The sequence below is a fragment of the Felis catus genome, chromosome X (assembly GCF_018350175.1).
Source record: "Felis catus isolate Fca126 chromosome X, F.catus_Fca126_mat1.0, whole genome shotgun sequence".
NCBI classification, from domain to species: domain Eukaryota; kingdom Metazoa; phylum Chordata; class Mammalia; order Carnivora; family Felidae; genus Felis; species Felis catus.
Genome location: NC_058386.1, coordinates 75,675,189 through 75,747,277, shown reverse-complemented (window position 1 = coordinate 75,747,277; position 72,089 = coordinate 75,675,189).

Here is a 72,089-nt window from a genome sequence, read left to right as displayed (position 1 = left end):
TTCCATTGATCTATGCATCTGCTTTTTGCCAATATTACACAATTCTGATTACCATTTTTAAGTAATATAGTTTGAAATAAGGAAGAATGATACCTCCAGTTTTGTATTTTTTTCTCAGGATTGCTTTAACTATTCAGGGTCTTCCGTGGTTGCATACAGACTTTAGGATTTTTTGTTCCAGTTCTCTGAAAAATGCCATTGCAATTTTGATAAGTATTGCTTTGAATCTATTCATTGCTTTATGTAGTATGTACGTTTTAACAATATTATTTACTCCATTCCATAAGCATGGTATATCTTTCCATTTATTTGTGTCTTCAATTTCTTTCATTAATGTCTTATAGTTTTCAGAGTAAAGAACTTTTACTTCTGTGATTAAATTTATTACTAAGTATTTTATTCTCTTTGATGCGATTGTCAGTGTAATGAGCTCAGTGTTATCCCATTGTATTAATATATCCCAAGTTATTTACCTATTCACCTGTTGTTGGACTTTTTATTTTCTAATTTCAGACTACTATGAATGAAGCAGATATGAACATTTATGTACAAGTCTTTATGAATATATATTTTGATTTATCTTAGGTAGATACTTAGTGGTATAATGGTGGTATCATATAGTATGTATATATTCAAACTTAGAAGAAAATGTTGAATTGTTTTCCATTGTAGTTGTACCATTTTACATTTCCACTGTCAATCAATATTGCAAATTTATTTTAAGCATATTCTAATAATCTGTTTTTGATTGGTGAGTTTAGTAGATTCACATTTATTACATTACTGATATATTTGAATATATTCATACCATCATATTTTGTTCTATTTACCATATTTTTTCCTTAATTTTTTTCTGCTTTCTCTCTTTTTTATTGTTTTAATTTTTGCGATGTATTTTACTGCATATTCCACACTCTGTTGGTCTAAAATGTTAGATTTATATTGTTTTGGTGATTACCTTTAAATTGTTAATATGCATACTTAGTGAAGACTACATTTTTTTAATTGACCTAAAACATTTTATTAGTTTCAGGGGTACAACATAATTATTTGGCATATGTGTATATTGCTAAAAGATTACCACAATAAATATAGTTAATATCAATTATCACAAATAGTGACAAAATTTGTTTTCTTCAGAGGAAAACTTTAAAGATCTACTATTGCAGTAACTTTAAATTTACAATACAATATTGGTAACTATTGTCACATTGTACATCACATCCTCAGAAACTGTTTTTTTTTAATTTTTTAAATTTATTTTTAACTAAGCATACATTATATAATTTCTTTAATTTAATTTATTTTTTTAAAATTTACATCAAAATTAGTTAGCATATAGTGCAACAATGATTTCAGGAGTAGATTCCTTACTGCCCCTACCCATTTAGCCCATGCCCCTCTGACAACCCCTGCAGTAACCCTCAGTGTATTCTCCATATTCATGAGTCTCTTCTGTTTTGTCCCCTCCCTGTTTGTACATGATTTTTGTTTCCCTTCCTTTACGTTCATCTGTTTTGTTTCTTAATGTCCTCATATGAGTGAAGTCATATAATTTTTGTCTTTCTCTGACTAATTTCACTTAGCTTAATACACTCTAGTTCCATCCATGTAGTTGCAAATGGCAAGATTTCATTCTTTTTGATTGCCGAGTATTACTCCATTGTATCTATATACCACTTCTTCTTTATCCATTCATCCATCGATGGACATTTGGGATCTTTCCATACTTTGGCTATTGTTGATAGTGCTGCTGTAGACATGGTGGTGCATGTGTCCCTTTGAATCAGCACACCTAAATCCCGTGGATAAATGCCTAGTAGTGCAATTGCTGGGTTGTAGAGTAGTTCTATTTTTAGTTTTTTGAGGAACCTTCATACTGGTTTCCAGAGTGGCTGCACCAGCTTGCATTCTCACAAACAATGCAAAAGAGATCCTCTTTCTCCGCATCCTTGCCAACATCTGTTGTTGCCTGAGTTGTTAATGTTAGCCATTTTGACAGGGGTAAGGTGGTATCTCATTGTGGATTTGATTTGTAGTTCCCTGATGATGAATGATGTTGAGTATTTTTTCATGTGTCAGTTGGCCATCTGGATGTCTTCTTTGGAGAAGTGTCTATTCATGTCTTTTGCCCATTTCTTCACTGGATTATTTGTTTTTTTGGGTGTTGAGTTTGATAAATTCCTTATAGATTTTGGATACTAACCCTTTATCTGATATGTCATTTGCAAATATCTTCTCCCATTCTGTCGGTTGCCCTTTAGTATTGCTGATTGTTTCCTTTGCTGTGCAGAAGCTTTTTATTTTGATGAGGTTCCAGTAGTTTGTTTCCCTTGCCTCCAGAGACATTTTGAGTAATAAGTTGCTGTGGCCAATATCAAAGAGGTTTTTGCCTGCTTTCGCCTCGAGGATTTTTATGGCTTCCTGTATTACATTAGGTCATTCATCCATTTTGAGTTTAGTTTTGTATATGGTGTAAGAAAGTGGTACATGTTCATTTTTCTGCATGTTGCTGTCCAGTTTTTCCAGCACCACTTGCTGAAGAGACTGTCTTTATTCCATTGGAGATTCTTTCCTGCTTTGTCAAGATTAGTTGGCCATATGTTTTTGGGTCTATTTCTGGGTTCTCTATTCTGTTCCATTGATCTGGGTGTCTGCTCTTGTGTCGGTACCATATTGTCTTGATGATTACAGCTTTGTAGTATAGCTTGAAGTCTGGGATTGTGATGCCTCCTGCTTTGGTTTTTTTTTTTTTTTTCAAGATTACTTTGGCTTTCTGGGGTCTTTTCTGGTTCCATATAAATTTTAGGATTTTTTGTTCTAGCTCTGTGAAGAATGCTGGTGTCATTTTGAAAGGGATTACATTGAATATGTAGATTGCTTTGGGTAGTGTCAATATTTTAACAATATTTGTTCTTCCTATCCAGGAGCATGGAATCTTTTTTTTTCTATTTTTTGTGTCTTCTTCAATTTCTTTAATAAGCTTTCTATAATTTTCTATAATTTTCAGTGTATTGATTTTTCATCTCTTTGGTTAGATTTATTCCTAGGTATTTTATGGTCTTTTGTGCAACTGTAAATGGGATCGATTCTTTGATTTTTTCTTTCTGTCGCTTCGTTGTTGGTTTATAAGAATGAAATCTATTTTTGTGCATTGATTTTATACCCTTTAACTTTGCTGAATTCATGAATCAATTCTAGCGGTTTTGTGGTGGAATCTTTTGGGTTTTTCATAGAGAGTATCATGTCATATGCAAGGAGTGAAAGTTTGACCTCCTCCTGGATGATTTGGATGCCTTTTAATTGTTTTGTTTGATTGCAGAGGCTAAGACTTCCAAAAGTATGTTGAATAACAGTGGCAGGAGTGGACATCCCTGTTTGTTCCTGACCTTAGGGGGAAAGCTCTCAGTTTTTCCACATTGAGGATGATATTAGCATTGGGTTGTACATATATGGCTGCTATGATCTCGAGGTATGCTCCTTCTATCCCTACGTTCTTGAGGGTTTTTTTTTTTAAGAAAGGATGCAGTATTTTGTCAAATGCTTTCTCTGTATCTTTTGAGAGGATCATACAATTCTTGTCCTTTCTGTTACTGATGTGATGAATCACATTGTTTTGCAGATATTGAACCAGGCTTGCATCCCAGGTATAAATCCCACTTGGTTGTGGTGAATAATTTTTTTAATGTATTGTTGGAGTCAGTTGGCTAATATCTTGTTGACGATTTTTCATCCATGTTCATCAGGGAATTTGGTCTCTAGTTCTCCATTTTAGTGTAGTCTCTGTCTGGTTTTGGAATCAAGGTAATGCTGGCTTCACAGAATGAGTTTGGAAGTTTTCCTTCCATTTCTATTTTTTGGAACAGCTTCAAGAGAATAGGTGTTAACTCTTCCTCAAATGTTTGGTAGAATTCCCCTGGAAAGCCATCTGGCACTGGACTCTTGTTTTTTGGCATATTTTTAATTACTAATTCGATTTCCTTACTAGTTATGGGTCTGTTCAAATTTTCTAGTTCTTCCTGTTTCAGGTTTGGTAGTGTATATGTTGCTAGGAATTTGTCCATTTCTTCCAGATTGCCCATTTTATTGGCATATAATTGCTCATAATATTCTCTTATTATTGTTTTTATTTCTGTTGTGTTGGTTGTGATCTCTCCTTTTTCATTCTGATTTTATTTATTTGGGTCTGTTCCTCTTTCTTTTTGATATACTTTGCTAGTGGTTTATCAGTTTTGTTAACTTTTTCAAAGAACCACCTTCTGGTTTCATTGATGTGTTCTATTGTTTTTGTGTTGTTGTTGTTTGTTTGTTTTGATAGCATTAATTACTGCTCTAATCTGTTATTTCCTGTCTTCTGTTGTTTTTGGGTTTTATTTGCTGTTCTTTTTCCAGCTCCTTAAGGTGTAAGGTTAGGTTGTTTACCTGAGGTCTTTCTTCCTTCTTTAGGAAGTCCTGGATTACTATATAATTTCTTCTTATGACCGCCTTTGCTTCATCCCATTGATTTTGGGTTGTGGTATTATCATTTTCATTGACTTCCACATACTTTTTAATTTCTTCTTTTACTGCTTGGTTACCCATTCATTCTCTAGTAGGATGTTCTACAGTCTCCAAGTATTTGTTACCTTTTCAAATTTTTTCTTGTGGTTGATTTCGAGTTTCATAGCATTGAAGTCTGAAAATATGCATGGTATGATCTTGATATTTTTCTACTTAGGGCTTATTTTTGTCCCATTATATGGTCTATTCTGGAGAACATTCCATGTGCACTGGAGAAGAATGTGTATTCTGCTGTTTTAAGATGAAATGTTCTGAATATATCTGTTAAGTCCATCTGGTCCAGTGTGTCATTCAAAGCCATTGTTTCCTTGTTGATTTTTTGCTTAGATGATCTGTCCATTGCTGTGAGTGGGGTGTTGAAGTCTACTACTATTATGGTATTGCTATCCATGAGTTTCTTAATGTTTGTGATTAATTTATTTATATATTTGGGTGCTGCCACCTTTGGCACATAAATGTTTACAATTGTTAGGTCTTCTTGGTGGGTAGCCTGGTTGATTATGATATAATGCCCTTCTGCATCTTTTGATACAGTCTTCATTTTAAAGTCTAGATTGTTTGATATAAGTATGGCTACTCTGGTTTTCTTTTGTTGACCATTAGCATGATAGATGGTTCTCCATCCCCTTATTTTCAATCTGAAGGTGTCTTTAGGTTTAAAGTGGGTCTCTTGTGAACAGCATATAGATGGATCTTCTTTTCTTATCCATCCTGTTACCCTATGTCTTTTTTTTTTTTTTACCCTATGTCTTTTGATTGGAGCATTGAGTCCGTTGACATTTAGAATGAGTACTGAAAGAAATGAATTTGTTGCCATAATGATGCTTGTAGAGTTGGAGTTTCTGGTAGCGTTCTCTGGTCCTTTCTAATCTTTTTGCTTTTGGTATTTATATATATAAATTATTAATATTATTAATAATTATTATAATATATTATATGTTATAATTATATATTATATATGTTATTAATATACACATATATTATATTACATCACATATTATTATTAATATACATAATTATAATATACATAATCTGATAAATATATATCATAAAAATCATAAATATAATTAAATAAATAGAAATATATAATATAATATAATATAATAATATAAGATAATGATACTATAATATAATATATTATAATATATAATACAATGTATAATAAATATTATATAGTATTAATATATAATATATAATTTAGTAATAATACTTAATAATATTTTATTAATATATTATATATTATATACATTATTATATATAATATATTATTATATTAAATATTACATAATTATACATTATCATATAGTAATTAATAATATTAATACAATAACTAATAATATCAATATAATATTAATTATATTGATATATAATTAACATTATGTATTGTATATTATATATATTAATATAAATATATTAATAGTCATATATATATTTCATGTTTTCTCGCCTTAGAGAGTCCCCCTTAAAATTTCTTGCAGGGCTGGATTAGGGGTCACAAACTCCTTTAATTTTTGTTTGGGAAACTTTTTATCTCTTCTTTTATTTTGAATGACACCCTTGCTGGATAAAGAATTTCTTGGCTGCATATTTTTCTGATTCAGCACACTGAATATATCTTGCCATTCCTTTCTGGCCTGCCAAGTTTCTGTGTATATGTCTGCTGCAAACCTAATCTGTTTTCCCTTGTAGGTTAGGGATTTTTTCTCCCTTGATGCTTTCATGATTCTCTCCTTGCCTGAGTATTTTGTGAATTTGACTATGATATGCCTTGTTGATGGTCGTTTTTTGTTGAATCTAATGGGGTTCCTCTGTGCTTCTTGGATTTTGATGTCTGTGTCTTTCCCCAGGTTAGGAAAGTTTTCCTCTATGATTTGCACACATAACACTTCTACCCCTATTTCTTTCTCTTCCTCTTCTGGGACCCCTATTATTCTGATGTTGTTCCTTTTTCATGAGTCACTGATTTCTCTAATTCTTAAATCATGCTGTTTTGCCTTAATCTCCCTCTTTTTTTCTGCTTCATTATTCTTTATAAGTTTATCCTCTATATCACTGATTCTCTGTTATGCCTCATCCTTCCTTGCTGCCGCTGCATCCATCCGTGATTGCAACTCAGTTATAGCACTTTTAATTTAATTCTGGCTATTGTTTACTTCTTTATCTCTGCAGAAAGGGATTCTAATCTGTTTTCGACTCCACCTAGTATTCTTATTATGGTGATTCTAAATTCTATTTCAGACATCTTGCTTGTATCTGTGTTATTTAAATCCTTGGCTGTCGTTTCTTTGTGCTCTTTCTTTTGGGGTTAATTCCTTCGTTTTGTCATTTTGAAGGGATAAAAGGAATTAATGAGGTAGAGAAATTGAAATTAAAAAAGTTAAAATAAAATATATTAAAATTTAAAAATTAAACACACACACACACAAATAGAATAAATGATGCAAGATCCTAGGTGTGTTTTGGTCTGGGTGTTGAAAGTGGTTTAACAGATTAGAGAAATAAAAGGGGGGGAGAAAAAAAGAAAAGAAAAAAGGAAATCATTTGAGAATTTTAAAAAATGAATAGACTGAAGTAGACTAAAATGAGATGATGGAAGTAAAATAGAATTTGAAAAAATATACCCAAATAAAGAATATAGTAGAAAAAATAAATAAAATTAGTTTTAAGAAAAATTGAAAATAAAAATGAAGTTTTTCTTTTTCTATATTCAAGAAAAAAAAAGAAACAAAAAAGAGAAAAAAGAGAAAAAAGAAAAAAGAAAAAAGAAAAAAAGGAAATCATTTGAAAATTTGAAAAAGTAAATACACTGTAGTAGACTAAAATAAAATTACAGAAGTAAAATAGAATTTGAAAAAATTTACATAAAAGACAAAAATGTAATAATAAAAATTAAAGAAAAATATTTTTAATAGAAATTGAAAGTAAAAGTGAAGTTTTTCTCTTTCTGCATTCCAGAAAAAGAAAAAAATCGAAGAAGAGGAAACAAAGGAAAAAAATGGAATTCGTTTGAAAATTTGAAAAAGTGAAAACACTGAAGTAGACTAAATTTAAATGATGGAAGTAAATGGAATTTGAAAAAAATAAAAAAGTAAAAAATATAGTAATAAAAATGAAAATATTTTAAATAAAAATTGAAAATAGAAATGAATTTTTTCTCTTTCTGCTGAATTCTGATGTTCAGGTTGTGCATATTGTTGCATGAATCCTCCAGTTTTTAGGTGTGTAGGATGGTTTAGTGTTGGTCTGGCTCTATTTCATGGACGCAAGACATGTAAAAAGCCTCCATGCTCTTCTACCATCTTGGCTCTATCCCTTTTTTATTTTGATCAATCTGGCTAGGGGTTTATCAGTTTTGTTAATTCTTTCAAAGAACCAGCTCCTGGTTATGGTGATCTGTTCTGCTTTTTTTTTTTCAGTATCATTGTTTTCTGCTCTATGATGTAATATTTCCCTTCTTCTGTTAGTTGTGGCTTTTATTAGTTGTTACTTTCCAACTCCTTTAAGGATAAGGTTATGTTGTGTATTTCACACATTTCTTTCTTCTTTAGGAAGGCCTGGATTGCTATGTACTTCCCTCTTATGACTACCTTTGCTGCATCCCAAAGGCTTTGGGCTGTTGTGATTTCGTTCCCATTGGCTTCCATGTACCTTTTAATTTCCTGTTTCATTTCTTTGTTAACTCATTTGTTCTTTGGTAGGATGTTATTTAATCTCCAAGTATTATGGTCTTCCCCAACTTATTTCTTGTTATTGATTTCATGTTTTATAGTGTCATGGCATGAAAATATGCATGGTGTGATCTCAATCATTTTACACTTGTTGAGGGTAGATTTGTGACCCAATATGTGATCTATTCTGGAGAATGTTCCATGTGCACTGGAGAAGTATGTGTATTCTGCTGCCTTAGGATGAAATGTTCCTAATATAACTTTTAAGTATATCCGGTCCAGTGTGCCATTCAAAGTCATTGTTTTCTTGTTGATTTTCTGTTTAAATGACCTGTTCATTGCTGTTTGGGGTGTTGAAGTCCTCTACTGTTATATTATTATCAATTAGTTTCTGTATGTGCATGATTAGTTGATTTATATACTTTGGTGCTCACTTTGGGGCCATAGATGTTTACAATTGTTATGTCTTCTTGGTGGATAGACCTCTTAATTATGATATCATGCCCTTCTTCATTTCTTGTTACACTCTTTATTTTAAAATCTAGGTTGTCTGATATAAGTGTGGGCTCTCCAGCTTAGTTTTGGTGACCATTAGCATGTTAGATGATTCTCCATCCCTTTACCTTCAAGCTGCAGGTGTCTTTTTTTAATTTTTTTTTCAACGTTTATTTATTTTTTGGGACAGAGAGAGACAGAGCATGAACGGGGGAGGGGCAGAGAGAGAGGGAGACACAGAATCAGAAACAGGCTCCAGGCTCTAAGCCATCAGCCCAGAGCCCGATGCGGGGCTCGAACTCCCGGACCGCGAGATCGTGACCCGGCTGAAGTCGGACGCTTAACCGACTGCGCCACCCAGGCGCCCCAAGCTTCAGGTGTCTTTAGGTTGAAAATGAGTCTCTTGTAAGCAGCATATAGATGGGCCTTGTTTTCTTATTCATTCTTATACTCTATGTCTTTTGATTGGGGTCTTTAGTCCACTTACATTTAGAGTGAGTACAGAAAGATATGAATTTAGTGCCATTGTATTGCTTTTAGATTTGGTGTTTCTGGTGATGTTCTCTGGTCATTTCTAGTCTTTGTTACTTTTGGTCGTTTTTGTTTTGTTTTTATTTTCTCCCCTCAGAGAGTCCCCCTTAAAATTTCTTGCAGGGCTGGTTTAGTGGTCAAAAACTCCTTTTGTTTTTGTCTGAAGAACTATTTGTCTCTCCTATTTTGAATGACAGCCTTGCTAGATAAATAATTCTTGGCTGCGTATTTTTCTGATTCAGCATGTTGAATATATCCTGCCACTGCTTTCTGGTCTGCCACGTTTCTGTGGATAGGTCTTCTGAGAATCTGATCTGTTTTCCTTTATAGGTTAAGGAATTTTTTTCTGTTGCTGATTTCATAATTCTTTTCTTGTCTGTGTATTTTGTGAATTTGACTATGATATGCCTTGGTGATGGTCAGTTTTGTGATGGGACTTCTCTGTGCTTTTTGGAGTTTGATGTCTGTGTCTTTCCCCAGCTTAGGAAAGTTTTCAGGTATAATTTTCTCACAAAACTTTCTGCCCTTTTTTCTCTCTCTTCATTTATGAGACTCCTAATATAGGACTGCCCTCCACTGTTTATAGAACCCTGGTGGTATTGAAACCCTCTCTTTCTCCACATCAATTGTTATGGGGAAACAATTTCTTATTCACTCCCCTGTGAATGTTTTCACTCTATCCCTCTCTAGCTACTTTCTGGGTGAGTGGTCTTCTAGCATGATTCCCAGGTGCCACACTACCCCCCTTCCTTTATCTTTTTCTGTCCTCTTGCTGCAAAAAAAGCTCCCTTCCCTCCACGGCTTTTCTCTCCCCCAATTCACTTCTCTGCACCTCATACCTGATGAGTCCTGTGGCTCAAGTTATGCAGATTGTTGTGTTAATCTCTTTATGCTTTTAATATTATTTTCCTTATCACTATAGGTTGCAAATTTAATTTCAATATTTCTTGGTGTTGGCCTGCTTTTGTTGATTTTGATGGAAGTTTTCTGTGCCTCCTGGATCTGGATGTCTGTTTCCTTTCCCAGATTCACAATGTTTTTTGCTATTATTTCTTGAAATAATTTTGATGCCCTCTTTTCTCTCTCTCTTTCTTCTGGGACTTCTATAATACAAATGTTATAATTATTACTTTTTTTATGAAGACACTGAGTTCCTTAAGTCTATTCTCATGTTGCATAATTCTTATTACTCTCTTTTGTTGAGCTTCACTGCTTTCCATTACTTTACCTTATAGGTTATTAATTCATTTCTCTGTTGCTTCTAGCCTGGTGATCATTGCATCAAATGTTTTCTAATCTTGCTTATTGCAGTCTTCATCTCTGATTCTTTTTTAATTCTTTTATATCTGTGGAATTTGTCTCCCTGAAGTCTTCTAATCTCAAGCCCAGTGAGTATTCTTAGGAGTGTTGCTTTAAATTATCCATCAGGCATGATACCTATATCTGTTTCTTTTAAATCTCTGGCTGTGGATTTATCTTGTTCTTTTACTTGGGATAAACTCTTCAATCTTCAAATTTTGTCTAGGGCTCTGCTTTCTTCTATATATTACAAAAGCCAGTTATGTTTCTTGCTCTTGAAAGTAATTGCCTTATGAAGACATGATCATGTAGTTCCCAAGGCCTGGTCCTTCAGGGAGTATTGCCAGGGTGTGCTGCATTTGCTCTGCTATTTTGTTCTGCCTGCTCAATCTTTTAATCCAGTCATCTATAGAGTCTGTCCTTGTTTGATGTGAGCAGTGTTTGGTCCTTGCCGGAATGTGGTGAGTTTTAAATAGGTGTGCTCTGGTCTGCTTGTGACATGAGAACTGACACCATCTTCAGAACTGAGCCTGAAAAACCATCTGGTCAGGAGATGTGGGGTGGGCAGGGGTTTATGGTGGACTTCTGAGGGAAAGGCATGCCATGCTCTTACTGAGAAAGGCAATACCACCAGAGTGCTGTGGGTTGGTCTTGGTGTATGCAAGTTCAGCAGCTATTGTGGGTGCTGTGTTCCTTCCTGCAGGTGGTTCTGGGTTTATGTTACAGGGCAGGAGAGGGAAATGGTGCTGTCCATTTCCTTTATGATGGAGAGGTGTCTTTGTGAGTGCTGCCTCTCAGGACATGCTCTGAGAAGAACAAATAATCTCTCCACTGTGTGCCCCAAGCACTCTTTAGATCACTGTTTCCACACTGTATGCTGCCAGGTTATTTATCTGCCTTCATTCTTGGAGCCATAGAGTGGCCTCTGGGCTCTATGCTGTCCAAGCCAACTGACCTTTAAGACTCCAAGCTTTAAGCCCTGTAGTTTGAAAGAACTCATGAAATTCAGTCTTTCTGGTATTCTAATCCAATGACTTTGGGGAAGCTTTCTCCTTATGTGTCCCCTTTTGTGTTCCTCTGTCTTACCTTTCTCCATGACAATGGCTTCTTCCCCTCCACAATACCCATCCATCCTCCCCACCCAAAGCTCTTCACAGTTTCTGCATTCTTCAATGTGGCCTCTTCTTTCTCTTTAGTTGTGGATTTTGTTCTGTCTTTCTTCAGGTTGATTTCTGGGATATTTAAGATGATTTGATAATTAACTATTTGTATTCATGGAACAAAGTGAACCTGGAGTTCTGTTATTCCATCACCACCTTCTCCTGTCAGGAACTAAAAAGTGTTTGAAGCTAAGAAGAGTTCACTGAAGTAGACCAGAAGCCAGTAAATTTTTTCTTTAATGGACCATATAGTAACTATTTGAAGCTTTGAGGACAAGATCTCTTTTGCAATTATTTAATTGTGCTGTTGTAGTGTGAAAGCACCTAGACTATAGGTGAATAAATTAGCTTGGATGTGTGCTAATGAAGCTATATTTACAAAAACACACTGTAGGTCAGATTTTTCTCAAAGGATGTAATTTATTGATTCTTGAAATAGACAGTTAATTGCTCCTAATTTTCATAATTATCAATCAGTAATCATATTAGGGAAATAATGTCATTTATCTATAGCAACAAAACAGTAATGCCCAAGTATAAACTTAATAGGAAGTGTTCAAGTCCATTATAGCAAAATAAAATTGTATTTAGGAGCAAAAAGGGCCATGCAAAAATTGAATGAAAAACTGATGTCTGATGGAAAACCTATATATTGTAATGAGGCAAATTCTCTCCAAATACATCATTATTTTAAAGAAATTACAGCTGAATTTAGTTTTTATGTGACAGATGTTCTAAAGCTCAATTTGAAAAGGATATAAAGGGTAGCAAATAATTTCTGACAAAAAAAAAGAGCTTGGCATAGGGACAGAGTGTAACTTTTTGGTGCTTTTGGCTGAAGGTAACTGAAAATCTTAAAATGGTTTAAACAGTAAGGAAATTTATTGGTTCATCCAGGTGGAAATTTATTTATTTATTTATTTATTTATAATTTTTGAGACAGAGAGAGACAGAGCATGAGCATGGGAGGGGCAGAGAGAGAGGGAGACACAAAATCTTAAGCAGGCTCCAGGCTCTGAGCTGTCAGCACAGAGCTGGACGCAGGGCTCGAACTCACAGACTGTGAGATCAGACCTCAGCTGAAGTCGGATGCTTAACCGACTGAGCCACCCAGGTGCTCCCAGGTGGAAATTTAAAAGTAGGTTGTGGTTAACTTCAACTCTTTCCAGTTCCTTTTCTCTGTAATTCTTTAAGTGGTTTGCAATTAGACATGATTATTATATCCGGAGAACATTTGGCAATGTCTGGAGACAGTTTTGGTTGTTACAACTGGGTGTTAGGAGGGAAGCACTACTGGCAACTTGTAGACAGATGTCAGGGATGTTAAAGATTCTATAATACACAAGCCACCCCCCAAAATAATTATCCAACTAAATAATAGTAATTAATTATTACATACTAATAATTTTATTATTACATAAAATAAATGTAATAATATATTTATACATTATTATATCATATATAATATATTAATAATATTTAATTATATAATGTTATTATATAATATATATTATATTTTCTGTCCTCATTTTTGATTTTTTAAAATTTGTTCATTTATTTTTTGAAGTGTTTTATTTATTTTTGAGGGACAGGGAGAGAGAGCAATAAGAGAGGGGCAGAGAGAGAATCCCAAGCAGGCTCTGTGCTGTCAATTCAGAGTCCAATGCACTGCTTGATCTCATGAAGTGTGAGCCAAAATCAAGAGCCAGACACTTAGCTGACTGAACCACCCAGGTGCCTCTGTGAGTTGTATCTTTTTAGACATAACATCCTGAATAAAAATATTATCTTTTTCCTGGGGCACTTGCTTAATAGGAAAAAAAAATGTTAGTGCCATAAAATAAATTTGGAAGTTTTTTACCTTTGTTATAAACTGAAATTTTACATCAAATAGTTCCCTGTTTTTTTAATTAATTTGTTTGTTTTTAATGTTTAGTTTTTGAGAGAGACAGAATGTGAGCCGGGGAGGGGCAGAGAGAGAGAGAGGGAGACACAGAATCCAAAGCAGGCTCCAGGCTCTGAGCTATCAGCACAGGGCCCAATGCAGGGCTGAACTCATGAACCATAATATCATATCCTGAGCTGAAGTTGGATGCTTAAACGACTGAGCCACCCAGGTATCCCAAAAAGTTCCCTGTTTTTTGATAGAGCCATAGGTTATGACTGTTAATCATAGTAAACTGGTCCTTTAATAAATATGAGTTAAACCTGATTTTACCTTTTAATGGGCTTTGCAATGAATTTTTATTTTGTCTGATGTTATTATTGCTCTACCGGTTTTATTTTTATTAATATTTGCCTGGAATACCTTTTGTTATATTATTATATTCAACTGCATATCACTTTGCTTCATTTTGATCCTTATGAATAATATATTGTTTTATATTTTAAAATGCAAATTCAGAATCTGTTTTCTGATGAGCAAATTTAGTTACTTCATATTTCTTATGATTAATAAAATACTTGTGTGTATTTCATCCATCGTATCTTTTGTTGTGTATGTGCTCTATTTACAATGACTTTCTTTGTGCTTCTTTTCTCTTTTTTTTATTAAATTTTTTTTTAGTTTTTTTTTTAATAAATTCAATTTTCTTGGTTGGAATTTTCCCCTACTTTGTTTGAAGGTATATGTTTTTTCTTTTCTTTTTTGTTAAACATGTATTTTAAATTTATATTTAAATTTATATTTTCTTGGTAAATTGTAAAGGAAATCATAATTTACAAATGTCTTAGAAATATTTCATGAACCTCAATATTTTAATTTCTGTTCTTCAGAGATTTCCCTTGTTTGTGAGTGCAGTGATATACCTGTGAATAAAATTTCTGTTACCTTTTGCCTGCCTTTGAGAAAGGGAGATTTCAGCATTTCTTCAGCTTTCCATCTTGAACCAAAAATACTTTTTAACTTTTTACATGTAAAAATATATCCAGAGATGCTGATCACAATGGCCACAAAACTCTATGTATAAATATATTAATCACAAAATTATTCATCTTTCCAAAAATAAAAAAATGATCAAAATGTTCACCACCAAGGAACTAATAATTCACTTATATTTTCATGGTGAAATATTATAGTCACTGAAGTTGTGTTTTATGGAATATTTAACATCATAGGAAGACATTGACAATATAGTGTCAAATGTAAAATATTTTCTACATTATCTACTTTATGGAAAGTAATGGACTGAATTTAAATATACCACGATGTTGATGGTGATTACATGTGAATAAGATAACTATTGTCCATTTCTATCTTCTGTTTCCTTTATTGTTGTGTTTTTAAAATACAGATCTTGTATAAGTTGAAGAAAAATTTTGAATGTTTAGTATTCTGACCCTGGTTTGTATTTTGGAGACCAGGATGTAGTAAGTATACTCAGTTTATAAACTCCGGTGAGTTATAGGTCATTTTTTCTCTATATCTGAACTAAAATTCTTATTTCTGGTTCCAAGAAGCTGAGTTGTAGAAATAATCTCAACAATTCAAGTTTTCTTCAGTCATCTCAGAGTCTCTATCTCTCTCCTTAATTTTCTTTTTCTTTTTGTAAATCATCTGTTTCTCTGTCATTGTTATCTATCGATGTTGGTATGTTTCCACTTCTGTCAACCCGGCCATGGTACTTGAAGATCACTGTTATGTCCTCGTACCTATCACAAAGACTGATTAGTTACTTTCTGGTTCTTTTTGAAAACATGGATTACATGTGGCCCTTCCCATATCTTGTAGAACAACAGGGAACTCTGAGGCTGCATGAAACCTATTGTTTTAGATTTCAAATCTGGCCAGCTCTATTTTATGCTCCTATTTCCTGCTGGGGTTAGAGAACATGGAAAGACATCTCAGAAAGGGAGACATAGAACATTTCTGCTCTCCTATTCTCCAAGCTCTTCTGAGGTTTATACCCCTAAATCATCAAATCTCATCTAGTGGAAAGTATTGTGCAAGGTAATTTTTTAGGGACCCATTAACATCTCACTTTCGTGTTTAGCTTTTTATTTTCTTTTTTCTCCCTAGATCGTAGAATCTTACTCCAGATCTTCCATTTGTAACATAAACTTAAAGTTTCAAGTTTTTTAGGGTTGACTCAACATCTCAGATTTCTGTAACTCAAATAAGTATTTAAAATTCAAAAGCCATGATTTGAATTTTATGTTGTTTCCCAAGGCAATGAAAGGCATTGCATGAATTGGGGAAAAGGGAAATTCAAAAGAAATAAGAAAATACAGGAAGATTAGTTTAATATCTTGAGATTGTCCCAAAACAGAGAAATAAAAAAACCACAATCTTATTTTCAATCAATACCTCCTAATAATATCAGAATCTATTTCCTGAAATATAAATATGGCTATTACCTTTCTAAAAGACTTCAACAAATCCCGATTGTGCATATACTAAATTTTCCCATAATTGCTCTCAGCTTATCCTTGTGGCTTTTTCCCACTAATCTTTATATTGCTGCAATAAAAGATTTGCTTGTTATTCTTCAAATAACCATTTCATTTGATGAATCTGTGCCTTTGCTCATGCTCTTTCCTCAAGAATTAATTGCCCATATTCACAGGTACAGAAAAAATACTCATCCTTCAAAGTTCAGCACCAATGTCTGTTCAAAGTCTGCATGAAGTCTTCTTTAGTTCCCTTTATGCAGCATTGCCAGTTTAAAAATAGACAGTTTTATAACACTTCACAAAGTAATGAAGAGTGTGTTGTTCCTTAAACATTAGTTCCGATCCCCTTTCTTTACATTTTCTCTGGAAGTAACCTTATTCACACCATTGGCTTCAATTATGCTGTACACTCCTGAAATAATATTTCGAACTGAGACATTTCAGATGACCTATAGACACACAAATCCAGCTGGTTTCTCTTCACATCCATTAGAAGGTCAATCAAGTATAAATCTCAAATACTCAAAATCTAACTCATTAGGTACTCAAATATTTGTCAATATAAGATTAAAAACATAGCCAAATTACCCACTTTTGGGCTTCTTGATACTTTCCTAATGCAGCTTGGGTTGCCAACACCATCTGATTGTATGTAATCATATTGCCTTTCTTACCCTACCATTCTGCAAAATTCATATATGTTTATACTCTTTCATGTGTATAAGCACTGCTTTGTTCAGTGTACCTTTCAGCAACCATTGAGAATTCTTCCTCACCTGATATTATATAGTATGGTAAGTGCAAGCTTTAGTACAGTAAGTGAAGAATTGCTATGTTTACAGTGCAGCTTTGCCACTTATTAGCTGTATGACCTTGAGGAAGGCTCATCCTTTATGAGCCTCAGGATTCTCATCTGTAAAATGTGGGAAATAATACCTAAATGATCAAGTTGTAAGGAACATTTAAATTAATACATATAATAGTACCTAGCAAAGCCCTATTCTAAGGTAGGTTCTCTTTATTTAAGTTAATTTATTTATTTTGAGAGAGAGGAAGAGAGAGAGCAAGCGAGCGAACAGGGGAAGGGCAGAGAGAGAGAGGGAGAGAGAATCCCAAGCAGTCTCCACACTGTCAGCACCGAGTCTGATGCAGGGCTCAGTCCCATGTGTTATGAAATCATGACCTGAACCGAAACCAACTTGGTTGCTTAACTGACTGAGCCACCTAGGCACCCTTCATTTTTTAATCCTTTTTTTTGTTGTTTTTTTCTCTGTATTTAGAAAATATTTTACCTGTACTCTTATTTTAGTGTTTATTACTTTTTTTTTGTTTTCATCACAGTCATTCATATTATTTCTCTTTGACTAGATTGTAAGTTTCTTGAGAAGAAATAGTTTTTTAATCTCAAAAAACTCACATAATGGTTCAATAAGTGCCTTTGAATGAATGAATGAATGAATGAAGAAATAAATTAAATGAAAACAGAGACAGCATATTGGGTTCTATTTTATTATTTGATATAGCTGAGATTTTTTTTAAGCTTTGATTCAAGCAGGTATCTTACTTGACACAAAATGCACTTACTTGGTGCTGCTTTAAGGAATAATAATATTTCATGTGAAAAAGCTGGGAATTCACACATTTTAATCTTGTCATTGGAACTGAAATTCCAGTTGTTTTAGAAGAAATCCAACGGGCAAACATTGATCTCTGGAAGATTTTCATAGATACTCAAATGTTATGGACTTTCCAACTTGCTTTTGGTTTAAAAATGTGTCTTACTTTTCTTTTGGTAAGACAACTTGATGCATTATTTATTTAAAAGTCAATAAAGATTAGTTGTAAATCATATTATCACCTCTTTTTTTAAAACTGTAGACCATTCATTCTTAAATATGATAGTAACTAAACCTGAAAGTGGTATAAACCTGTACTAATGTATAATTCCACTACATTCTATTGATGGAAGAGTCTCAGAAATGAAGAAAACTAATTGTGTGTCTTTTTTGAGGCATCTGTTGTCCCCATTAACTGTAATGTAGGAAATGAATGTCAAAGCATACATAACTCCAGGCTCTTGACTATGTGATTTACTCTCATGTTTTCCCAGAAATGCTGGTGGACTGTAAAAGGCAGAGGACACCCACTGAAATTTATTAACAAACCAGAAAACAGCTGTTCTGTGAATTGCAAATAGTAGCAAATGGTAAGCTGTTTAACAGTCTTTTTGTTTTTTGTGGTCCACTCCAAAAGGCCTTTATTATAACCATAGGTTTGGAAGTTTGCTTTCTTGTAGGTTGAAAAAGATATGGAAAGGACAGATGGAAATTTTGTATTTGGTCATGATTACCATTGTGGAACCTCAGGGTGACCATGTTTTTTTAATTTACAAAATGTTCTCAAAAGCTTTCTGTATCTTTGCAGTTACTCATTCAACATCTCCCAATATTGGCTGTGGGGCATAAAGGAAACAGTAAATCTTTGGAGTACAAAATTAAGAAGACAATTTGTAGAATTCAATCTGGTTAGTCAATCCCATTTTAGAAGGAGACATTTGTGTTCACACTTCATGTAAGGAATTTAGAGAAATGCTATTTGTACTCTTTTTCTTCCTATCAGAATCTTTAAGATATGGGTTTGTGAGCTTCATTTAATTATTCCAACACTGAATTTTCTCCCATTTTTGAACATTTATAGCATATATAACTTATATCACTCATTTTACCCTTATAAATAGGCTGTCATATTTTAGTAATAATACCTTATCTGGTTGTTGGGATTATAAAGTCCCTGCTTCTCAGGATTGTGTCTTAAACTTTATCATATCTATATTGTTTCTTACCAAAGATACATTGGTATTTCATGCACATTGGAAGTTCTGGGAAATGTATAATGATTGAGATACATGTATAATTTTACTATTTTGAGCAACAGAGTACATTATTTCAGCAAATCCATAATATTTATTCTTGATAGTCATAGTAGACTTTCTAAATGACCATTACTTCTTGTTAGAAGTAAATATTTTAACATACTAAATGTTAAAAACAGCATTTATACCTTTAAAAAATAGTGTAAGTACTGTTCAAATCAATTCTAAAAGGGCTATAAAGCCCTTTCTTCCTTATATAATAAGGATTTTTCCTTTTGTGTTTACTGTTCTCTCAAGAACTCTTCCTTGTCCGTGCCACTCAAACCTCCTTCCTAGATCATACCTTCCACTGGTTGCACCACCATTCCTTTTTGATCATTTGTTGCTTTTGTCCTAATCCCTTTGCATTTTCCACTTTAAGCCTGGCCCTTACTTTCTCAGCTGGTTTTGTCTCAGATTGTGTACTTCACAACTGCATGCTGACCTGGTCAACCTCTTCACCTAAACCTGACTCCCAGAACTCTACCTTTGGAAGAGGCCCTGGCCACTCTTTGTACAGGGGGAAAGGTAAAATAATAAAAGATGAAGCCCAAAATTGTTACATAAAAAAATCTATGAAGCTAAGGAGAAGACAGTAACATACTTAAAAATCTATATTTGGAGCAAAAACTAAAAGGACTGGGATGGATGGCAATCAAAAAATGAAATTAACGAATTCTCATTTCACATCTGCACATGGCTCAAAATTCTTTGTAATATCGCCTTCCTCCTACAAATTTCTTTCTCTCCTCCAGTCAATATTGACTCCTTTCTGACATTTCTGAAACTTCATTTTATAAACTGCACTTACAATAATTGTGCCTTCTGGATAAACATCACATGTAGTTTTAAATCAACCGGTCTGCAAACTCCCAGTGGGGCAAAGTGTTGAAAGCCAGAAAAATTACATCCTAGGGTGTTTAAATAACCTGAAAATATGATTTTAGATTCATTTCAGTAATCTTTGAGACATTATGGGACAGGAGACAGGCATATGTGATGACTTAAATGGGAGAAAAAGATGGATTCCTGACAACAGAGAACTATAATCTGGGCATATTTTCTTGGCAGGATTCTAGATTAGATTGTGAAATAAATGTTTTATGCACTAATAAAAGAATAAAATAAATAATACTAATACTAATACTAATACACTAATAAAAGAAAACCAGCTGGTTTCTTCTAGGAATAAATCATGCTAAAATAACCTCATTAGATTTTTGGTCATGTTACTGGCTCGATAGATAAGAAATTGCCTTTTTTAAGCAAACATTTGACAACCTTTAGCATGCTATTTATTTACAATAGATAGGGATATGTGGGCTTGTTGAGAATAAAACTGAATAAGTTTCATAATTTGTTGACTAATTCCAAACAAAGGGCATTGGTTATTAAATCAATACCGCGGGGCGCCTGGGTGGCTCAGTCAGTTGAGCGTCCAGCTTCAGCTCAGGTCATGAACTTGCAGTTTGTGAGTTCGAGCCCCGTGTCAGGCTCTGTGCTGACAGCTCAGAGCCTGGACCCTGTTTCAGATTCTATGTCTCCCTCTCTCTCTCTGCTCCTCCCCTGCTCATGCTCTCTCTCTCTCTCTCTCTCTCTCTCAAAAAATAAAAAAAAACATTAAAAAAATTAAATCAATATCAGATGGTTTCCTCCATCAGTACACTATATTCATGTTCTGATAAATAAATTTATTTAAAAAATTTCTAAGAAGACATCATTATAAACTATGAAAATGACATTAGGGAGAATAACTAATATTTACAGAGGGCACCCTAGAGCAAAAAGATAAAAACATGGGTTGATAGTTAGAAAGATTGAAGGCTTGAATCAACTCTGCCACTAGTAAGTTGTGAGACCTGGAAAAATTACTTTTCATTAATGGATAAAGACCAAATAATCACCCAGAAAAGAATGAATAGTAGCATTCATTAGAGCAAAAAGATAAAAACATTTATAAAGCATTAGAGCATTATTATAGAGATAGAGCATTAGAGCAAAAAGATAAAAACATGGGTTGATAGTTAGAAAGATTGAAGGCTTGAATCAACTCTGCCACTAGTAAGCTGTGAGACCTGGACAAATTACTTTTCATTAATGGATAAAGACCAAATAATCACCCAGAAAAGAATGAATAGTAACTTCTATTCTTTATTGGAATCTATTATTACTTCCATAGGGCAGAAAGATAGTCTGAAACTAAACATGGAATTTAGCGATTAAGAAGAAAATAAATTGTATAAACGGAGGACCTGAATATACACCTCATGTGAATAAAACCTGATGGTTTTAGTTGATTGTAAGTTCAATTTGAATTGAATATATGACATGAGTAACAAGCCATTTAATACAATCTAGGTTTTCAACAGACTGCTATTAGTTTTATTAAGGGAGATAATAGTCTCTCTGTAGTGTTCAGACAACTTTTGGGAGATTATATTTAAGGGCGACTTTGATTTTCCAAGAAGAGGATAAGTATAATGGTGAAAATTCTGAAATCCAAGTCATAGGAGAAATGGCTTAAATAATGCAAAATCATTCTGCTGGAGGAAATAAGGCACATAGGATGGGGATTGGTGGGCAATCAAGGGAAATTCCTCCCCTACACTGCTTATCATGGAGAATTGGAAACAGATACCAAAACAGTGAGATTAGTATAATGATCTCCCATGTACCCATCACCCAGCTGCAACACTTTTCAATTTATGGAGAATCTTGTTTTATCTATTATCCTCCTGACTGGATTATTTGGAAGGAAATCCTCAAATTTCAGATATGTTATATCATGTATAAATGTTTTCCTGTGTATCTTAAAAAGACAAATTGGACTCCTAGGTGGCTCAGTCGGTTAAGTGTTGGACTTTGGCTTAGGCCATGATCTTGCAATTCATGAATTCAAGCCCCGCATTGGGCTCTGTGCTGGCTCTCAAATTCTGTGTCTCCCTCTCTGTGCCTCCCCTGCTCACACTGTGTCTATCTCTATCTCAACAATAAATAAACATTAAATTTTTTAAAAAATACTTTATTTAAAAAAATACAAGAAGTTAGGGGCACCTGGGTGGTTCAGTCATTTGAGTGTAAGACTCTTGATTTTGGCTCAGGTCCTGATCTCACAATTCATGGATTCGAGCCCCTCGTCACGTTCTGCACTGACAATGTGAAGGCTGCTTGCGATTCTCTTTCTCCTTCTCTCTCTCTGCTCCTCCCCTATTCATGAACACATTCTCTCTCAACAAACAAGCAAATAAATAAATACTTTAAAATACAAAAAGTTAACAATACTGTTAATGCACATAAAATTTACAATTTCTTAACATCATTAAATATCCAGTTATTGCATAAATTTTCCTAGTTGTCTCACAAATGTTATTTTATAATTCCTTTGAATGAGGATCTAAATAAATCTGTACATTATAATTGGTTGACATACCTTTTAATTCCATCTGTCCCTTACTTAATCCATGTTACTTATTGGGGCACGTGGGTGGCTCAGTCGTTTGAGCATCTGACTTTGGCTCAGATCATGTTCTGGTTGCTCCTGAGTTCAAGCCCTGCACCAGGCTTGCTGCCATCAGTGCTGAGCCCACTTCAGATCCTGTGTCCCCCATCTCTCTTCCCCTCCCCTGCTGGTGTTCTCTCTCTATCTCTCTCTCTCAAAAATAAATAAACATTTAATCCATGTTACTTATTGATCATATGTTCTTCAGATTTTTCCAGAGTCTGGATTTTGCAGATTGAATTCTTGTGGTATAGTTTTTTCTACTGATCTATGTAATTCTATGAATTAGTAGTTGGATCTTGAATATTGGACATATTAGGTTAAATTTGTTTTTGAAAGAATGCTTTATAGGCACTGTTGGTTTCTACCCTCAGTCAGGAGGCAGCTCAATTCTAGTATTTTCCCTCTCTCTCTCTTTTATAAATATTAGAAGCCGATAATGAGCATTAGCAAGTATTTTTTTCCCCAGTGGAAGATGAAAAAATGATTATATTGTAATTCTATCATTCCCTATTCTTTTATTAGCTGGAATATTTCTAAAAAAGGAAAAGTTCTTCTCTTAACTTTTTGGTTGTAAGAATTTTTTTGAAGCAAATAGATCTTTGTTGTCTTCCAAAATTTATGCTATGTTCTTGAATCTGAGTAGGGTCTGGGGGAGATAACAGAGTTTGAATTAGCTCCTCAAGCAAGTCTTCCTTCACACACAAGAATTAAAGGGATATTGGGGCACGTGGATGGCTCAGTCGGTTAAGCATCCGACTTGGGCTCAGGTCATGATCTCATGGTTCACAAGTTCAAGCCCCACGTCAGGCTCTATGCTGACAGCTCAGAGCCTGGAGCCTGCTTCAGACTCTGTCTCCCTCTTTCTCTGCTTCTCCCCTGATTGCAGTATGTCTCTATCTCTATCAAAAATAAATACACATTAAACAAATAAAAAGTATATAAAGTAACGGGAGATTAAAAAATAATTATTGAGAGATGATAGCTGTTTTCAAATGATTTATTTCAAATGATTTATTCAAATGTTTCAAATTGATTTAAGGTGGAAGCTCATTCTATTTAGCTATAAAAAACAGTGCTAAGACCAATTGTAAGAGTTAAAAGAGGGAGGTCAATCTACATTTAATATAAAGGAAATCCTACTAATAATTAGAATGGCCCTATAATAGAACAGATTGCTTCATAGAGCAGATAGCTGCCTGTTATTGGGATGTTCAAGGTGTTATATGACAGTGTTTTGGGGAACATTCTAAAAGAGATTCTCATGCTTGGTAGAAATTTAAGTCTTTTTCATCTCTGAGTTTCCATGATATATTACCCCCCCCCTTCACCTACAAGGGTTACATTCCAAGACCTCCGGTGAATGCCTCAAACCACAGATAGTACTCAATCTTATATATACTATGTTTTTTTCCCTATCCTTTTTTCCCTATATATATTTTTATCTATGATAAAGATTAATTTATAAATTAGATACAGTAAAAGATTTACAACAATAACTAATAATAAAAAACAATAGTTATATTGTATGATATAGGAACAATATACTGTAATAAAAATTACATGAATGTTGTCTCTCTTAAAAATATCTTATTCTATACTCAACCTGTCACCAGCTAGACCCCAAAACCTGACCTTTACTGCTTACATGCTTGTACTTACCTATCTTCATCCTATATTGTCCCTTAAGCTCTACTTTCCAGCTTATCTCTTAGCACAGGAAAAAGACCTGAGGGTTGCAGCATCCCAGGGATGGAAACAGAAGCTACCCCTCAAGCAATAACTACTGCCTAAACAAAGAGTTCTGGCCAGTTCAGAACATCCAGTCCAGTTTGAACTTAACCACCAACTCATGCTTGCACAGATGGACCATTAAGTGTCCCATGGAATGACTGACAGTTACCTTCATCTCATTATAATACTAAAAGCTCTACCCAAGAAGAAACATAAGCCTCATTTATGTAGCATACAATGTATATATTGGCATGTTTCCGTAAGGCTCATGTGTGACCTTATGCTCATTTCTACATATGATGACAAGACTCCCCTATCTAAATATTCATCCTAACCCTAAATCAAAGGAACCCATTCAACCTTGCTTAAAGAGTCATGGCTTTGAGAGGTTTGCAAGATGGCGGCTTAGGAGGACACTGGGCTCACCGCACATCCTGCTGATCACTTAGATTCCACCTACACCTGCCTAAATAACCCAGAAAACCGCCAGAGGATCAGCAGAACGGAGTCGCCGGAGCCAAACGCAGACTAGAGGCCCATGGAAGAGGGTAGGAAGGGCAGCGAGGCGGTGCGCGCTCCATGGACTGGCGGGAGGGAGCCAGGGTGGAGGGGCGGCTCGCCGGCCAAGCAGAGCCCCTGAGTCTGGTTTGCAAAAGCGGAGGGGCCTGACGGACTGTGTTCAAACAACAAGCGCGACTTAGCCTCTGGGAGGTCATAAATTAACACCTCTGCTCGGAAAGCGGGAAGGCTGGAGGACAAAGGGAGGGAGAGTTGCTGAGCCCCCTGACGACAGAGCTCAGTTTGGTGGGGAACAAAAGCGCTCGCCAGCGCCATCTCCCCCGCCCATCCCCCAGCCAAAATCCCAAAGAGAACCAGTTCCTGCCAGGGAAATTGCTCGCTCCACGCAAACACCCAACTCTGTGCTTCTGCGGAGCCAAACCTCAGGCAGCAGATCTGACTCCCTCCCGCTGCCACAGGACCCCTCCTGAAGTGGATCACCTAAGGAGAAGCGATCTAAGCCTGCCCCTCCTGCCCCTGTGCACTTTGCCTACCCACCCCAGCTAATATGCCGGATCCCCAGCATCACAAGCCTGGCGGTGTGCAAGTAGCCCAGATGGGCCACACCACCCCACAGTGAATCCCGCCCCTAGGAGAGGGGAAGAGAAGGCACACACCAATCTGACTGTGGCCCCAGCGGTGGGCTGGGGGCAGACATCAGGTCTGACTGTGGCCCCGCCCACCAACTCCAGTTATACACCACAGCACAGGGGAAGTGCCCTGCAGGTCCTCACCACCCCAGGGACTATCCAAAATGACCAAGCAGAAGAATTCCCCTCAGAAGAATCTCCAGGAAATAACAACAGCTAATGAGCTGATCAAAAAGGATTTAAATAATATAACAGAAAGTGAATTTAGAATAATAGTCATAAAATTAATCGCTGGGCTTGAAAACAGTATACAGGACAGCAGAGAATCTCTTGCTACAGAGATCAAGGGACTAAGGAACAGTCACGAGGAGCTGAAAAACGCTTTAAATGAAATGCATAACAAAATGGAAACCACCACAGCTCGGCTTGAGGAGGCAGAGGAGAGAATAGGTGAACTAGAAGATAAAGTTATGGAAAAAGAGGAAGCTGAGAGAAAGAGAGATAAAAACATCCAGGAGTATGAGGGGAAAATTAGAGAACTAAGTGATACACTAAAAAGAAATAATATATGCATAATTGGTATCCCAGAGGAGGAAGAGAGAGGGAAAGGTGCTGAAGGGGTACTTGAAGAAATAATAGCTGAGAACTTCCCTGAACTGGAGAAGCAAAAAGGCATTGAAATCCAAGAGGCACAGAGAACTCCCTTCAGACGTAACTTGAATCGATCTTCTGCAGGACATATCATAGTGAAACTGGCAAAATACAAGGATAAAGAGAAAATTCTGAAAGCAGCAAGGGGTAAACGTGCCCTCACATATAAAGGGAGACCTATAAGACTCGTGACTGATCTCTCTTTTGAAACTTGGCAGACCAGAAAGAATTGGCACGAGATTTTCAGGGTGCTAGACAGAAAAAATATGCAGCCAAGAATCCTTTATCCAGCAAGTCTGTCATTTAGAATAGAAAGAGAGATAAAGGTCTTCCCAAACAAACAAAAACTGAAGGAATTTGTCACTACTAAACCAGCCCTACAAGAGATCCTAAGGGGGACCCTGTGAGACAAAGTACCAGAGGCATCACTACAAGCATAAATCATACAGACATCACAATGACTCTAAACCCATCTCTTTCTATAATAACACTGAAATCAAATGGATTAAATGCGCCAACCAAAAGACATAGGGTATCAGAATGGATAAAAAAACAAGACCCATCTATTTGCTGTCTACAAGAGACTCATTTAGACCTGAGGACACCTTCAGATTGAGAGTGAGGGGATGGAGAACTATTTATCATGCGACTGGAAGCCAAAAGAAAGCTGGAGTAGCCATACTTATATCAGACAAACTAGACTTTAAATTAAAGGCTGTAACAAGAGATGAAGAAGGACATTATATAATAGTTGCAGGGTCTATGCATCAGGAAGAGCTAACAATTATAAATGTCTATGCGCTGAATACCGGAACCCCCAAATATATAAAACAATTACTCATAAACATAAGCAACCTTATTTATAAGAATGTGGTAATTGCAGGTGACTTTAACACCCCACTTACAGAAATGGATAAATCATCTAGACACACGGTCAATAAAGAAACAAGGGCCCTGAATGGGACATTGGATCAGATGGGCTTGACAGATATATTTAGAACTCTACAACCCAAAACAACAGAATATACTTTCTTCTCGAGTGCACATGGAACATTCCCCAAGATAGATCATATACTGGGTCACAAAACAGCCCTTCATTAGTTCACAAGAATTGAAATTATACCATGCATACTTTCAGACCACAATGCTATGAAGCTTGAAATCAACCACAGAAAAAAGTCTGGAAAACCTCCAAAAGCGTAGAGGTTAAAGAACACCCTACTAACGAATGAGTGGGTCAACCAGGCAATTAGAGAAGAAATTAAAAAATATATGGAAACAAATGAAAATGAAAATACAACACTCCAAACGCTTTGGGACGCAGCGAAGGCAGTCCTGAGAGGAAAATACATTGCAATCCAGGCCTATCTCAAGAAACAAGAAAAATCCCAAATACAAAATCTAACAGCACACCTAAAGGAACTAGAAGCAGAACAGCAAAGGCAGCCTAAACCCAGCAGAAGAAGAGGAATAATAAAGATCAGAGCAGAAATAACAATATAGAATGTAAAAAAACTGTAGAGCAGATCAAGGAATCCAAGAGTTGGTTTTTTGAAAAAATAAACAAAATTGACACACCTCTAGCCAGGCTTCTCAAAAAGAAAAGGGAGATGACCCAAATAGATAAAATCATGAATGAAATTGGAATTATTACAACCAATCCCTCAGAGATACAAACAATTATCAGGGAATACTATGAAAAATTATATGCCAACAAATTGGACAACCTGGAAGAAATGGACAAATTCCTGAACACCCACACTCTTCCAAAACGCAATCAAGAGGAAATGGAAAGCTTGAACAGACCCATAACCAGCAAAGACATTGAATCTGTTATCAAAAATCTCCCAACAAATAAGAGTCCAGGACCAGATGGCTTCCCAGGGGAGTTCTACCAGACGTTTAAAGCAGAGATAATACCGATCCTTCTCAAGCTATTCCAAGAAATAGAAAGGGAAGGAAAACTTCCAGACTCATTCTATGAAGCCAGTATTCCTTTGATTCCTAAACCAGACAGAGACCCAGTAAAAAAAGAGAAGTACAGGCCAATATCCCTGATGAATATGGATGCAAAAATTCTCAATAAGATACTAGAAAATCGAATTCAACGGCATATAAAAAGAATGATTCACCATGCTCAAGTGGGATTCATTCCTGGGATGCAGGGCTGGTTCAACATTCGCAAATCAATCAACGTGATACATCACATTAACAAAAAAAAAGGGAAGAACCATATGATCCTGTCAATCGATGCATAAAAGGCCTTTGACAAAATCCAGCACCCTTTCTTAATAAAAACCCTTGAGAAAGTCGGGATAGAAGGAACATACTTAAAGATCATAAAAGCCATTTATGAAAAGCCCACAGCTAACATCATCCTCAACGGGGAAAAACTGAGAGCTTTTTCCCTGAGATCAGGAACACGACAAGGATGCCCACTCTCACCGCTGCTGTTTAACATAGTGATGGAAGTTCTAGCACCAGCAATCAGACAACAAAAGGAAATCAAAGGCATCAAAATTGGCAAAGATGAAGTCAAGCTTTCGCTTTTTGCAGATGACATGATATTATACATGGAAAATCCGATAGACTCCACCAAAAGTCTGCTAGAACTGATACACGAATTCAGCAAAGTTGCAGGATACAAAATCAATGTACAGAAATCAGTTGCATTCTTATACACTAACAATGAAGCAACAGAAAGACAAATAAAGAAACTGATCCCATTCACAATTGCACCAAGAAGCATAAAATACCTAGGAATAAATCTAACCAAAGATGTAAAGGATCTGTATGCTGAAAACAATAGAAAGCTTATGAAGGAAATTGAAGAAGATTTAAAGAAATGGAAAGACATTCCCTGCTCATGGATTGGAAGAATAAATATTGTCAAAATGTCAATACTACCCAAAGCGATCTACACATTCAATGCAATCCCAATCAAAATTGCACCAGCATTCTTCTCGAAACTAGAACAACCAATCCTAAAATTCATATGGAACCACAAAAGTCCCCGAATAGCCAAAGGAATTTTGAAGAAGAAGACCAAAGCAGGAGGCATCACAATCCCAGACTTTAGCCTCTACTCCAAAGCTGTCATCATCAAGACAGCATGGTATTGGCACAAAAACAGACACATAGACCAATGGAATAGAATAGAAACCCCAGAACTAGACCCACAAACGTATGGCCAACTCATCTTTGACCAAGCAGGAAAGAACATCCAATGGAAAAAAGACATTCTCTTTAACAAATGGTGCTGGGAGAACTGGACAGCAACATGCAGAAGGTTGAAGATAGACCACTTTCTCACACCATTCACAAAAATAAACTCAAAATGGATAAAGGACCTAAATGTGAGACAGGATACTATCAAAACCTTAGAGGAGAAAGCAGGTAAAGACCTCTCAGACCTCAGCCGTAGCAATCTCTTACTCGACACATCCCCAAAGGCAAGGGAATTAAAAGCAAAAGTGAATTACTGGGACCTTATGAAGATAAAAAGCTTCTGCACAGCAGGAAACAATCACCAAAACTAAAAGGCAACCAACAGAATGGGAAAAGATATTTGCAAATGACATATCAGACAAAGGGCTAGTATCCAAAATCTATAAAGAGCTCACCAACTCCACACCCGAAAAACAAATAACCCAGTGAAGAAATGGGCAGAAAACATGAATAGACACTTCTCTAAAGAAGACATCCGGATGGCCAACAGGCACATGAAAAGATGTTCAGCGTCGCTCCTTATCAGGGAAATACAAATCAAAACCACACTCAGGTATCACCTCACGTCAGTCATAGTGGCCAAAATGAACAAATCAGGAGTCTATAGATGCTGGAGAGGATGTGGAGAAACTGGAACCCTCTTGCACTGTTGGTGGGAATGCAAATTGGTGCAGCCGCTCTGGAAAGCAGTGTGTAGGTTCCTCAGAAATTTAAAAATAGACCTACCCTATGACCCAGCAATAGCACTGCTAGGAATTTATCCAAGGGATACAGGAGTACTGATGCATAGGGCCACTTGTACCCCAATGTTCATAGCAGCACTCTCAACAATAGCCAAATTATGGAAAGAGCCTAAATGTCCATCAACTGATGAATGGATAAAGAAATTGTGGTTTATATACACAATGGAATACTACGTGGCAATGAGAAAAAATGAAATAGGGCCTTTTGTAGCAACGTGGATGGAACTGGAGAGTGTGATGCTAAGTGAAATAAGCCATACAGAGAAAGACAGATACCATATGCTTTCACTCTTATGTGGATCCTGAGAACCTTAACAGGAACCCATGGGGGAAGGGAAGGAAAAAAAAAAGAGGTTAGAGTGGGAGAGAGCCAAAGCATAAGAGACTGTTAAAAACTGAGAACAAACTGAGGGTTGATAGGTGGTGGGAGGGAGGAGAGGGTGGGTGATGGGTATTGAGGAGGGCACCTTTTGGGATGAGCACTGGGTGTTGTACGGAAACGAATTTGTCAATAAATTTCATTAAAAAAAAGAGTTATGGATTTGGAAGTTATTCCTTGTGATATCCTTATTTGCTGAAAATAAAGTGCAACTCCACCTGGTGTAATTTCTTTTTTTTAAAAAATGATAAATTATTATTTATTGAAATACAGCTATTTGAGAAATAGGGAAATAATTGTTAAGTAGGCATATATGACACATGATAATGATTAATTTCCACTAATTCATATTTCCAAATTACATTTCTGATGAATTCCAGAGCATTATATTAATACAGCAGTAGTAGGAAGCATTAATTGTTTTAATGTCTATCCTCTTGATAAAGCAATGTAACATCAGGAACATTTAGTTGAGTCACTTTCTACCATGTGAGTATGTGATACTCTAAGAAATCAAGTCTAAACCTAGGATACTTTGATTATTTGTGATATACAAAACTCAGTTATATAAATCCAGTAGTTGTACCTGGCTTTCACCCTCTTTGTGAAAAATTTCAAAAATTTCCATAATTCATGGCTTGTCCCAAGCACAAAAATCCTGAGCAATGGGATACCAGGTAATGAAATAACATAGTAAAAGGATCACAGTTTGCTTTTCCACACTGTTCAGGAGGCCACGGATTTATCTGAAAGTTATTTTTTCTCTCCTGTAGTATCATTACACGTTTCATCAGTTATATTAGTCATAGTAGGTATAGTCTGGGGAGCCACAGCATGCCCAAACCGTTTATAGTGACCCATGGGTGAAGGTGGTACAAAAAAGGCAACAGAAATTACATCTTGTGGTAATGAGGATGACAAGCTTATATGCTCCTTTTGATCTTGATCATCAGGAAAATACTTTTTTCCAAGGATGTCCCGTGACTGTCCTTCCAACATGCCTTAACTTGTTCAGAAATATCATCCTTAATATCTGAAACATCCCACATGGAAAGAAAGGAATCAAAGCATGAGCCCTATTCTGCTTCTTGGACATATGGTTTATGTGAGAAAGTATAGTGATGAGCAATAGAAACAAAGAACATATCAACACAGATGATAAAGTCTTGGAGTCCTTAAGCCACAGCTTCTATAGTTTGCCATTCCCATATATGTTTTCATAAATAATGCCAAATTTTACCAGCAAAGCAATAACTTCTGCTTATCAAAAAGAAACAAAAACCACCAGTTTTACGTAAAGAAATTTGCCAACAGGTTGGATTGAACTCATTTCTTCCTTTCAGTACTTTATAAAATAGAAGATAATATATGACAAACAATTGTGGCATGTTGTTTATTATAACCAAGTAAGTCAAAGCGTTTGAAAAACTAAAGTTCTCTTCATATATACCAAGCAGCTCACAGATTAAAGCAACAACGGTGGTGGATGGTCTGACAACTGTATACTACAATACACCCAGTTTGCACAGAAACAGCAATACTTCTCCTATAGTTCATGGTGGACAGCAACATAAATGAAGGGAATGTTTCTGCTGATCTTTGGCTTTCAGGGTTAATATTAGATTTGGATACCTGTTAGTTACATAATTGGTAAAGAATCCCATAAAGTTGTAAATGACATAAACTTCATAACATTCTCTGCAGGTATCCACATATATCACAATGCTGTGATATTTCAAAGCTATTCAACTATCTAAATTGTATATGGGTGGCATCCAAAGAATCTTTATTATTGGTTTCTGTAATTCAGTTGTGTATAATGCACTAAATGTTGCAATATCTCCCAGACAAGTATAGGTATAGTCAAAAGCAAAAAGATTCCAGAAATAAACCAAGCCTTGGCATGTATTCCAACCTCCAGCTTCTGCAATTCACACACACATACAGAAACCACAAGCACTATGTACACTAGGTAGATAAACACCAGTAAAGGTCAAATTCACTGTCTCCAGTTCCTCCTGGTACAAGTGCGAGGCATGTTTCTGCATAAATCAGCTCCAAGTAGCAAAGAAAAAGAGCTCCAAGGAAATTGTAATGGGGAGCCTTGTTCTTTGGCTGTTTTGTCAACTCCCATAGTAGAGAGAAACAGCTGTTGGGAAACTTCACCAGTCTCCTCCTCAGCGGGCCTGTGTTCTCTGTTCCTGCTGCTGTAACTGGGGCCACCCAGAGTGCTACCAGGGAGTAGTGAAGGCAGCATCCTTTATTCCCCACCCTCCATCTTCACAGTTCTTCCATGGTGGAATCCCTGAGTGAGTTAGTTCCCTCACCTGGGTATCACCCAGAGCTCTACCTGCACCCTGGCCTCAAGGAGAGCAGTGACAACCAGGACTATCCTCTAGAGATCCTGCACATAGTTTGGTTCTGCCTGGCAGCTGCCTGCCCACTTACTGTTTTCTGGGACAGTCGAGCTTCCTCCCCCCAACCTGAAGGCTCTATTCACCTGATTTGGCTGAAAGATAGCAGGTGAAAACTCAAACCTGCCCACCCAGGATATCCTCACTCCCATGGGCCATCTGCCACAGCCCAGATGATGTAACTTCTATCTGTGACTCATTGAGGTGTGAACTCGCATTTCTTCTTCTTCTTTGTTGATTGTTGTTCTTCTTTTGTGATTATGTGAGATGATAAAATGCATAAATGACAAAATAAAGTGAGGTGAATGATGTAGGCATTGTTATGTAGTGATATGCTAATACTGACATCAGAAGGAGTTTCATCTCCTTCCAGACCTCTGTTGGCTGTGGACAACTGAAATTGCAGAAAGCAAAACTGAGGAAAATGAAACCAAGGATAAAGGGGGAGTACTACACTAAAATGCACCTGAGGAACCAGAATAAAGAATGACATACAAGAAGGTACTCTTCCAGGGTGACATCTGCATAAGGATTCAGTTTATAATATTTGTGGTGGAAATTTCTGATCCAAAAAGCAAGTGGTTTAAAAAGGTATTCTTGGAGGAGTTAAGATAGCCTCATAGTAGGAGAACTATAGGCTCATCTAGTCCCTTGAATACAACTAGATAATTATCAAATCATTCTCAGTACCCATGAAATTGACTTAAAGACTGACATAACAAACTCCACAACTAGAGGAAGGGAAGAGGCCACATCAAGGAAAGTAGGAAGTACAGAGATGTGTTTTGGGGGAGAAAAAGACTGTTTGGGTGCTGTGGAGGGGAGGAAGCCATTGTCTTGGAGAATGATGAGAGAGAGAAAAGCACATGGAAATGCACAAGGAGAACAAATCTCCAAAGCCATTGGCTGGGAAAATGAAGGAGCTGATTTTTGTGAGTTCTTGCAAGCAGAGGGCTTGAAGACTGCAGTTTTAAAGGTCAGCAGGCTTGGCTGGGGTAGGTTGCTGAGTGAGGGTGTTGTGTTACTTCTTGACAGAAGGCAGGCAACAATCTGAAGGCAAATGTTGCAATCTGAGGAATGTCAGGGGCACATGGGGGGAGATTATTTACTCTTCTTGGAGTCCCTGAGAAGTAGCGTTCACTGAGATGCCTTTCCAGCAACAAAGGAATATGTGGGTGCCATTTCCCTCCCCTGCCTCTCAGCATAAATACAAAGCCACCTACCCAGGGGCAACTCAGCCCAACCCTGGATGCCTACCCTGCTTGCTCCAAGTCTCATGGCCCCGAACTCTGGTGTGATCACCCTGCTCAGTCAAACCTCCATAAGGGAGCAGGGAGACGCTCTTCCAGAAGGCCACCACAGGCTCCTGCCCACAGTATGTCCCTAAATTATGGATTTTTAAAAGGAAATAGCCTTGAGGACACTGCACTGCTCCGGGAGAGAAGGCAGATGTCATAGACTCTAAGTCTAAAGTTCTCTTTTGGCCAGCAAAAGAGCGAATGCAGGATTAAAGCAAGAGATGGCTAATGTCCAGGGGAAAAGACAAGAGCCTCGAATAAGGGTTCTCGCCCCATATTTATTTAGATCAGAAGGCTTACAAACGTGATTTGTGTATACAAAGCGAAAAAGAAACTAAGAACATTAACTTGGGGACATGAGGAAAGAGAGGGGCTTTGAAGATATACAGTGTTTGGGGTTTGGGTCAATATAAAACAAAATCCTGGCACTGGGCATATGGGTAGATGGTTGTTAACAGCAGACAGGAGGCTCCTGCCTGTTTATCTTTGCTAGCCGAGGGGATGAGACAGATAGGGGAATTAACCTCAGGGTTAACAAGACACCTTTTCTTTTGTTAACCATCTCCACTCTGGGCTGCTTTGCCTGCAGCTCAGGGATCCATAGTCCAATTCACCAATTTACCTAACCTGGCCCTATTCTCCTAAGAAAGCAGCTTTCTGCTGTAGTACTAAATTTGGGGTGCTTTCACCCTGAATATCTAATCTTGTTATTCCTATGTATTGGGCACCTTTGTGCCATTTCTATTTCAGGCCTTTGCCTCTCTCTATATATTTTTGGGGGCTCTGCAACCCCTCCCTATTTTTGGGTGCCTTTGCACCTCCCTATTGCTGACACCTTTGTGCCTCCCTATTCTCAGGGTGTCTTTGCACTCTCCTATTCTTGGGGTGCCAATCTGGTTTTCCCAAACTCGAGTGTGAGCATTTTATGGCTCTGTATTTCTTTATGCCTTGTTAACCCATTGGTGTAAACCTGGGGGGATTTCTAAGCTTATCCCCCACAGAAAGACATCATGAAAACAATATGAAAAATGACTGGGACCCAGAGAGGAGAGATTATTCTCTCTTCTCAGAGTGCTTCCTTGAAAGCAACAAGCACGGAGACCCCTTTCCAGGGACAAAGTTGCTGGGTGGTGCCATTTCCTTCCCCTGCCCCTCAGCACCCATGGTAAACAGTACAGCTTGAACACTGGTTGGCTTACTTGCATACTCTGTTCTCCACTGGTACTGCCCTTCTAGGTAAACTTTACTTGAGCACAGTGGTCCTTTTCTCCAGAAGACTAGCAGAAAACCCTGCCCATACCACATCTCCCAACCAGAGAGTTCTGCAACACTTCAGTTCTAGTGATAATAGCATCAGGTCTCATTTAATAAGTAGATCAGAGCACACCTAGTTAAAACTCTCCACACTCTGGCCAAAGACAAAAAACTTTAACAAAGACCTCTGCAGATGACTGCCTTGAAGGATAGAGCATCCAAAACACAGCAGCAACATACATGCAGCACAAACCAGAGACATCCCCTGAAGTACCAGGTGCTGAACAGTATATGACTTCTTTTTTCTAGAGCCATTTCCCTCAGGAGCAAAAAAGATAACAGTTTTTTCTAACACAGAGAAGAAGACATAGATTTAGACAAACAGTCTAGATGGAGGAATTCATCACAAATGAAAGAACAGGATAAGGTTATGGCCAGAGATCTAAGCAAAACTGATATAAGTAATATGCATGGTAAAGAATTTAAAGCAGCAACAATGTTAGTCACTGGTCCTGAGAAAAGAATGAAAGACCAGGCAGGCCCTTAATGTGGAGATAAAACAGATAAAAACCAATCAGACAGAAATGGAAATGCAATAACTGATATTCAAAACAGACAGGATGAAATTACACAAGGATGGAAGAACAGAGGAACTATTAAGTGATATAGAAGATAAAATAATGGAAAAGAAAAGCTGAACAAAAGTGAGAAAAAATAATTATGGAACATTAAAATAGATGTAGGGAACTCAGTGATTCCCTCAAATGTAATAATATTTGTATTAGAGAAGTCTCAGAAGAAAAGAGAGAAAAGGAGGCAGAAAATGTTTTTTGAAAAAATAATATAGCTGAAAACTTTCTTAATCTAGGGAGGGAAAGAGACATCCCAATCCAAAAGGCACAGAAAACTCCTATCTAAATCAAAAAAATCAAGCCAACACTAGGACATATTGAAATTACATTTGCTAAATATAACGATAAAGAAAAAAATCCTAAAATCAGCTAGATAAAAGAAGCCCCAAGCCTACAAAGGAAGACCCATAAGGCTAGCTGAAGACCTTGCCACAGAAACTTGGAAAGCCTGGAATGGCATGATATATTCAACGTTCTGAATGAGAAAAATATGCAGCCAAGAATACTCCATCCAGTGAGGCTACCATTCACACTAGGAGGAGGGATAAAGTGTTTCCCAGACAAACAAAACCTAAAGGAGTTTGTGACCCCTAAACCAGCCCTTCAAGAAATATTCAAGGGGACTCTTTGAGTGGAAAGGAAATACCAAAAGTGACAAAGCCAAGAAAGGAACAGAGAAAATAAGTAATAAGATGGCACTAAATACATATCTATCAATAATTTCTCTTAATGTAAATGGACTAAATGCTCCACTCAGAAGACATAGAGTAATAAAATGGATAAAAAGTAAGACACATCTATATGCTGCCTATAAGAGATTCATTGTAGACCTACAGACAACTGCAAATTGAGAGAATGGAGAAATATTTATCATGCAAATGGGTGTCAAAGAAAGTGGAGTAGCACTATATAAATATATAAAACAATAAAAAAACATAAGGAACCCACTTATAATAATACAATAATCTTAGGGAACTTTAACACCTTACATACATCAATGGGCAAATAACCTAAGCAGAAAATCAGCAAGGAAACAGTGGCTTTGAATGACACACACTGGAACAGATGGATTTAACAAGTACATTCAGAACATTCCATCCGAAATCAGCAGAACACACATTCTTCTCAAGTGCATATGGGACATTCTCCAGACTAGAACACACACTAGGTCACAAATAAGGCCACATCAAGTACAAAAAGATTGAGATTATATGTGCCTTTTTATTTGTTGTTGTTGTTTTTGATCCAGAAGAGGGGAGGGGCAAAGAGGGAGAAAGATAATCCTAAGCAGGTTTCATGCCCAGCATAGAGCCCAATGTGGGGCTGAATCTCACAGCTGTGAGATCACAACCTCAGCTGAAATCAAGAGTTGGACTCTCAATCAGCTGAGCCACCTAGGAGTCCAACCATGTATATTTTCTGATCACAACACCATGAAACTTGAAGTCAACCACAAGAAAAAGATTGAGAAGACCACAAATACATGGAAGTCAAACAACATGCTACTAACAATAAATATGAATCAATCAGCCAAAAAATAAAAAAAAGAAATAAAAAATACATGAAAACAGATGAAAATGTAAACATGAGGGACAAAAACCTTTCAGGTGAAATAAAAACAATCATAAGAAGGAAGTATATAGCAAAACAGACCTACTTCAAGAAGCAAGAGGGGCATCTGTATGACTCAGTAGGTTAAGCACCTCACTCTTGATTGTGGCTCAGGTCATGATCTCAAGGTTTGTGAGTTTGAGCCCTGCATTGGGCTTTGCAAGGACAGTGCAGAGCCTGCTCGAGATTCTCTCTCTCTGCTCCTTTCCAGTGTGCTCTTTTTCTCAAAATAAAGAAATATAAGTAAAAAATTAAAAAAAAGAAGAAAAATCTCTAATAACTTAAACTTACACCAAAAGGAGCTAGAAAAAACAACAAACAAATCCTAAATCCATTAGAAGAAGGGAAATAATAAAGGTCAGAACAGAAATAAATGATAGGGAAACTAAAAAACAATAGAACAGATCAATAAAAGCAGAAGCTGGTTCTCTGGAAAAAAAAAAAAAAAGAATCGATAAGACCCTAGACAGATTATCAAAAAGAAAGAGAAAGGAATCAAATAACTAAAATCACAAATTAGAGGAGAAATAACAACCAATACCACAGAAATACAATTATAAGAGAATATTATGAACACTTTATGTTAACAAATTGGACAATCTGGAAGAAATGCAAAAATTCCTAGAAACATACACACTACCAAAACTAAAACAAGAAAAAATAGAAAACTTGAACAGACCAATAACCAGCAAAACAATCAAATCAGAATAAAAAAATCTCCCAACAAACAAAAGTCCAGGGCCAGATGGCTTCATGGATGAATTATACCCTGTCTTTATCCATTCGTCAGTCACTCATAAACACTTGGGCTGCTTTGATAATTTGGCTATTGTAAATAATGCTGCAATAAACATAGGTGTATTTGTATCTCTTTGAATTATTGTTTTTGTATTTATTTGGCAAATACACAGTATTGTGATTACCGAATGATAGACTAGTTATATTTTTTTACTTTTTGAGAAAACTCCATACTGTCTACACATTCCCAGCAAAAGTGCAAGAGGGTTCCTTTTTCTCCAGATCCTCATCACCACTTGTTTCTTGTGTTGTTGACTTTAGCCATTCTGACAGGTGTGAGGTGATATCTCATTGTAGTTTTGATTTACATTTTCTTGAAGAGTGGTGTTGAGCATCTTTTCAAGTGTCTCTTGGCCATTGGGATTTTCTTTGGAGAAATGTCTGTTCATGTCCTCTGCCCTTTTTCAAATTGAAATAGTTTTTTGGCTGTTCAGTTGTATCAGATTTTTATATATATTGAATACTAACGTTTATTAGATATGTCATTTGCAAATATTTTCTCCCATTCTATAGGTTGCCTTTTAGTTTTGTTGATTGTTGCATTACTGAGCAGAAGCTTTTTTTGATGTAGTCCCAATAGTTTATTTTTGCTTTTCTTTCCCTTCCCTCATGAAACATACCTAGAAAGAATTTGATATGGATGATGTCAAAGAGGTTGCTGCCTGTATTCTCCAGAACTTTTATGGTTTCAGGTCTCACATTTAGGTTTTAATCCATTATGGATTTGTTTTGATGTATGATGAAATAAAATGGTCCAGTTTCATTCTTTTGAATGTTTTTGTCCGGTTTTCTCAACACCATTTTTTGAGGAGACTGTCTTTTTCCCATTGGGTATTTTTTCTTGCTTTGCCAAAGATTATTTGACCACGTAATTGTGGGTTCATCTTTGGGTTTTCTTTTCTGTTCCATTGATTTATGTGTCTATTTTTCTGCCAGTACCATGCTGTTTTGATTGCTACAGCTTTTTAAAAACGTTTTTATTTAAATTCAAGATAGTTAACATACAGTGTAATATTAGTTTGAGGTGTACAGTATAGTAATTCAACACTTCAATACTACACCGGGTGCTCATCACAACAGGTTCATTCCTTATCCACATCACCTATTTAACCCATCCACCCACCCACCTCGCCTCTGGTGACCATCAGTTTATTCTATATAGTTAAGAATCTGTTTTTTTGTTTGTTTCTCTCCCTCTTTTTCCCTTTTCTCATTTGTTTTGTTTCTTGAATTCCACATTTGAGCAAAATCATATGATATTTCTCTTTCTCTAATTGACTTACTTCACTTAGGAAAATACTATTTCCATCATATCATTACAAATGGCGAGATTTCATTCTTTTTTATGGCTAATATACAATTGTATTACCATAGTTTTGTAATACACCTTGAGGACTAAAACTGTGATCCCTTCAGCTTTGTTTTATTTTTCAAAATTGCTTTAGCAATTCAGAGTTTTTGGTCATTCTATGTCAATTTAGGATTTTTGTTCCAGTTTTTTAAAATGCTATTGGTATTTTGATAGATATGCATTAAATGTGTAAATTGCATGGGGTATTATAAACATTTGAACAATATTTGTTTTTCCAATGCATAAGCATGAAATATCACTTCATTTCTTTGTGTCATCTTAAATTCTTTCATCAGTGTTTTATAGTTTTTAGTTCACCTCTTTCATTAGGCTTCTTCCTAAGTATCATTTTTTTGGTGCAATTGTAAATTTGATTGTTTTCATAATTTCTCTTTCTACTGCTTCATTATTAGTGTATAGATATGTATTGGAATTTTGCACATTGACTTTGTATCCTGTGCACTCATTTGTCAGTTCTGGTAGCTTTTTGGTGGTGTTTTAGATGTTATCCATAGAGTACCATGTCACCTGCAAATAGTGAAAGTTTTACTTTTTCCTTACCAATTTGGATGCATTTTATTTATTTTTTTTGTTTGATTGCTGTGGCTAAGTCTTTCAGTACTATGTTGAATAAAAGTGGTTGGTGTGGACATTCTTGTCTTGTTCCTAACGTTAGTGTGAAAGCTCTCAGATTTCCTGCATTGAATATGATGTTTATTGTGGGTTCTTCATATATAGCCTTTATTATGTTGAGGTATGTTTCTTCTAAGCCTACTTTCTTGAGGGCATTTATCATGAATCAGTGTTGTATTTTGTCAGATTATTTTTCTGCGCCTACTGAAAAGGTCACATGGTTTTTATCCTTTCTCTTATTAATGTGATGTAGCATATTGATTGATTTGTGAATATCAAACCAGCCTTGCATACTGGGAATAAATCACAATCGTGGTGAGTAATTTTCTTAATGTATTGTTGGATTTGATTTGCTAGCATTTTGTTGAGGATTTTGCATCTATGTTCATCAATGATATTGTTCTGTAGTTTTCTTTTTTCTTGGTGTCTTTATCTGGTATTGGTATCAGGGTGGCACTGGCCTTATAGAAGGGGGAAAAAGTTACAGAGAGAGAAGGAGGCAAACCATAAGAGACACTTAAATACTGAGAACAAACTGAGGGTTGATGGGGGGTGGAAGAGAGGGGAAAGTGGGTGATGGGCATTGAGGAGGGTACCTGTTGGGATGAGCACTGGGTGTTGTATGGAAACCAATTTGACAATAAATTATATTTAACATAAAAAAATTGAATGACTTTGGAAGTTTTCCTTCTCCTTCTATTTTTTTGGACTAGTTTTAGAAGAATAAGTGTTTACTTTTCTTTTAATGTTTTACAGAATTTGCCTGTGAAGCCTTATGTGCCTCAACTTTTGTTTGTTGGGAGTTTTTTCATTATTGTTCATCTCCTTTCTGGTAATTGGTCTGTTCAAATTTTCTATTCCTTCTTGTTTTAGTTTTGGTAGGTTATATATTTCTAGGAAATTATACATTTCTTCTTTGCTGTCTAATTTGTTAGCATATAGTTTTAATATTGTCTTATAATTATTTGTATTTTTCTGATATTGATTATTTCTCCTCTTTCATCTGTAATTTTGTTATTTGAGTCTTTTCTCTTTCTCTCTCTCTACCTCACTTTCTCTCTCTTTTTTTCTTTTTCTTTTTGATGAGCCCGCCTGAATGTTTATCAATTTTGTTAATCTTTAAAAAGAACCATCTCCTGGTTTCATTGATCTATTTTATCATTTTTTTGTTTTTAGTTTCTATATCATTTATTTCTGTTCTAATCTTTATTTTTCCTTCTTTCAGCAGAAAGAAGGCTTTTTTGGGTTTTGTTTCCTGTTACTTTTCTAGCTCCTTTAGGTGTAAAGTTAGTCTGTCCATTTGAGATTTTTCTTGCTTCTTGAGGCAAAGCTTTATTGCTATAAACTTTTCTCTTAGAATCACTTTTGCTACATCACAAATGTTTTGGATTATTGTGTTTTCATTTTTGTTTGTTTCTGTATAATTTTGATTTATTTTTTTATTCCTTGGTTGGCCCATTCATTCTTTAGTAGCCTGTTATTTAACTTCCATGTATCTGTTGTCTCTTCAGATTTTTTCTTGTGGTTGATTTCTAATTCCATAATGTTGTGGTCAGGAATGGTGCAACTGTATGACTTCAATCTTTTTGAATTTGCTAAGACTTGTTTTGTGGCCTAAGATGTGATCTATTCTGGAGAATGTTCCCTATGCATTTGAAAGGAATGTTTATTCTGTTGTAGAATGGACTGTTCTGAATATATCTGCTCAGTCCATCTGTTCCAGTGTGTCATTCAAATCCACTGTTTCTTTGTTTATTTACTCTTTGGATGTTATGTTTCTTGCTGTAAGTGAGGTATTAAAGTCCTATACTATTATTGTATTCTTGGGTGCATAAATATTTACAATTGTTATATCTTCTTATTGATTGGATTGTCCTCTTTATTATTATGTAGTGTCCTTACTCTCTTTTTTATAAACCTACATTCAAAGTTATTATTGATATATATGAGTTACCATTTTTAACTTGTTTTCTGGTTGTTTTTGTTGCTTTTTCTGATTATTTCTCCTTGTTCTGTATTTCATGGTTTGTTGGTTTTCTTTAGTGATATACCTGTGTTTGATGCTCTTTATTTTTTGCTTAATAATTGTTGTTTTTGATTTTTAGTTACCATTCTATTTATATATAACATCTGTATACCACAGTCTGTATTAAGCTGGTAGTTGCTAAATGTTGAACTCACTCTTTACTCCTCTCCCCTACCTATTTCATATATTTGGCAACATATTTTGCATCTTTTTGTTTTATGAATTCCTTGGCTGATTTTTGCAGAAATACTTATTTTTACTGCTTTTGTATTTTCTACTGTTTAATCTCTCACATATGATATTTCCTTTTCACTCAAGGAATCCCCTTCAACATTTCTTGTAGGGATAGTTTAGTATTCATGAACTCCTTTAGTTTTTGCCTGTCTGAGAAACACTTCATATCTCCTTCCATTCTAAATTATAACCTTAATGTATAGAGTATTCTTTGCCACAGATTTTTTTCCTTTTAGCATGTTGAATATATCATGCTTCTCCCTTCTTGCCTATAAAGTTTCTGCTGAAAAATCAACTGGAAGCCTTAAGGGGTTTCCCTTTTATATAACAGCATTCTTTTCTATTTCTGCTTTTAAAATTCTCTATCACTATTTTTTTTCCATTTTAATTACTGTGTGTTAGGGCAGACCTCCTTTTGTTGAATTTGTTGGAGGATCTCTGTGTCTTCTGAAACTGGATCTTTTTTCACCTCTCCAGATTTGGGAAGATTTTAGCTATTACTTATTCAAACATTTTATCCCCCCTTTTCTCTCTTATCTCCTTCTGGGATCCCTTTAATGCAAATGTTATTGTGCTTGATAAAGTCAGACTTCTCTAAATCTATTCTCATTATGCAGCATTTGTTTTTCTCTCTTTCATTCAGCTTGATTTCTTTCCATTACTCTATCATCCAGGTCACTAATATGTTCCTCTGTTGTAGCTTACATTTTATTCCATCTATTATATTTTTAATTTTATTTATTGAGTTCTTAATCTCGATATTTTGTTTTTATCTTTGGTAAGGGTCTCAGTGATCTCCTCCACTCTTTTCTCATGTACAATACCTATTTTTATGATCATTACTTTAAATGATCACGTGGGCATACTACTTATTTCTGTTTTACTTAGATCTGCTGTAATTTTTTTTTATTTGGGATAAATTCCTCTGTTTCTTTATTTTGTCTAACCTTCTGTATCTATGAAAGTTAGCTATGTACTCTGCTCTTGAAAATATTGGCATTATAAAGACTTGGCTTGCATTGCCTTGAAGTGCAATGTCCCCTGTTCACTAGAACCTGGCATTTCAAGGGAGTCTCCTATATGTGTTTCTTGTGTTTTGATGTTGTGTCTTAGTTGCTTTTTCTTTCAGTTAATATGCCCACACTGACTCTCTGCCTGTTTTGGACTGTTCTTGCTGTCATTGATGTTAGTGAGACCCAGGCAGTCTCTGAGGTGGCATGGCTGTAGGAGGGCCCAAAATTGAGGTGGAGATGTTAGCAAAACTTGCTCTGAGTTATAGTCATAACCAGGATTCCTAAAAGCCATGTGGTGGCCAGGGACACCACACATGTTACCATCAGTGGCCAGGGATAAGAAACATGGTTGAGGTGATGGCCAGGATTGAGTGGCAATGGCACACAGTGCATGGTGTCTGCATCCAAGGTGACTGGGCAGGATGCATCCTTGGCATTCTCAAGATATGCCCTGAGCTATTAGTACTAGGCAGATCCCCCCAAAGCATGGTGGCAGCTGGGTATAGCACACAGCAGAGGTGGCAGCCAGGGGTGCATGGCGTCTGTATGCATGGCTGCTGTGTGCACAGTAGTTGGGCACAGCACAAGGTATCTGTGCATAGGATGATTGGGCATGGAGTGTTCTGGCTGTGCACAGACTATGTGCACCCAGATGGTTAAGCAGGGTGTGTGGTGTTAGCAAAATTTTTACTGGAGCCACTAGTTCTAGGTCAGATCCCTTGAAGTGTGGTTGTCAGAAGGAGCAGATAGGTGGGGTATGCACACTGCTAACAAAATCTGCACTAAGGCCAAGGTCTTGGCTAGCAGGATTGGAGTTGATAAGTCCTTAGGAAAACTCCTGAAAGGGGCACACTACTAACAGATTAGGTAGCAAGTGTCTGTGCAGTACTGCCTCCACCAAGTGGCTTTGTGTTTATGTTGGAGGCAGGAGAGGAAAATGGCACCTGCCAACTGCTTTGTTCCCAGAGAAGTCCTTCAACAGGCTCAGAAAAAAAAATATGAACATATCTATCTCCCATTTGCCCAATGCATTGTGCAAACTGTGGCTTCTATATTGCCTCTCCTTGGGCTGCTGTCTCCTTAAGGGTGGAGATCCGACTCTCACTGGCCCTCTTGGCTCAATCAGTGTTGAGTCAGCTGATCTTTAAGACTACAGGCTCCAAGTCCCACTGTTATACAAACTCATGGAATGCAGCCCCTCTGGTTTTCAAGGCAAGAGGTTGTATAGATTCATTTTCCCCACATGGGTTCCCTGATGCTTTCCCCTTTCCATGACTGCAGCTCTTTCCCTCCTGCAGGCAGCTCCTGACCACCATTTCTGCCCTTACAAACCTCTCTGATGCAGCTTCTTCTATACATTTAGTTGTGGAGTTTGTTCTTCCAGTTTTATGATCACTCTCTGATTTATTTACTTAGACATGAGTTATATCTAGTTGCAAATGTGGGACAGGGTGAGCTTAGGGTCCTCCTACTCCACCATATTGCACCCCTCTGACATTCCTCCATTCTGAAGAGCATCTAACATAGGTACTGACCCAACAGTGGTCCTTTAAGATTGTTGTATAGATGGCACAGTTCAGAGTTGTTAAGGGCCTGATTTAAAGCTATGAGAGTATAGATTTGTTTGCATATATATAAAACAATTCCAGAAGTAATAGAAATAGGTCCTGGAAAGCATATTGAAATAAGATTAGTTTTAATTTAGGTAAGCATTACAAAAAGAGTAGATTTTAGATGGGAGAGAGGTGAATTCTAGGAGCTGCAAAAATGTTCGTGTTTAACTATTCATGGAGCACTATGAAACATAAGTATGGAGGTAAAAGACTAGAGATATCTACATTTATCTGTGGAGAGTGATTATAGAAACCATGTGAGAAGATGACAGTATCTCGGGACAGAAATGGCATCCTTGAAAAAAGGCAGACCTTTGTGTTATACCTACATTTAAAAGGTAGGTAGAGGGAGAAGAGAGAGTTAAAGAAAATAAACTGAATGCAAAAAGAAGTGTGAAAAAAGCTGGGAACTGTGGTTTGATGACAGCCAAGGTAGGAGAATATTTGAATGAGAGAGAGGGTGTGGTTGCCTCAACTATAAAGAAGCTGATTATTAAGAGAATTGTACAAAGTGCATAGAATTTGATGATTAAGAAATCATTGGTGACCTTACTGAAAGCAGCTTTAGTAGAGTTGTGGGTCAGAGGCTATATTGCAATAAATTTAGGAATAACTAAATGATGCAAAACAATAGATTATTCTTTTATATAGTTTATAATGAAGAGAAGAGAAAAAAATTAGAGATTTTAAGAGAAGGGCAGGCAAAGTGAAGGTTTATTTGCTTTCTTTTCTTAATAGAGATATTTCAGCATATTTTTAGGGGAGAGGAAAGTTATCAATATGTAGAAAAGATGCAAGATTTAAAAATGGGGAGATATGATCACAAATGTGTTACAGATGAAAAGACAGTTGAATTTATAGTTAAAAAACTAGTGTTTATATGCTGGTTCTGCCATTTTCCAAATTTGTATTTATGATCAAATCATTTAATATTTCGTGATCCCACTTTTCCTCATCTTTAAAGTCAAGATAATCATATTTAATACACACAGCTTTTAGAACTTGTGTAAAATTGAATAAGATAACATCTGCAGAAGTGCAGTTAAAAACAAACATACAGAAGATGGTGGCATAGGAGGATGCTGGGCTCACCGCGCGTCCTGCTGATCACTTAGATTCCACCTACACCTGCCTAAATAACCCAGAAAACCGCCAGAGGATTAGCAGAACGGAGTCGCTGGAGCCAAGCTCAGACTAGAGGCCCACGGAAGAGGGTAGGAAGGGCGGCGAGGCGGTGGGTGCTCCACGGACTGGCAGGAGGGAGCCGAGGCGGAGGGGCGGCCCACCTGCCAGGCAGAGCCCCCAAGTCTGGCTTGCAAAAGCGGAGGGGCCTGGTGGACTGTGTTCCGACAGCAAGCGTGACTTAGCGTCTGGGAGGACATAAGTTAGCAGCTCTGCTCAGAAAGTGGGAAGCCTGGAGGACAAAGGGAGGGAGAGCTGCTGAGCCCCCTGACGACAGAGCTCAGTTTGGTGGGGAACAAAGGCTTTCGCCAGCGCCATCTCCCCCCCCCCCATCCCCCAGCCAAAATCCCAAAGGGAACCAGTTCTTGCCAGGGAACTTGCTTGCTCGGGGCAAACACCCAACTGTGTGCTTCTGCGGAGCCAAACCTCAGGCAGCAGATCTGACTCCCTCCCGCTGCCACAGGGCCCCTCCTGAAGTGGATCACCTAAGGAGAAGCGAGCTAAGCCTGCCCCTCCTGCCCCCGTGCACCTTGCCTACCCACCCCAGCTAATATGCCAGATCCCCAGCATCACAAGGCTGGCAGTGTGCAAGTAGCCCAGATGGGCCAGGCCACCCCACAGTGAATCCCGACCCTAGGAGAGGGGAAGAGAAGGCACACACCAGTCTGACTGTGGCCCCAGTGGTGGGCTGGGGGCAGACATCAGGTCTGACTGTGGCCCCGCCCACCAACTCCAGTTATACACCACAGCACAGGGGAAGTGCCCTGCAGGTCCCACCATGCCAGGGACTATCCAAAATGACCAAGCAGAAGAATTCCCCTCAGAAGAATCTCCAGGAAATAACAACAGCTAATGAGCTGATCAAAAAGGATTTAAATAATATAACAGAAAGTGAATTTAGAATAATAGTCATAAAATTAATCGCTGGGCTTGAAAACAGTATACAGGACAGCAGAGAATCTCTTGCTACAGAGATCAAGGGACTAAGGAACAGTCACGAGAAACTGAAAAGCGCTTTAAACGAAATGCAAAACAAAATGGAAACCACCACGGCTCAGATTGAAGAGGCAGAGGAGAGAATAGGTGAACTAGAAGATAAAGTTATGGAAAAAGAGGAAGCTGAGAAAAAGAGATAAAAAAAATACAGGAGTATGAGGGGAAAATTAGAGAACTAAGTGATACACTAGAAAGAAATAATATACGCATAATTGGTATCCCAGAGGAGGAAGAGAGAGGGAAATGTGCTGAAGGGGTACTTGAAGAAATAATAGCTGAGAACTTCCCTGAACTGAGGAAGGAAAAAGGCATTGAAATCCAAGAGGCACAGAGAACTCCCTTCAGACGTAACTTGAATCGATCTTCTGCACGACATATCATAGTGAAACTGGAAAAATACAAGGATAAAGAGAAAATTCTGAAAGCAGCAAGGGGTAAACGTGCCCTCACATATAAAGGGAGACCTATAAGACTCGTGACTGATCTCTCTTTTGAAACTTGGCAGGCCAGAAAGAATTGGTACGAGATTTTCAGGGTGCTAGACAGAAAAAATATGCAGCCAAGAATCCTTTATCCAGCAAGTCTGTCATTTAGAATAGAAGGAGAGATAAAGGTTTTCCCAAACAAACAAAAACTGAAGGAATTTGTCACCACTAAACCAGCCCTACAAGAGATCCTAAGGGGGACCCTGTGAGACAAAGTACCAGAGGCATCACTACAAGCATAAATCATACAGACATCATAATGACTCTAAACACGTATCTTTCTATAATAACACTGAATGTAAATGGATTAAATGCGCCAACCAAAAGACATAGGGTATCAGAATGGATAAAAAAACAAGACCCATCTATTTGCTGTCTACAAGAGACTCATTTTAGACCTGAGGACACCTTTAGATTGAGAGTGAGGGGATGGAGAACTATTTATCATGCGACTGGAAGCCAAAAGAAAGCTGGAGTAGCCATACTTATATCAGACAAACTAGACTTTAAATTAAAGTCTGTAACAAGAGATGAAGAAGGACATTCTATAATAGTTACAGGGTCTATCCATCAGGAAGAGCTAACAATTATAAATGTCTATGCGCCGAATACCGGAGCCCCCAAATATATAAAACAATTACTCACAAACATAAGCACCTTATTGATAAGAATGTGGTAATTGCAGGGGATTTAACACCCCACTTACAGAAATGGATAGATCATCTAGACACACGGTCAATAAAGAAACAAGGGCCCTGAATGGGACATTGGATCAGAGAAACTTGACAGATATATTTAGAACTCTGCATCCCAAAGCAACATAATATACTTTCTTCTCGAGTGCACATGGAACATTCTCCAAGATAGATCATATACTGGGTCACAAAACAGCCCTTCATAAGTTCACAAGAATTGAAATTATACCATGCATACTTTCAGACCACAATGCTATGAAGCTTGAAATCAACCTCAGGAAAAAGTCTGGTAAACCTCCAAAGGCATGGAGGTTAAAGAACACCCTACTAACGAATGAGTGGGTCAACCAGGCAATTAGAGAAGAAATTGAAAAAATATATGGAAACAAACGAAAATGAAAATACAACAATCCAAACGCTTTGGGACGCAGCGAAGGCAGTCCTGAGAGGAAAATACATTGCAATCCAGGCCTATCTCAAGAAACAAGAAAAATCCAAATACAAAATCTAACAGCACACCTAAAGGAAATAGAAGCAGAACAGCAAAGACAGCCTAAACCCAGCAGAAGAAGAGAAATAATAAAGATCAGAGCAGAAATAAACAATATAGAATCTAAAAAAAACTGTAGAGCAGATCAACGAAACCAAGAGTTGGTTTTTTGAAAAAATAAACAAAATTGACACACCTCTAGCCAGGCTTCTCAAAAAGAAAAGGGAGATGACCCAAATAGATAAAATCATGAATGAAAATGGAATTATTACAACCAATCCCTCAGAGATACAAACAATTATCAGGGAATACTATGAAAAATTATATGCCAACAAATTGGACAACCTGGAAGAAATGGACAAATTCCTGAACACCCACACTCTTCCAAAACTCAATCAAGAGGAAATGGAACGCTTGAACAGACCCATAACCAGCGAAGACATTGAATCTGTTATCAAAAATCTCCCAACAAATAAGAGTCCAGGACCAGATGGCTTCCCAGGGGAGTTCTACCAGACGTTTAAAGCAGAGATAATACCGATCCTTCTCAAGCTATTCCAAGAAATAGAAAGGGAAGGAAAACTTCCAGACTCATTCTATGAAGCCAGTATTCCTTTGATTCCTAAACCAGACAGAGACCCAGTAAGAAAAGAGAAGTACAGGCCAATATCCCTGATGAATATGGATGCAAAAATTCTCAATAAGATACTAGAAAATCGAATTCAATGGCATATAAAAAGAATGATTCACCATGCTCAAGTGGGATTCATTCCTGGGATGCAGGGCTGGTTCAACATTCGCAAATCAATCAACGTGATACATCACATTAACAAAAAAAAAAAAGGGAAGAACCATATGATCCTGTCAATCGATGCAGAAAAGGCCTTTGACAAAATCCAGCACCCTTTCTTAATAAAAACCCTTGAGAAAGTCGGGATAGAAGGAACATACTTAAAGATCATAAAAGCCATTTATGAAAAGCCCACAGCTAACATCATCCTCAACGGGGAAAAACTGAGAGCTTTTTCCCTGAGATCAGGCACACGACAGGGATTCCCACTCTCACCGCTGTTGTGTAACATAATGCTGGAAGTTCTAGCATCAGCAATCAGACAACAAAAGGAAATCAAAGGCATCAAAATTGGCAAAGATGAAGTCAAGCTTTCGCTTTTTGCAGATGACATGATATTATACATGGAAAATCCGATAGACTCCACCAAAAGTCTGCTAGAACTGATACACGAATTCAGCAAAGTTGCAGGATACAAAATCAATGTACAGAAATCAGTTGCATTCTTATACACTAACAATGAAGCAACAGAAAGACAAATAAAGAAACTGATCCCATTCACAATTGCACCAAGAAGCATAAAATACCTAGGAATAAATCTAACCAAAGATGTAAAGGATCTGTATGCTGAAAACTATAGAAAGCTTATGAAGGAAATTGAAGAAGATTTAAAGAAATGGAAAGACATTCCCTGCTCATGGATTGGAAAAATAAATATTGTCAAAATGTCAATACTACCCAAAGCGATCTACACATTCAATGCAATCCCAATCAAAATTGCACCAGCATTCTTCTCGAAAGTAGGACAAGCAATCCTAAAATTCATATGGAACCACAAAAGTCCCCGAATAGCCAAAGGAATTTTGAAGAAGAAGACCAAAGCAGGAGGCATCACAATCCCAGACGTTACCCTCTACTACAAAGCTGTCATCATCAAGACAGCATGGTATTGGCACAAAAACAGACACATAGACCAATGGAATAGAATAGAAACCCCAGAACTAGACCCACAAACGTATGGCCAACTCATCTTTGACAAAGCAGGAAAGAACATCCAATGGAAAAAAGACAGCATCTTTAACAAATGGTGCTGGGAGAACTGGACAGCAACATGCAGAAGGTTGAAACTAGACCACTTTCTCACACCATTCACAAAAATAAACTCAAAATGGATAAAGGACCTGAATGTGAGACAAGAAACCATCAAAACCTTAGAGGAGAAAGCAGGAAAAGACCTCTCTGACCTTAGCCGTAGCAATCTCTTACTCGACACATCCCCAAAGGCAAGGGAATTAAAAGCAAAAGTGAATTACTGGGACCTTATGAAGACAAAAAGCTTCTGCACAGCAAAGGAAACAACCAACAAAACTAAAAGGCAACCAACGGAATGGGAAAAGATATTCGCAAATGACATATCGGACAAAGGGCTAGTCTCCAAAATCTATAAAGAGCTCACCAAACTCCACACCCGAAAAACAAATAACCCAGTGAAGAAATGGGCAGAAAACATGAATAGACACTTCTCTAAAGAAGACATCCAGATGGCCAACAGGCACATGAAAAGATGTTCAGCGTCGCTCCTTATCAGGGAAATACAAATCAAAACCACACTCAGGTATCACCTCACGCCAGTCATAGTGGCCATAATGAACAAATCAGGAATCTATAGATGCTGGAGAGGATGTGGAGAAACTGGAACCCTCTTGCACTGTTGGTGGGAATGCAAATTGGTGCAGCCGCTCTGGAAAGCAGTGTGTAGGTTCCTCAGAAATTTAAAAATAGACCTACCCTATGACCCAGCAATAGCACTGCTAGGAATTTATCCAAGGGATACAGGAGTACTGATGCATAGGGCCACTTGTACCCCAATGTTCATAGCAGCACTCTCAACAATAGCCAAATTATGGAAAGAGCCTAAATGTCCATCAACTGATGAATGGATAAAGAAATTGTGGTTTATATACACAATGGAATACTACGTGGCAATGAGAAAAAATGAAATAGGGCCTTTTGTAGCAACGTGGATGGAACTGGAGCGTGTGATGCTAAGTGAAATAAGCCATACAGAGAAAGACAGATACCATATGGTTTCACTCTTATGTGGACCCTGAGAACCTTAACAGGAACCCATGGGGGAGGGGAAGGAAAAAAAAAAAGAGGTTAGAGTGGGAGAGAGCCAAAGAATAAGAGACTGTTAAAAACTGAGAACAAACTGAGGGTTGATGGGGGGTGGGAGGGAGGAGATGGTGGGTGATGGGTATTGAGGAGGGCACCTTTTGGGATGAGCACTGGGTGTTGTATGGGAACCAATTTGTCAATAAATTTCAAAAAAAAAAAAACAAAAACAAATATACATCCATATCATAGTGCATAACTGTGAAAAGTGATTATTATGTTGACACTCTTTTTTTTAATAATAGTTATTATTAGTGGGAGTAATAGTGAATCTTTTGAGATAGTTCCAGGAAACAGGTTTAAGGATATAAATGTTGTTTCTCCTTGGAAAGATGTTGAGACATAACTTTCTCCAAAATAGAAAGGAAGAGAATAGTAAAGAGAAATTTGAAGGAGAAACTTGAAAGGTGTAATTACAGAATACATAAGATTTTTAAAAAATCAAAATATGTAAAATTGAAATTCAAATTACAAATCAGTTATTTGTTAGGAGCCTGAGCAAATGTGGATATACCACTACTCTTATAACTTTTATTGCTAGCAATAGCAAAGTGTTTTATCATTATTTATTTTTCATGAAGTTCAATTTTCATTCTGTGAGTTTTTATATCACCTATGAAACTTGTTTCTCTGACAGTGTTACCAAGAAAATATCTTATGAATACTATGTGCAAAACATTTCTCAATATTTCTCAACTAAGGGTAGTTCTATTTACATGGGGGTGATTCCACCCAAATGGGAGACAGTTTCACTGGTCACAATAACTAAGATGCTACTGGAATTTTATGGAAAGGGGCTACAGGTATTAAATATACTTTAGTTCATAGGATAGTTCCACACATTTTCCAGGGATTGTGGAGAAGAAGAATATTATAACAAAATCATTGTATTAAAGAAGTATATAGTTTCATTATGGATAAAACGCATATAAGCTAAAGATTCTATAAGTGTACAAATTGTTGATTAAATGTGTAAAATAAGTGGGAAAGATAATGTCACTAATGATAGGACAGACAATATCCATTACATTTTTTACTGGCTCTTAACTTATTGTCTGGAAAATAATAGGTCTCTAATAAATACATATTGCATGAGTAAGCAATGAATTAATGAATATATGATATAGGATTTGAGAAAAGCGACATCAAATGGAATTGTGTGGTGCAGTGGCAAGGGATTGGGGTTGAGAATCAGAAAGGGGGCTTGGGGTTCTAGTCATTGTTTTCCCACTGACTCTGTAGTTTTAAATAAATAATTAAATTCCTGAGCCTTGATTACTTCACCTATAGACAAAAACATTGTAGTAGATGATTTCTAAGCAAATTTCAAACTCTAACATTCAATGATTCTATTAACTAAGGACTGTTATGTATCACAGATAAAGTTTAAACAGTGTTAAAGGGTAGAGCAAAAGGAGTTGATACGTGGAAGGAAGGCAGTATAAGCACTTTTGTTATAGTCTAAGCCTAAATATTCAACATGTTCTGGAGAAAAGAGTTCTTGCTAGGAAGTAATAATGGCAAGTTAGAAAATCAAGGTGTGACACTGATAGTGGTAGCTTTTGACATTTAGGATAATGAGGTGAATTTAATCCTGTACATAACTGACTTGGCTTCTGCTTGACTTGGTCCTATTTTAGAGGAGCAATATTGTTTCAGATCTTTCTCAATGTGTTTCCCCCACTAGATTAGCCTAAATTTGTAATAAACCCTTTGACACTGTAATTTGAACTGTGGAACTTTTTTTATGGAGCAACTTTAGCTCTATGTTGTTATTTCCCTAGACACACTTTTCCCTAGACTACACTTTGTTGCTCAAAGTGTAGTGTACTGATGATAGCTTTCAAATATCCCAAGATGCATGCTAAAAATTCAGATTCTCAGGTTCCAACCAGACATGCTAGGTCTGAGTCTCTAAGTGGTAGTATAAAGAAATCTACATTTAAAACAAATAGGTCTTATGTACAGAGTTAGCTTCATGGGCATGGGACCTGTAATCACACAAGGTTCCACACTCAGAAGGTCCCTGCACTTGGTTAGATGCTCTGCTGTTGCTCTTTTGAGCGTCTTAATAGTTTTTAATAAGGTGCCCTGCATTTTCATTTTGCATTGGGTTCCACAAATTGTATACTCTGTACCACTTATGAAAAGTGCTAAGTCTTAGAATCATGGCCCTTTTTAATCCTTACATATTTCCAGCTTCTTTCCCATTCCCATTTGTCATAATGGATCTACCATGACTTTTATTAAACAGATGGGAATTATGACATCAGGCAATTAGAAATGCTGAAATCGTTTTTAGGTTTAAATGACAAAAAATCTGTATTTTTTTAAAGTTTAATACAATAGCACAGTGCAATGTGGTTGCAAAACATGAAGAAGAGATTGGGAGACCAGTTACAAGGTTATTATAATAAATCATACCCAAACTGATAAGAGTTTGAAAAAGAATGGTAGTTGGAGTGGAAAGGAAATAACGAGTGCAAAGCCAAAACAAAAGAATTAATAAAACCTAGTAGTTGATTAGTTATGGCTCCAGAAGAATTTCCAAGCCTTGGTCCTGGCTGAATGAAATAGGCATGTTATGAGGTGGATTTGGAAGGAATAGACAATTAATTTCTAATATATAACATTTGAGGTAGTAGCATGTAATCCAGTAGAAAAGACCAGTTGGAAATTACAAACTAGAGCTAAGTGTTTGATGCAGAGATTAAAGCCTGGAGAGTTTTCAAAAAAAGAGGTGACACTTGAAGCCATGACAGCAAGTGAGTTGGACAAAAAGTTATAAAAGTGTAAAGAAAGTGGAAGACTAAACAGACATCCATAGTTAGAAAGTATGAAAAGTGCCATAAAGGGGGAAGGGAAGTAATCAGGGTAGATACATTCTGGAATCCGTTGTTTCAGCTTGGAGTCAGTAGAATAGCCTGAATAACCACATATTGTTTTCAGTTTCAAGACTCTGTTGCACTGCCCACGTATAATTTTTATTATATGGCTGAACAAACAATATCTTCAAGATGTTGATATTTCTCTGGTCATCTTCAGTGATGCATAACCACACAATTTGTCAATATGTGTTATAGTGCAGCTTTCTTAAGAGACCATTCAAAGATGCAAGAAAAAAAATCCTGTGTAGAAAAAGTGATTTGTTACTTAAAAGTGAAAAAAATCACACTAACTAAATGGGGAATATTAAAAATGGGGTATAATGTTGACTGGGTAAATTCACTTGTTTTGACTATGTAATGATGTTTTATACATATATATATATATTATATATATTTATTTTTTTATTTTTTTTAATTTTTTTTTATTTTATATGAAATTTATTGACAAATTAGTTTCCATTCAACACCCAGTGCCCATCCCAAAAGGTGCCCTCCTCAATACCCATCACCCACCCTCTCCTCCCTCCCACCCCCCATCAACCCTCAGTTTGTTCTCAGTTTTTAAGAGTCTCTTATGCTTTGGCTCTCTCCCACTCTAACCTGTTTTTTTTTTTCCTTCCCCTCCCCCATGGGTTCCTGTTAATTTCTCAGGGTCCACATAAGAGTGAAACGGGAACCCTCTTGCACTGTTGGTGGGAATGCAAATTGGTGCAGCCGCTCTGGAAAGCAGTGTGGAGGTTCCTCAGAAAATTAAAAATAGACCTACCCTATGACCCAGCAATAGCACTGCTAGGAATTTATCCAAGGGATACAGGAGTACTGATGCATAGGGCCACTTGTACCCCAATGTTCATAGCAGCACTCTCAACAATAGCCAAATTATTATATATATTTATATTAACTTCAGTATAGTGTTATATTAGTTTCAGACGTACCATATAGTGATTAAACAATTCAATACATCAACATATAGTTTGGATTTAAAAGAATGAATATGCTTTTTGTTAGAAGATATAGGCTACAGGTTTTTTTTTCTAGTATATTATGGTGGAGTTTTTCATAGGAAGTTTGTTTTGAAATTGCTGTCATATATTTGGTGATTGGAATTCACAGAATCTCATGTTATGCCCACCCATCATGTCTGACAAGTTTTGTTCTTTTTAATGGGACCCTTGATCTTATATACATTTATTGTGTGTGGTAATGACAGAAAACAAGTCATACTCATAAATAAAATAAGACATTTTTATTTATAATTTTAGTATGTCTATTGTATATGGAAACAAGAAAATTATATGAAATCTTTTCTATATGAGAACAGATCAAGTACTTTAATAAAACTTCACAAGTCTTAAAAAAGACCCTGACAATAATACATCAGCTTTGGAAACTGCATGAAGCAAACATTAATGCCTGGATAATCAATGACAGTCTTTTGTACCAAAGCTAAAAGTAGCAAAGACCATTCAACCTTCTATCATGTCGAGAGAGAGAGAGAGAGAGAGAGAGAGAGAGAGAGAGAGAACCCTAAAGTGTGTTTTAATTAAGGCTTATACCAATTACCTTTGGAAATAAAAAAAAATTTCCCTTCTTAGTCTCTTTATAATATGTCACTAATATTTTTATTCTTTGTGAAGACTCATTTTCAGTGTAAGAAATCTAGTATGCTGATATATGGAAAATACATCTTTATCTAGGGAATATAAGCCTTTGAGAAATTACAGTTATTTTGCAAAAGTTACTGGGCAGTGCACAGGGAAAAGTCTCAATTGTTTTTAAGTCATATGAGAAAATATATTAAGTTGTAATCAGAATAGTCAACAGTCTCATGATGCTTCAACACAATGGGCATTCACTTGAATTAGCATTTTAATCTGCCTTCTGCTTATTAGAAGACACATGGCAGGTTACTATCTGAAATGCTCTGATTTTAATTTTGGTAAATCCTTAGCAGTTGTCTCATGCTGTATTTGATGGGAAGATAATTTCCAACATTCCATAACAAGGTCTTTTCAATGAGTGTGAGGTTTAAAAATGAAATTTGCATATCTACCATGTAGTGATTCAACATCCAGTATCACTGCTACTTTGTTACTGTGAACCATGATGCAGATTAGTGAAAACATTGGGTTCTACACCTTTTTGGTTTCTCCACTGATAGATATGTTTCGATAGATTTGTTATTATACTAATTTTCTTGAGTTATCTTTGGTTGCTGTGATCATGGAACAAGAAAATTTACACATTTTGGAAAATAATAAAATGTTTCTCAGCAGGGCAATCACAGGAGCACATTCAGCTGTGAAATGCCTCGTGGCTGTACAAACACTCCCATGTTTGTCCAGCATCAGGATCACTGAAAAGGAGGTTAGAATGGAAGATGTACATTTAAAGATAATGTAAAAAAAAGAGGGGGAGGCGTTAAAGTGGTAAAGAAGTAGGGGATCCTGGGCTTTCCTCATTCCTTAAACACAGCTGTATTGAAGTCAGATCATTCAGAACAACCAGGAAATTAATCTGCAGACTGGCAGAAGTATCTCCATGGTTGGACGGAGATAGCATGGCAGATGCAAGGCACATGGAAGCGAATTGGAGGTGAGAAAAACTGCCATGCCTTGCAGGTGTGGGAACCCTTTCCTTGGGGAGATAAAAAGGGAGAGAAAGAGAGAGGGTTTGAGAGAGTGCGGTATTGGGTTCACATAAGAGGAAAACCTCTCTATCCCATGGACTGGGGAGCCAGAAGTGCTGAGTGTTGCACATTTTTTGTTTTTTGGTTTTTGGTTTTTGGTTTTTTTTTACAAACAGTGTTTGGCTCAAACTCCGAGGTTTTGGAAGTGAGTGACTTTCTCTAGAGTGGATCTGTGGCATGCACTACTGAGGAGGAGGTAGCTGACTCCAGAGTGCATAGCATGTGTAGGAATCTCTGGGGTAAAGTGGGAAGGACATTCCCCTTCCTGGAATACTTTTGGAAGAGAGTATATTGTCTGTCCAAGGACAAAAGACCCTGTAGGCATCAGTAAAAGGCCTTTCATCTGCAAGAGACAGGGGTGCACCCAGAGGGCATATGTTGCTGCTTTCAGTGGTGCTTCACCATAGACCCTGAGCACCATGCCGGTGTGGGACTGTTTTTCTGGGACAAAGGACACCAGATAGTGTGGAGAGGGTCTACTCCAGAGGCGGCAGGTGGATCCTTGTGGTGCCAGGTCCTTTAAGACTGAGTTTTGAATCCCAGCTGCAGACCAAAGAGAAAGCGGGAGAGCTGTGGAGTGGGGAAAGCTAATTGCTCTCGCTATTTTCTGAGGGTTGCCTGAACAGTAGGGTTTGTGATAAAACCTGTTGGGAAGAGATATTGGGATGGTGCCATTTTCCTCCCAACATCAACATGTTGGGACTTCAGACAGCAGCACAGCAGCCCCCATGGAGGTGGGATCGCTTATACCACCCTCCTCTCCGTGTCTGGAAACTGCTTATTTACTGGGGCAAGATTGAATCTGAGCAAATGCAGTAGGCCTCTCTTCCAGAAGACCAGCACAAGCAGAACCCTACTTGCACCAAGTGTACAGGAAATAGAGTGCTTCAAAGCACCACCTGCAGTTCTGGTGGAAATAGGACCAGGCTTACTTTTTTCTTCTTTAATGTCATCATTTTTTTCTTTTGGAATGGGGCTCATAGTCTCGTTTGCTTGTTTTTCTCATGTCCTTTACTCTTCATTTTTTTGGATCAGGCTTCTTTTTTTCTAACTTTTTGTTTTCTTTCTTTATTTATTTTTATTTGGAATCAGCCTTATAGCTTTTTGATTCTCTTTCTTTCTTTCTTTCTTTCTTTCTTTCTTTCTTTCTTTCATCTTTCTTTCTTTCTTTCTTTCTTTCTTCTTTCTTTCTTTCTTTCCTTTCCATTTGTCTCTTTTTTGGGGGGGAGATAAGACTCCCCCTTTTTTCTGGCTTATTTTAACAAACACATAAAAGCATACCTAGTTAAAAGTCCAAACACCCCCCACTGCAAGCAAGGAGGGTCTCTGAAGAAGGCTTACCAGTGGGAAACAGCAGCCAAAACACAAAAGCAGAGTACACACAGCATACACCAGAAACACTTCCTGAAGTGCCAGGCCCTGGACAGTGTATGACCCCTTTTTAATATAGCATTACTCTCAGGTGCAGGAAATATAACAAGGTTTTAAATCACACAAAAGACAGAAACTTAGCCACAATTACAATATAGAGAAATTGTCCCCCAAAAAAGGTCAAAAAGAAATCACAGCTAGGGACTTGCTCAAGACAGATATAAGAAAAATATCAGAACAAGAATTTGAACAGTCATAAGACTACTATATGGGCTTGAAAAAAGCATAAAAGACACCAGAGAAACCCTTGCTGCAGAGATCAAAGACCTATAAGCTAGTCAGGTTGCAGTAATAATAATAATAATAAAAAGCTATAACTGAGATGCAAAACCAACTGGATACAGTTGCAATGAGGATTAGAGAAGCAGAAGAGAAAGGAGGTGAAATAGAAGATAAAATTTGGAAAAGTTGAAGCTGTTTTAAGAGTGAAAGAAAACTATTAGACCATGAGAAGAGACTTAGGGAACTTAGTGATTCTATAAAATGAAACCATATCTATATCATAGGAGTCCCAGAGAAGAGCAAGAAAAAGGAGAAGAAAATTTATTTCATAAATTATAGCTGAGGACTTACCTAATCTGGGGAAGGAAGCAAGCATCCAAGTCCAAGAGGCACAGAGAACCCCTTCAAAATCAACAAAACACTATGACATATCATAGCGAAACTTGGAAAATACAAAGATAATGAGGAATTTCTGAAAACAACTAAGGACAATGGGTCCTCAAACAACAAGTGTAGACACATACGATTAGCAGCACACCTGTCCACTGACTTTTGGAAGGGCAGAAGTAAGTGGCAGGAAGTATTCAGTATGCTGAATGGGAAAAATATGCAGCCAAGAATTCTTTATCCAGCAAGGCTGTCATTCAGAATACATGGAGAGATAACCATTTTCCCAGATTAACAACAATTAAAGGAGTTTTGTGACCACTAAACCAGCCCTGCAAGAAATTTAAGGGGGACACTTTGAGTGGAGAAAAAAAAAGACCAAACTAACAGAAACTACAAAGACTGGAGAACATCACCAAAAACACCAGTTCTACAGGTAACACAATGGCACTAAATTTATAACTTTCAATAATCATTCTGAATGTACATGGACTAAATGCATGAATAAAATCACATAGGGTATCAGAATGGATTAAAAAAAGAAATCCATATGTATACTCCCTACAAGAGACTAATTCTAGACCTAAAGACACCTGAAGATTGAAAGTGAGGGGATGGAGTACCATCTATCATGTCAGTAGACATCCAAAAAAAGCTGGAGTAGCCATAATTATATCCACAAAACTGGATTTAAAAACAAAGACTGTAACAAGAGATGAAGAAAGGCATTATACCATAATTAAGGGGGCCTATCCATCAATAAGGTTTAACAATTATAAATATTTATGGCCCCAACTTGGAGAACCCAAATATACAAATCAATTAGTCATGAATATTAAGAAACTCACTGATAATAACACAATAATAGTAGGGAACTTTAACACCCCACTTACAAGAATGGAAAAATCATCTAGGCAGAAAATCAACAATGAGACAATGGCTTTGGATGACACACTGGGCCAGATGGACTTAACAGATATATTCAGAACATTTCATCCTAAAGCAGCAAAATACACATTCTTCCCCAGTGCACATAGAACATTCTCCAGAATAGACCACATACTGGGTCACAAACCCACCCTCAACAGGTACAAAATGATCAAGATCATACCATGCATATTTTCAGAACACAACACTATGAAATTTGAAGTAAACTGCAAGAAAATAATTAGAAAGCCTTCAAATACATGGAGATTAAAGAACATCCTACAAACGAATGAATGGGTTAACCAGGAAATTAAAGAAGAAATTAAAAAACACATGAAAGAATGTGAAAATGAAAGTACGACAGTACAAACCCTTTGGGATGCAGCAAAGACAGTCCTACAAGGAAAGTATCTTGCATCAAGCATATCTCAAGAAGCAAAAAAGATACACAACCTTAAACCTAAAGGAGTTAGAAAAACAACAGTAAATAAACCATAAAGAGAGAAGAATAAGGGAAATAATAAAGATTAGAGAAGAAATAAATAATATAGAAACAAACAAACAAACAAAAAAACCAACAGTAGAATAGATCAATGAAACTGAAAGCTGTTTCTTTGAAAGAATAAACAAAATTGATAAAACCTAATCAGACTAATCAAAAAGAAAAAAGGGCCCAAACAGGTAAAGTCACAAATGTAAGAGGAGAGATCACAACCAGCCTCATAGAAATATAATTACAAGAGAATACTATGAAAAATTATATGCCAATGAAGTGGGCAATCTTGAGGAAATGTACAAATTCCTAGAAACTCAGAAGACACCAAAACTCAAAAAGGCAAAAATGGAAATTTTGAACAGATTCATAATCAGCAAATAAATTGAATCAGTAATCAAAAATCTCTGAACAAACAAGGGTCCTGGGCCAGATGGCTCCCGAGGGGAATTCTACCATTTAAGGAACAGTTAATACCTCTTCTCTCAAACTGTTCCAAAACATAGAAATGGAAGGAAATGTTCCCAATTCATTCTATGAGGCCAGTCTTACCTTGATTCCCAGACCAGACAAGACCTCACTAAGAAGGAGAATTATAAGCCAATATCCCTGATGGACATGGATGCAAAAATTCTCAGTAAGATACTAGCAAGTCAAATTCAAGAGTACATTGAATGAATTATTCACATGCTAAAGTGGGATTTATTCCTGGGCTGCAGAGTTAGTTCAATATTTGCAAATCAACAGCGTGATACGCCACATTAATAAAAGGAAAGATAAGAACCATATTATCCTGTCAATAGATGCAGAAAAAACATTTGACAAGATACAGCACCCATTCTTGATAAAAATCCTCAACAAAGTCAAGACAGATGGACCATACCTGAACATCATAAAGGTCATGTACAAAAGACTCACAGCTAATATCCTCAATGCGGAAAAACTGAGAGCCTTTCCCTTATACTCAGGTCCAAGAGAAGGATGCCCATTCACTCTTACCATTGCTATTTAATATAGTACTGGAGGTCTTAGCCTCAACAATCATATAACAAAAAGAAGTAAAGGGCATACAAATCAGCAAGGAATAAGTCAAACTTTCACTATTAGCAGATGACATGATACTCTATGTAGAAGACCTGAGAGACTCAACCAAAAAGCTAGAACTGATACATGAATTCAGCAAAGTCTCAGGAAATGAAATCAATGTGCAAAAATCTATTGTATATCTATACATTAATAACAAAGGAGCAAAAAATAAATCAATGAATCAATTCCACTTGAAATTGCACCAAAAACAATAAGATACCTAGGAACAAAACTAACTGAAGAGGTAAAATATCTGTACTCTGAAAACTATAGAAGACTTATGAAAGAAATTGAATAGGACACAAAGAAATGGAAAAACATTACATGCTCATGGATTGAAAGAACAAATATTGTTAAAATGTCTATACTACTCATATCAATCTACACACTTAATACATTCCCCATCAATAGAGGGGATCATAAGGTAGTTCTACCTTCATAGAGCTAGAACAAACAATCCTAAAATTTGTATGGAGCCACAAAAGACCCTGAATAGCCAAAGAAATCCTGAAAAAAAAACTGGAAGCATCATGATTCTGGATTTCAAGCTATATTACAAAGCTGTAGTCATCAAGACAGTATAGTACTGGCACAAAAGCAGTCACATACATCAATGGAACAGAATAGAAAACCGAGTATTGTAGCCACAACTATATGATCAACTAATCTTTTACAACTGATCTTTGATAAAGAATATCCAATGGAAAAGGACACTCTTCAACAAATGGTGTTGGAAAAACTGAACAGCAACATGCTGAAGAATGAAACGGACCATTGTCTTACACAGTACCCAAATATAAATTCAAAATAGATGAAATATCTAAATGTGAGTCATGAAACCATCAAAATCCTACAGAACACAGGCAGCAACCTCTTTGACCTCAGCTGGAGCAACTTCTTACTAGACTTGTCACTAAATGGCAGGGAAACAAAAACAAACATCAACTATTGAGACTTCATCAAGATAAAAGATTTCTGCACAGCAAAGGAAACAATCAACAAAACCAAATGGCAGCCAATGGAATGGGAGAAAATATTTGTAAACAACATACCTGATAATGGGATAGTATCCAAAATATACAAAGCACTTATCAAAAATCAATACCCCAAATACAAACAACTCAGTTAATATATGGGCAGAATATGTGAAGAGACAATTTCCAAAGAAGACATCTAGATGCCTAATAGACACATGAAAAGATATTCAACATCATTCATCATCAGGAAATACAAATCAAAACCACAATGAGATACCACCTCACACCAGTCAGAATGGCTGAAACTTACAACACAAGAAATAACAGGTGTTGGTGAGATTTCAGAGAAAGGGGAGCCCTCTTGCACTGCTGGTGGGAATGCAAACTGGTGCAGCCACTTTGCAGAATAGTATGGAGGTTTCTCAAGAAACTAAAACTAGAACTACCTTATGATCCAGTATTTGCACTATTAGGTATTTACCCAAAGGATACAAAAATACAGATTTGAACTGCATGCACCCCAATGTTTACAGCAGCATTATCAACAATAGCCAAACTATGGAGAGAGTCCAAATGTCCATTGACCGATGGACCGATGAATGGATAAAGAAGTGGCGTGTGTGTGTGTGTGTGTGTGTGTGTGTGTGTGTATACACACATGTTTGCAATGCAATATTATGCAGCCATCAAAAAAATGAATTCTTTCCATTTTCAATGATGTGGTTGTGGTTGGAGCTAGAGTATATTATGCTAAATGAAATAAGTCAGCCAGAGAAAGACAAATAGCAATTTATTTCACTCATATGTGGAATTCAAAAAATAAAATAGATGAACATATGGGAGGGGAGAAAAAGAGGGAGGGAAACTAACCATAAGAGACTCTTGAAGATAGAGAGCAAACTGAAGGTTGATGGAGAGAGGTGGGTGGGAGATGGGCCAGATTCCTATTTCCAAGATGGAGAGACTGAGATAAGACAGCTGACAAGGCTTATCAAAGTGACAGAATTTGAGAACATGACCTGAAGTTAGGATTTCAGACTTAAGTCCATATTTGTTTTAATCACAAAATAGTTACTGATCACTTTCTCAGAAAATTCTAAATTCTTATGGAAGCTAAATGGAATATTTTCTGAAGTATCTATACATGTAGGCTAAAAAGTGCAATCAAATTTAATATGATGAGAATAGATAGTTTAAAAAATGTCAACCAACCATTTTGGCACTTGAGAAAGAGTTCTCTCAGAATAAGCATTCTTTTGACCTCCATACAAATCTAATTAGTAACTTCTGTCAATAGAAACCAGAGAAAATTATGACTTTAGATTTTGAGATATTCTAGTGGGATGGTTTGATTATTGTTAAAAATGAAGACTTTGGCTCATTCTCATGAGAAGTAATTTTCAATGAAAGAAATTACAAACTCCAAGACTTCAGTGAAAGATTTCCATTTTCTTTCTTTGATTTTAAGTCTTATTAAGTACTTTTCATAGCAGTAAACTACATAGAATTGTTAAAATGTGTAGTAGGCATTGATTGTGGCCTACCTGTTATCTGTTCACCATTCCATGTTTCTGACAGAACTGCATTTTGTTTAAGTGTCCTCCTGAGGCACATGTTGCTGAAGGATCTTCCTACACTTCCTTCCTTCCCTTTATCATTCACAGGAATTCCTCCAATAAATCTCTTGCATGCACAATTCCATCTTGCTTTCTGCTTCTCAGAGGAGCCAAACTGACAGACATGAATATAGAAGCATGTAATTCACGTTGCTGTTGGGAGCCTTCCTAGAACCAATGAGAACAAACTGTAGAATGAAGCTGACATATTGGGCAGCATTGGAAAATGGAAAGGATCTATTTTTGACGATGTCAGTAAAAGAATCTGAATTTGTTTTATTTCTGAACTAAGTATTATGCAAATTCTATTCACTTTCTTATTGTTTGAGTGAGTTTAAATAATGTTTTCTGCTACTTGCAGACAAAACAGAGAAATTTATAGGGTAATTAGCACAGTATACAAACAGTAATTGAAGAAGGTTAAAAGAATGAACTCCAGAGCTGGGCTGCTTGGGTCCAAACTTCAGGACTATCATCTACCAGGAATCTTATCTTGGGCAAGTAATTTAACTTCACATTCCTCATTTTTAAAATGGAGCTAATAATGTCTACCTCTTATGGTTGTTAGAATAATTAATTACATGTAAAATACTTCACATCGTGTCAAGCACATGAGAAATATAAAAGTTTATTGGTGGTAATATTGTTAGTAAGTGCTCAAGTACTGTTAATAGTAGTTGTTATATTTACATCATTATTATTATTATTATTCCATATCTGTATGAGTAAAGTTTTGTGGAAAATTATAGTTGAAGGAAAAAATCATTAAGATTGTGGTCTGATCAACAAAAGTAATATTGTCATGTTTACTGCATAATTGAAACAGATATTTAAGTATACAGATTAATTGTTATAACAGTTATTTTGCATTAACAAAATAGCAAGTTTGGGGCATAAAATAATAAAATTATTTCTATTCAGGTGATGGATTTTTACTACCACATCAAATCATGTAAATAATTTCAGTCTCAACACATTTAATCTTTCATTCAGACTGGATGATTTCTGCTTGTTAACAGAAGATCCATATGGGCCACATTTTCTGTAGTCCAGTTATGTTTTCTATTTTCTGTCATAATCACACCAAAGGCATATTAAAAACACTCTCTCTCCTTCTCATTGGAGAAACATTCACAGGAGAGATGGAGAACACTGTAGCCACTTCTTTTTTAGCTTGACTAAGATTGACTATTTCTAGAACTATTGGTAGCTTTGAATTGTCAGTAACAATACAGATAATTTTCCCAGGTCAAGTTTTTTTTTTTTTGGTATAAATAGCTTTCATGGTTATTCTTTATGATACTATTGAATTATGTACTTCTTGCTTCCCACCTTTGGACAATAAAGCTGTTAGGGCCACACACATAGAAAGTTATCAACTATCTGATTGTGACTGTAACCTATAATTCAGTTCAAATGATGAAAGCATGTATATGAAGCCCTAGGCTATGATTTTGACAAATTTCTATATAGTCTATAGATTTCCTCTTTTATCCAGGTAAGTAATCATGAATGGTGCCAAGGTATAGACTTATGACTAAAATGAACATATAAGTGTGATTTACTATCAATAAAATATATACAGTCAACTCAGTGGATAACAGTAAATAATTTTGTAAATTATTAACATTTAACAGTTAATTCCTCTGTGTTTGTTTTAAATAGCAAAATAGTATTTAGCCAAGAAGGTATCGGAGTAGCCAAAGTATGTCAGTCAGGCCCATGTACTTTGTTTCAAGGAAAATAAAAGTGGGTACTCTATTATTATCTTTTTAAAAATTTAATTTGAAATAATTTAAACTTACAGAATCAAGAATAGTACAAAGAGCACCCATTATCCTTCACATATTTACCCATTGTTAATAGTTTGTTATGTTTCCTTTATTATTCTTTCTCTTGGGTAGTAGGCACAATACTCTTTTCTAGGATGTAGTTTATATTCAAATTTTGACAGTTGCCACAATAATATCATTTTTAGCCACACATAATCACACATTGCATTCAGCTGTCATGTGACTTTTAGTCTCCTTTAATTAGAATGTTATGTCAACCTTTCTTTGTTTTCTGTGATATTGACATTTTTGAAGATTATAGGTTATATATTTTGTTGAATGTACCTCAGTTTGCATTCATCTGATGTTTCCTCATGATTACATTTGGGTCATGCTTTTTTGGCAAGTATCATAGAAGAAATAGGTTCCTTAAATTATATCACATTTGTTATCAGTAGTGATATTAACTTTGGTTTTAACATGATATCAGCCATATTGCTCCACTGTAAAGTTTGTAATTAATATGTAATTTGTGGAGAAATGCATTGATACTACATAAATATGGTATACTGTTCCTCATATATCATTCAATGGTTTTACAATCTGTTGATTTTCAGAATAAATTATTAGTATGATGGTTACAAAATGGTGGTTTTCTAACTCCATCATTTTTATTATCACTTTTTTTATACTAAACACATTCAAACATACTTGACTATATGGTTTTCCACTACATAATAGATGATAAGCAGCAAATTAAAACAGAGTATGTTCAGAAAAAGATAAAGACATACTGATAACATAAATGGCAGGTTACAGTGGAAGAGAGAAAAAGTACAGTTGACTTGAACAATGTGGAAGTTTCTGACACTGCCCCCCCCACACACAGAGTCAAAAATCCACGTAAAAATTTTGACTCTCCCAAAACTTAACTACAAATATCTTACTGTGGACTTATGTTACTAATAACATAAATAATCAGCTAATACACATTTTGTATGTTATATGTATTGTATACTATATTATTAAAATAAAGTTAGCTAGAGAAAAGAAAATGTCCTTAAGAAAATAATAAAGAAGTGAAAATATATTTATAGTACTTTTCTGTATTGAAAATATCTGTGTATAGGGGACCTACATAGTTCAAACCTGTGTTGTTCAAAGGTCAACTCTAAAATGATAAAATCTAAGAACTTAAAAAAACAAAGAAGTATGTGTGTGTGCAGTATGTGAGTTAAACACTTAGGTCATAGTTTATTCCCCATCTTCAGGCACAGAAGCCATAAAAAGGGTCCACTGTAGCTGCAAATAATTGGCTTAAGAAATTACACTAGACTGTTTCCAAACCTTTGCTTTAAATGTTTACCCCACAGCTTTCATTGTGTTGATTTTATGCTGAGAATTTCTATGTTTGGATTTGGGTGGTTTACATAACATATTGATTTAATTTGTTTCCAAGATTAAACATTTTGATTTTCACCTTGGGCTTTAGACACTATATTCCTGAGGTAAGTAATACCCACTTCTGTTCTTGGGATAGGAGCCTTCAGCCTAACCCTGTTTCCCTCATTCCTGCTTATTTGGAATTTGGAATAGAACACTGGTGTCATTTAATGAGAGGTCATGTAATTTACACCCTTTTTTATCCTTTAAGTCACCTATAAGTCACTTATTGTAGACCAATGTAATATGTAGCAAACTATATATTAATAATAATAACCAATATTTAATAAATATGTACTGATTAATGATTAATAAATGATGAATTAATTAGATGAATTAATTAGATGAATTAATAGAACATGACCCTTAGGCATTGAAAAAATATACATACACATTAACATAATTTATTTAATAAATAAGGAAAAAGTACAGTGTGTATACATATAAACAAAAATACAATTATTATTTTACATGTTTACACACTTAAAATATATAAGCACTTTTTGTCATTTTTAATCTATGCATAGTATTCATCAAATAAATTAATAGTTTTTTGTAACTAATCATATATGGTACAGTGTTCAGATCATTTCCAATATTTTATAATTGAAAGTAATGTTGGTGAACTATTTATAAACAAATAAAAATAAATATAGTTATTTCCTTGAAACTCATAAAAGTAGAATGTTTGAGTTAAAGGGAATAGACAATTCTAAGAACTTGGGTTTGCACTACTAAAGTACCCATTAGAAAGATGCAATAATTTGTAATACCCCAAGCTGTATGCCCTCAGCACAAAGAATACAATTTTATATCTGAAATTTAATAACGAAGATATATTTTATTTCCATCACAAATTGTTTTCAATTTTTTTAAGTTTATTTATTTATTTTGAGAGAGAGACAGCATGAGCAGAGCAGTGGCAGAGGGAGAGAGAGAGAGAGAGAGAGAGAGAGAGAGAGAGAGAGAATCCCAAGCAGGCTCTGCAGAGCTAGCAGCATGGACCTGGACGTGGGGCTTGATTCACGAATGGTGAGATCATGACCTGAGCCAAAACCAAGAGTCCAACACTTAACTGACTGAGCCACCCAGGTACCCCTCAAATATTTATTGGTATTTGATTATCTCCCTTTTTATTTTCTTATTTGTCTCTTTGTCTTTTCTCCATTTTGAAACTTTTGCATTCTTTTCCTTTACTTATTTTTTTACAGTCCCTTATATATTAAGAAGATAAATACTTCCTTGCATCTGTGTACATATTCTTTTATATCTGGTAGTAGAATATTGAATTTTTCTTCATTTCATAGATTCAACATTAAGTATTTTAAATGCCTTGTTGTTATGGTTTTATTTATTTATTTTTTTATTTTATATATGAAATTTATTGTCAAATTGGTTTCCATACAACACCCAGTGCTCATCCCAAAAGGTGCCCTCTTCAATATCCATCACCCACCCTCTCCTCCCTCCCACCCCCCATGAACCCTCAGTTTGTTCTCAGTTTTTAACAGTCTCTTATGCTTTGGCTCTCTCTCACTCTAACCTCTTTTTTTTTTTCCTTCCCCTCCCCCATGGGTTTCTGTTAAGTTTCTCAGGATCCACCTAAGAGTGAAACCATATGGTATCTGTCTTTCTCTGTACGGCTTATTTCACTTAGCATCACACTCTCCAGTTCCATCCACGTTGCTACAAAAGGCCATATTTCATTTTTTCTCATTGCCACGTAGTATTCCATTGTGTATATAAACCACAATTTGAAAACAGGAATAGACACTTCTCTAAAGAAGACATCCGGATCGCCAACAGGCACTTGTTGTTATGGTTTTAAATAGGATATTTCCTTCCATTATGTTTTTATTCAGTATTCCTATTTTCTATATTACTATTGTCACCACTTTCCTAAATTCTGATTTTCATTTTAATAGTTTCATTCAGTTGATTCTCATGAATTTTCTAAGTAGACAATTATACTATTAATAATATCTATGAGTAATAGTAAACTTGCTTCTTTATTTTTAAATTTATTTATTTTTTAATTTACATTGAAGTTAATTAGCATATAGTGCAACAGTGAATTCAGGAGTAGATTCCTTAATGCCCCTTACCCATTTAGCCCATCCCCCCTCACAAAACCCTTCCAAAAACCCTCTGTTTGTTCTCCATATATGAGTCTCATCTGTTTTGTCCCCCTCCCTTATTTGTATTATTTTTGCTTCCCTTCCCTTATGTTCATCTGTTTTGCATCTTAAAGTCCTCATATGAGTGAAATAATATATTTGTCTTTAACTAATTTTGAATAGCAAAATACCCTCTAGTTCCATGCATGTTGTTGCAAATGGCAATATTTCATTTTTTTAATGCTAGTAATACTCCATTATATGTATATATATACACCACATATACATATATACACCCCACATCTTATTTATTCTTATGTATCCATTCATCCATCAATGGACACTTGGGGTCTTTCCATACCTTGGCTATTATTGATAGTGCTACTATAAACATTGAGGTGCATGTGCCCCTTCGAAACAGCATACCTTTAACCTTGGATAAATACCTAGTAGTGCAATTTTGGGGTCATAAGGTAGTTCTATTTTTAATTTTTTGAGGAACCTCCATACTGTTTTCCAGAGTAGCTGCACCAGTTTGTATTCCCACTGGCAGTGCAAAAGAGATCTTTCTCCACATCCTTGCTGACATCTGTTGTTGCCTGAGCTGTTAATGTTAGCCATTCTGACAGGTGTGAGGTGGCATCTCATTGTGGTTATGATTTGTATTTCCCTCATGATGAGTGATGTTGAGCATTTTTTCATGTGTCAGTTGGCCATCTGGATGTCTTCTTTGGAGAAGTATCTATTCATGTCTTTTGCCCATTTCTTCACTGGATTATTTGCTTTTTTGGGTGTTGAGTTTGATAAGTTCTCTATAGATTTTGGAAACTAACCCTTTATCTGACATGTCTTTTATAAATATCTTCTTCCATTCTGTCTGTTGCCTTTTCAGTTTGCTGATTCTTTCCTTCGCTGTGCAGAAGCTTTTTATTTTGATGAGGTACTGATAGTTCATCTTTGCTTTTGTTTCCCTTGCCTCTGGAGACGTGTTGAGTAAAAAGTTGCTGTAGCCAAGGTCAAAGAGGTTTCGCCTGCTTTCTCCTAGAGGATCTTAATGGCTTCCTGTCTTACATTTAGGTCTTTCATCCATTTTGAGTTTATTTTTGTGTATGGTGTAAGAAAGTGGTCCAGGTTCATTTTTCTGCATGCCACTGTCCAGTTTTCCCAGCATCACTTGCTGAAGATACCACCTTTATTCCACTGGATATTCTTTCCTGCTTTGTCAAAGATTATCTGGCCATACATTAGTAGGACCATTTCTGGGTTCTCTATTCTGTTCCATTGATCTGAGTGGCTGTTTTTGTGCCAGTACTATACTGTCTTGATGATTCCAACTTTCTAATATTGCTTGAAGTCCGGGATTGTAATGCCTCCAGCTTTGGTTTTCTTTTTCAGTTTTGCTGTGGCCATTCTGGGTCTTATCTGGATCCATACATATCTTAGGATCACTCGTTCTAGCTCTGTGAACAATGCTGGTGTTATTTTGATAGGTATTTCATTGAATATGTAGATTGCTTTGGGTAGTATTGACATTTTAACAATATTTGTTCTTCCAATCTGTGAGCATGGAATATTTTTCCATTTTTTGTGTCTTCCTCAATTTCATACACTTTCTATAGTTTTAAGTATATAGATTTTTCAACTCTTTGGCTAGATTGATTCCTAAGTATTTTATGGTTTTTGGTGTAATTGTACATGGGATCGATTCCTTGATTTTTCTTCATGGTGCTTCATTATTGGTGTATAGGAATGCAGCTGATTTCTGTGCATTGATTTATATCCTGTGACTTTGCTGAATTCATGGATCAGTTCTAGCATTTTTTGTTGTAATCTTTTGGGTTTTCCGTATAGAGTATCATGTCATCTGTGAAGAGTTAAAGTTTGACCTCCTCCTGGCCGATTGGGATGCCTTTTATTTCTTTCTGTTGTCTGATTGCAGAGGCTAAGACGTCC